At 40.8% G+C, this 71657-nt stretch overlaps 4 protein-coding genes across 7 annotated transcripts in view; 2 read left to right on the forward strand and 2 right to left on the reverse strand.

The window, feature by feature from the left end:
* The first annotated feature begins 3455 nt into the window (after positions 1–3455).
* On the forward strand, positions 3456–6176 carry ugt5d1 (UDP glucuronosyltransferase 5 family, polypeptide D1). The gene is made up of 4 exons (XM_040182009.2): positions 3456–3734; positions 3927–4207; positions 4290–5003; positions 5431–6176. The coding sequence occupies exons 1-4, from the start codon at positions 3731–3733 to the stop codon at positions 6013–6015; spliced, it is 1584 nt and encodes a 527-aa protein (XP_040037943.2). The 5' UTR covers positions 3456–3730; the 3' UTR covers positions 6016–6176.
* Positions 6177–12010: 5834 nt separating this feature from the next.
* postna (periostin, osteoblast specific factor a) lies at positions 12011–23672 on the reverse strand. 2 transcript variants are annotated; one of them, XM_078106593.1, is made up of 22 exons: positions 23445–23672; positions 22774–22872; positions 19903–19967; positions 19625–19782; positions 19363–19527; positions 19107–19253; positions 18836–18977; positions 18052–18264; positions 17803–17937; positions 17437–17579; positions 16927–17063; positions 16556–16686; positions 16321–16451; positions 15234–15336; positions 15078–15145; positions 14916–14961; positions 14807–14839; positions 13790–13975; positions 13662–13697; positions 12962–13048; positions 12788–12823; positions 12011–12558 (listed from the first exon to the last, which is right to left on the reverse strand). In XM_078106593.1, the coding sequence occupies exons 1-22, from the start codon at positions 23561–23563 to the stop codon at positions 12500–12502; spliced, it is 2439 nt and encodes an 812-aa protein (XP_077962719.1). In that variant the 5' UTR covers positions 23564–23672; the 3' UTR covers positions 12011–12499. The 2 variants fall into 2 exon arrangements, with proteins under 2 accessions (XP_077962719.1, XP_040037937.2); XM_040182003.2 differs by lacking the exon at positions 13662–13697.
* Positions 23673–25931: 2259 nt separating this feature from the next.
* On the reverse strand, positions 25932–43636 carry trpc4a (transient receptor potential cation channel, subfamily C, member 4a). 3 transcript variants are annotated; one of them, XM_040181997.2, is made up of 15 exons: positions 43159–43636; positions 40763–40979; positions 40107–40325; positions 35945–36085; positions 35263–35439; positions 34724–34924; positions 29482–29827; positions 29214–29353; positions 28916–29116; positions 28698–28819; positions 28369–28564; positions 28088–28282; positions 27809–27850; positions 27300–27389; positions 25932–27027 (listed from the first exon to the last, which is right to left on the reverse strand). In XM_040181997.2, exons 2-15 carry the CDS (start codon positions 40919–40921, stop codon positions 26458–26460), a joined length of 2799 nt encoding a protein of 932 aa, XP_040037931.2. In that variant the 5' UTR covers positions 40922–40979; positions 43159–43636; the 3' UTR covers positions 25932–26457. The 3 variants fall into 3 exon arrangements, with proteins under 3 accessions (XP_040037931.2, XP_040037929.2, XP_040037930.2); XM_040181995.2 differs by having other exon boundaries at positions 40763–42172; positions 43159–43634; XM_040181996.2 differs by having other exon boundaries at positions 40763–41031; positions 43159–43618.
* Positions 43637–67017: 23381 nt separating this feature from the next.
* Positions 67018–71657, forward strand: part of ufm1 (ubiquitin-fold modifier 1) — a 7909-nt gene continuing 3269 nt past the window's right edge. Inside the window, exons 1-4 of the mRNA XM_040182392.2 lie at positions 67018–67197; positions 67302–67358; positions 70000–70057; positions 71400–71439. Of these exons, the coding sequence (XP_040038326.1) occupies positions 67196–67197; positions 67302–67358; positions 70000–70057; positions 71400–71439 (157 nt within the window). The 5' untranslated portion in view covers positions 67018–67195. The remainder of the gene's footprint in view (positions 67198–67301; positions 67359–69999; positions 70058–71399; positions 71440–71657) is intronic.

Below are 71657 nucleotides of genomic sequence, written 5' to 3' on the forward strand. Positions count from 1 at the left end.
TTATTTTATTCATTCATACCATGTGCATCATTGTAGTTGATCTTGTTAGCATGCTAAGAAAAACAGAAACATAAAAAACACATGCGAGGCTTTTTTGTCAAGTGCTTCATCATAAACCAAAGTATTGATTGGAATTCTGACATTCTGGCGGTGCTAGCTGAAGAGTCAGGGGTCAACAAGGTGAATGTCATTTTTCCTGGTGGTGGTTCAATGTGTGAAGCAAAGTTCCTGCCAAGCTTTGTTGCCGTGTGTAGTGATGACGTCTTTTCAATACGTGTGTTGTAGTGGGACCATGAGCTTATTTCCTCACTGGTTACGCCACGCTATGACCTTAACCTTTCATTGTTTTGGGATATTTGCAAAAGACTCTCCAGTGTAACCCTTAAGCTTCACGGAGATCTTTGAACTCAGTGGGACTGAGCTATTGTACGCTCTGCATTAGGTCCTCGTGCACAAACAAACAGGCCTGTTTCGTGCCAAACACATTTCCCCACACAACATTGTGTTTTGTAAACTGACATGAGGCTCTGGTGCTTCCTTTCTCGTATACTATACATGATTTCTAGCCGCATATAGGGTTGTGTAAGATGATGATTCCCAGGGCACATGGGTCTTATTGGGTGAGAGTACTGTTTGGACTGTGTCCTGAATGTTTGTTCATGTTCTCTGTGCATGTTGTAAACAGTTAACTATATATTGTACGCATGGGAAATGGATAACAGGTATCCAGAGAGTGAATGCCCTCTCACATACTCTGGGTTGAACTCTGACCCGTTCAGAGTTTTATTATGTCAGAAGAAAAACATTCAGAGGGCTTTTGAAGCTGGAGCCCTGCAGAGTTTCAAATTTGTCACTTTTTTAATGTTAAAGTAATAAAAGTTTTCCAACAAAGTAAAATTTTACCAGTTGGAGAAAAAGTTTTCCCGTGTGGAATGACTCACGGCAGACATGCCCTTTCCTCTTCCCGTGTTGCTCTTTGTTAGTGAGCACGTGTTGGCCAAAGAGGTCAATGTTGTCGGTGATAGTGGAAAATATCAACCTGCACAGATTTTTTTCCCTGTTTTCTGAGAGCTGAGGTCTGATCGAACCCCAAAATCAGCCAATATTTCTCATTACATACTGTTTGAATGCAAAATCCGAAGTCCGTCCATTCACTATGAGGTTTAAAAATCTTCTATTGTGAAAAGGAAGTGGAACGTAAATGCCCCGAAGATTTAAGTTGCTTAGCGGCCGACTGGCTCCGATCAATCATCAAAAAGTCATTGCTGTGTTTGCCTGCACATGTGCATTTGAATGCGCTCTCCAAAGAGCTGTCAGCTGCACAGTGACGTTCACCTTGTCCCGAATGGGAGACAGATTGAGCGTTAGAGTTCGAAACATAATCATAACTTTGTACGTGTGGGCACTTGTGAGGTGCCCTGCTGATTTCTGTCTCCTCATGGTGAAATATAACTAAATAAAAAGATTGTGCGGGGCAAAAGTTGTTAAAAGTACTAAACTTCTGACCTTGTCGAGAATGGAGTGGATGTCATGCATTAGAATTGTCGATTGCATTGTAGAAAATACTAATAGCATGGCGATAAACGCAAGTGTTTATCTATCTATCTATTTATTTATTTGTATTTTCTGTGGATTTCTGCCACTGAAATACATTTTAGGCTCATCATTCAAATACGCTGTATGTCTGAGGCAGTCATCAGCAATACAAAAATAACACAGTTATTCCTTTTTTTGACAGTAACTTGAGAGATTGTATAAAGCAACCGGCTCCATTACTGTGTCACGTCTGTAAAGAATTAGTCCAAGGTCGCCCTGTTTACAGTTGTTTACAAGAATGACTTCACGGCAAATTGCACCACGTTGCTGACTGGTTGTGTCAATGCTTTTTTTGACCCACCTTCGGTTATTCTAGCAGATTCTAATTGCTAAATATAGTTACTTTCGTATAGTGTAATATGGTTACTGATTTGAAAAAATAACATAATCAACTGATGCAATTGACTTTTCATGGTGAATGAATCACAAGCATAGCTATGCTCTTCTGCAGAACACATTTGTGACTGCTATTTGATTTGAAATGACAATCAAATGTTGCATATTAAGGAGCCAAATGTTTTGCTGCGGACCTCATTGTTAAACTGTTAAATGATTTTAATTTTCTATATTGTTTGTTTTTTATACAGTCCCTGTGGTGAGCTGCAATAGTGTTTTGTTATTTCATGACCAGGCTTGCGTTAAGTACCAAGAAGAAAGAGGACACATCAAAGGCAATTGTGAGATTTAGCCTCTAATCAGCTTGAAATTGTCCTTTAATTCACAATGTGTATAGGAAGTTAGACAAATTAAAAGTGTGCTTGGATGTATTTGTATGGGTACAACGTACGTCCTTCAAAGGTTAGTCTCCGCTCCTGAAGAGAGGTTTCACTTACAAATAATTTCACATTTGTTTCTGAAACACTATCCATCCCAAAACATAAATAGGATAGAAATGGGCTACTCTCCGTTTCTTCCTCAAGCAGGTTGGCATATGAGAGAGAAGCTTCCACTGGGTGAATCTTACAGTTTTGTTTGTTTTTCAAGGCTTTCATCTATCAGCTGCAGGATGCTGCTGCAACGCACTGAGATCATTACGGTCATCATCTAAACTCCAAGGAAACAGCTCTATTTACGTGTGGGTAAATAGAGCTGTTTCCTTGGAGTTTAGATGCCACAATAATGATAGAGTCATTTGGCAAGTGTATTCCTGCTCTCTCATAATTTAAGAAAGGAAAAAGCAAAAGGGGAATGTGTCTTTTGAACAATGGTGACACTGAACAAGGTTTTCCATAGAATGAGTGTATTATTGGGCATTTTTGTAGGGCCACTACGCAGTTTTCCAATGGAGGTCCCTCATACATATTTCCCAACTTGTGGTAACGGTCCATGTCCAAATTGTAGCGCACTTTAATTGTACTTATAATGGCTTTTATCTATAGCAAGCTGTAAATTGGCTTATTTGATGAAATTTGAAAACTTTGGTGTTACTTGTTTCTTGTTCCTTGTGGTTGAAATGCACTTATTGTGAGTCGCTTTGGATGAAAGCATCAGCTCAATGACATGTAATGTAATGTAAAATGTATCACGGATTGCCATTTCCGTATCTCTCTCTCTTGCTCTCTTTGCAATCATGAATCAATATCTATCTCAAGGTACTGATGCACGTGCCTCGGATCAACAGAGTTCAGTTCTGAGACCTGCAACCTACATTCCACTGGCAAAGTTCCAAGTAAAAGACTTGCAGAAAACAACTGTGTGTCTAACTGCTAAAAGCACAACAGCTCATAAGGTATCTAGTTTGTGCTTTTAAGAAAAAATCTACAAAACTGAAATGGATTAATATTACACAACCCACTCTAATCCCTTTAATAATGAGGTCACAGGTTCTTCTCATGCAAGCTTGCAAGGAGGAGAAAAACACATTTGCAAAATCCAACTGTAATAGACAGTGCCAGCAGTACAGTTTGCATTGCTAAAATGATTAATCAAACTATTATTATACATGAAAGACTATCACAGTGTATGTGGAACATGTGTGGTCATTGCTTCACATGGACCGATGCCACATTCTGGTGAGTAACTCATTGACCTACGAGGACCAATCCGACTGGAGTTTGAACTCAAAAAATATAAGGAACCATTAGATGAACTGTCAGTCTTCAGGCAAGCAGCGTTACTCTTCCCACTGTTGAACATGGGTAAGTAAATTGCAGGAAGAATATCACGTTGTTGTTGTTGTTTGTAAAGCACAATATTTAAAATAGTAAAATCACCAAAAGAAAGTATCTTTTTACATACCTGACAAAAATCCATGTTGTTCAGCACAATTCCTCGCTAGTGAATACTGAAGAGGTTTCTCACGATACTCTTTTTTTCTCCCTACATTACAGGAGCAGGAGGAATATTTGTATTATTCAGCGTATGTCTGATTTCCTTCTTGACACCTTGCGATGGAGGAAACATTCTGGTTTTCCCTGTGGACGGAAGCCACTGGATCAACATGAAGATATTAATTGAAGAACTTCATGCCAGGGGACACAGCATCTCAGTAATGAGGGCATCCACCAGCTGGTACATCGCAGAAGAATCCCCTCTCTATACATCGATTACCATGGAAATTAATGAAGGGATAGAGGACTTTTTTGATGCGTACGTAAAGGAGAATATGAAGGTATGTCATTATGGCTTATGTATTTTGCCCCACGTGGGTCCTCCATTCACTCAAGGGTTAATCACTTTTTCCCCACTTTCAGGCGCAGAGAGAAGGGGCTTCAGCGCTTACTTTCTTCAAGATCACCAAGAACTTCCTCTCCATGATTTCTAAGGCTCATTCATTGTGGGTTGATGCCCTTGCTCAAATCTTCGATGATGAACAATTGGTAAAAAGCTTGGTAGACGCGCGATACGATCTTGTTCTCACCGACCCGGCTATAGCACCAGGGGTCTTACTAGCCAAATACCTCAAACTGCCCCTGGTGCTGAATGTCCGCTGGATCACCAGTGGAGATGGCCACTTTGCAATAGCCCCTTCACCGACATCTTACATCCCAGTGCCAGGATCAGGCTTCACGGACAAAATGAATTTCATCCAGAGGGTCAAGAACATTCTCTTCTATGGCATCATAGTGTTCCAGCAGAAATTCATGGTGGGGCCTACCTATGACGCCATCTGTGATAAATACATAGAGGGTGGATGTGACGTGATCTCGCTTCTCCAGGAAGCAGACATTTGGCTGTTCAGGTCGGATTTTGTGTTTGATTTCCCTCGGCCCACAATGCCAAATGTTATCTACATAGGCGGTTTCCAGTGCAAACCAGCTAAACCTCTGCCAGCGGACTTGGAGGAGTTTGTACAGAGTGCTGGCGAGCACGGGGTCATCATCATGACTCTGGGAACCTTGGTGAACGCTTTGCCCAAAGACGTTGCAGATGAAATCGCCGCCGCCTTTGCCAAGATGCCTCAAAAGGTAACACGTACTTTTTTTGCTTTCACTTTCTTAAAGACGTGGCGTGAAACGCTCTTATGATCTTGTGCAGATATTTGGGTAGCAATAAATTAATTATTTGATACATCACTTGTTGGCAATGTTAATTAGGAAATGCACAGAGGAATTAATGAAAACAAGATGGATGGATTGATTTATGGAGGAGTTAAACTTAAAAGATTACAAAGGATCTTTACCCCGTACTACTCAATATTCAAAAAGTCACTCAAAACTCCCCTTACACTACTTTGAACCTTTTTCAATATATTTTCTTTTAAAGTGTCATTGAGAATTTTAAAAAGCGTTTCTTTTTAATATAAAATGTATTGTGTGTTAAGTAGACATCGTCAGCATATCTGCATATCTGCTGGTGTACAAGCATGTCCTGACGATTTCATGTTCTTTTTAGGTGATCTGGAAGCATAAAGGCGAGCGTCCCTCTACTATTGGCAACAACACTCTGATAGTGGAATGGATGCCGCAGAAGGACCTCCTGGGCCACCCGCAGACCAAAGTGTTTGTAGCTCACGGAGGAACCAACGGAGTACAGGAAGCCATTTTCCACGGGGTGCCCGTGCTCGGTATCCCGCTGTTCTTTGACCAGTATGACAATCTTCTACGTCTGCAGGAGCGGGGGGCCGGAAAGATCCTTCAGCTGGCGGATGTTAACGGCCACAGCTTTGAGGAAGGTGTTCACGACATTCTCCATCGTGACAGCTACAGACAGAACATGCAAAGATTGTCTCGTTTGCACAGAGATCAGCCGATGGGACCCATGGATCAGGCCATCTTCTGGGTGGAATATGTGATGCGCCATAAAGGGGCTCCTCTTCTGCGAACAGCTGCCTATAAGATGCCCTGGTACTCTTATTATAGTTTAGATGTACTGCTACTTTTGGTGACTGCGGTGACAGTACTGCTGCTCTCTATTTTGGCTATTTTCAGGTTTCTGTGCTGCAAAGCTAGAAGGACGAACAAAACTAAGCTACACTGATTGCGGTGAAATTAGTTTATAACTGTGTCTTCTCCAAAGTGTGGTGGTTAATACAAACCATAAATCTCAAAGTGTGTAATTTGTATATATTTATTATTTATGGAGTAGAGCGCTAATTTGACGATTGATTTATCCATATTAAATAAAGACAGCTAAAGAGATTTGTTCCCCTCTACTATTTCAGAATGAACTGGCAAATGTATTCAGACATTAACATTTCAGTTGTGAAAGCCACAAATGATTTGTAAACTCTGGTGAGTCATTTTTCAAAGGGTATACCTCTGAATTTGCAAATGGAAAAACCAAATGGAGTAATGTGGGTCTTTTGAGCAGAAGTGACATTGATGAAGTTACACTTGTCTGGCACGTCAGTGTTGGAGTTCCCCCGATTTGGTACTGCGACTTAAAATGAAAAGGAAGGAAATGAATGTTAAGTGTTAAATCCCTTCTTACTGTGTTGTGTTCTGGAGGCAAAGCCATTTCCGACTGCTTCCATCCAAACACTTTAACCACAGATTTAATTAAGAGCTACACATTCCTTTGCAGTCTCCGGACAGAAAGAAGCTACACATGTACTTAAAGAATAATCAATAGGCGAAATATACCAGAGACAGAGAGCCAAACTAAACGGTGAGGTTTAACTTGAAAGACGAAGCAACCAACTCACTGAAAATACAAACAGCAGGTGAGAAACTTTTCCTCCTTCGTTTGTCCATCGGCTCCTATAATCCGATAGCTTCCTGGTCTCAAGCCATTTTCTCATTCATTATGTGGCGGGGGGGCCGAGACCCCTCACTGATGCATGAGTCAGACATCACCTTGTTTCCACATGGTCATTATTCTGTCCAGAGCCCTGCTGAAGAATGGAAAGTACTTGTGCAGACTGTAACAAAAATAACCCTTGTGACGCTGTGATGGCAACTTTTATTTATTTAGACTTAAGCTGTTACATACGCTATTAAACACAACAGACCTTTTTCGGCATGGCTGGGTAGGTTTGAGCTATAATACTATTTGGATTGTTTACATTAAGCAGTTTATTTTACTACTAATTTACAAGTCATCTTTACATCATTAACGCAGACTGTTAAACCTGCTGTGTAGCAGATTGCGGTCGGGCGACAGTGTGTGTCGGCCTTGCTTGATATGTTCAGGGAGAGAGTGAGCTACCAAAATAAAAGGAAACACCTGGTAAAATAAGGAACACAGATTAACCAAGCTGATGGGGAGCAGTTTCCTGAAATTGCTGCTCAAAATCCCTCGGGAGTCAAAGTTAAACACCGGTTTCCACAAAGGGATTCTGAGCTATCATTTTATTCTCATAAAGCGTTCAATTCTTCACGGCAGAGGTTTTTATGGCATCCGTTGTATGTATTTGTCTCTGAAAACAATAATTCATCAGCTCAAGCAAAAGTAAAGTAATGACTGAGAAAGTTTCAAAACAACTTTTATCTCTCACCGTTCAGACAATCCCTAAAATCAGTGTTTCCCTCCATCAACAAGGCATTAGATGTTGGAATCTTTTTCCAAAGGGGTTTAAGAAAGACTTGATGTTACCGGAATGAAGCGATTGCATATTTGTGTGAACTTGAGGGTAGGAATAATGAGCAACGCCACCGCATAAAATATAAACGGTTGTTTCATATCTATTTGGACAGATTTAGATTAGCCGCACATTGTCTTTTACATCCAATGTAAAAGTATGGAGCCATGGACTCTCTGCCCAGACACTGATAATGATCCTTTGAGTAGTTGCCATCTATTTCTAATGTAATAAGACCCATCAAGAGTTCCGCCTGTGTATTACTTTGCCAATTCAGATGTGACAAAAAAAGGAACGTAAACATTTTGCAAAGACTGTGAGATCTTATTTAGCCGTATGTAAATCCTAATGTAGTTAATAATATATTCAGGAAAAGGTTATAATGAAAAGAAACTCATGGGCTTGTTGAAAAGATTGGAAACAAATAGTTAAAAAAGACTCTACCGGGACACCAATCAGTAGCTGAAAGCCAAATGTCTCTTTGATGATTTTGCGTGCCTTTTTTAAAGCGATGAGGGAGGATTTCATGGTAAATCCAACCACTGTACAAGCTAAATTGCTTATTGTTCGGTGACACACTGCTTGAGACTCCTGACCTTAATGATGACAGAAGCCAAGCCGTGGTTTCAAGTTACGTAAAGTGATGTGATTTACAAACATGATTTTTTTGTAGGTTAAATGCTACTTGGTCAAATTAAGAGTGCAAATCCCATTTTAATGACATTGTGAAACCAGCTAAACAGATGAATGTAAACACAATTAAGTGGAATTGCTCAACAACACACTCAAGTAGAGCTAAATAAGGCCATGTGAAAATGCAATTGCTGAAATGTGTTGTGGAAACATCATAGTTTTCCTTTTGGAGGTCAGATACATGCTCACTGAACCCCTTTTAAGCGTATAGTTCTCCACATTGTTTTCGTCCCAAGAGATGAGAAAAAAGACTCCCAGGCATCTGCTGTAGGAACAGCCTACAAACATAAAACAGGTGCTGCACATGTCTCCGTCTTGTCACCTCTATCAGCAACTGTTACAAAGAGCACACAGCCTTTCTCACAGGGGCTCTGTGTGTTTTATCAGTTTCTCGTTCTGCTTTTTAAACTCTGCCCCCCCTTCCCGTCCTTCAGCCTCTCTGATTTTGCACTCCGTGTTTCCTTGGAAAACCCTTCTTGTGATCATGGTTGATTCACGGTATCATAAATGATCTGATACTACCCAAACACTAGTTTTCTGCAGCAGTGTGTTATGGTGTCATTGCCTCGAAGCTTACGTTTTTGTGAGTAACTGCTGATTATTGAAGTCATTTTGTTCCATGCCTCCTCTCTTTGGAGCAACGCGGAGGCAGCTATGTAGCCTTTTCTCATCATGTAACACACACACACACACACACACACACACACACGCACACGCACACCCAAGGCGTGACATCATTTTCTCCATTGACACACAGATGAGAAGAATTGCTCCCTCTACGGAGGAACTGCTGGCCCAGAGGGCAAACTGATTCACTGCTCTGCACAGCCGTTCTGCTTCGGCCGGGGCGTTTGCACGTGTTGCCATCTGTTGAGTCTTGAAAAATCATAATCATACTTCAGCTATGTGAAGCTCTCCCAGACACCATTTGTTCCGTATGCAACAGTAAAACATTCTTGTGGAAAATATCTTTTGTTACAGAATACGAAAGGTCAATAAAATGTCTGAGATCAGTGGAAGTGGCGTATTAATGATCGGTTTGGAAATGTGTGTCGGTCACACTCCGTGATGGTAATTTACTCTGGTGACAGCAGACTTCTCTCGATCACTATAAATATCAGATCCATGGCTGTGGTCAGCTGGTTTTAATGCTGTCTGGCACAGATCATGGAAGGGAAGAGTGTGCTTTGGTCAAATCCTGGGACTGGATACAGTGAAATTAAATGTGTCCAAAATGTGTGTTCATCAGGGGAATTAATGCCAGAATTAAAACCACTACCCACTACGTGGCGGATGGGTCGAGAGGGTGCGTCGGGAACCGCAAGGTTGCTGGTTCGAGCCCTGGCTGCTCCATGAAACCATGTTGATGTGTCCCTGAGCAAGACACCTAACCCTTAAAATGTAATAAGGCATGGGTTAAAAAATGCAATATAAATCGCTGTGGATAAAATGCCAGCTAAATGACCTGTAATGTAAATCAGTACTGGTATGTCACAAAGACACAGCGCGTCACCAAGAGGGATGATTCTATTTGTATGTTTATTACTTTTTAAAAACTTTATTCACTTTGTGTGATCAGAAAACACAGAGACAACGCGAAGCAAAAAAGAGTGGATAGTGAATTGTAAAGAATGTGCTCATCTACATATATTGTTAAAATACAAATAGAAACAAACAATGCAGTTAATATTGGTTTTATCTTAAAAAGGAAATTGGCAAAATGATTGTCAAAAGTTAACGTTCAATTCAGTAGCCTTTGTCTCACTTCCATCATAAACAGTGTATTCATTCGGTTGATTTTCATTATTTTTTGAACCTATTGTACTCCTTTATTATTGCATGGATCTGTGGAGGACTGTGTTCATACTTGGCCAAGAGCGGTTCCTGGAGAAAGATGACATGATCTAAATCACATCAACTGTTCTGGGTTGAATGTGTCTTTGAGAGATTCATCCAACAGTGTATTTGATTGCAGAGGGAAACAATTAGGCCATTATGTCATCATCCCAACATTATATGACAGGGAACTATTAGTGCCAAAACATAGGCGCCTGAACAGAGAATGGAAACACTGTTCATCCGATCTTAGTATTACTGAAAACATACAAGGTTGTGTCATGTGTCTGTACATAAGCCTCACTCGTGGAGGAATCTACTATCTTTTTTTAATATATTTTAGGACCTTATGATTTAAATTGGGCCGTTCAAGTGGGACTTGCTCCCATGCGCGTCCTTTGTGCGGTTTCTTATAGAATGGTGCAAGCCTTTCCAAATTATGTACAATCAATTTAACCTAACCACAGGTGATCAAAGATGGATGATCAGGGATTAACACAAATAGCAAACTGCTCAAGACAAAATCAACAGAATAGTTAATTATTTCAGTTTGAGTTTCAATGGAAATTATTGCAGAGACTCTAAACTTCTGCACCTGTGTGCACACGTAGGAAGCCGTCATCCTGTCAAGACCTCTTTTTATCACCTTTTATCAGCACTCTGTAACGTTTGGCCCGCAGGCTGCTGCCGCCATGGATCATTTTAGTGATCTTGGAACAGATCTATGCATACAGTGCTATTTCATAGTTTTTGGCTCAGATACCCATGTTAAGTTTTTTCACAGGAGGAAAATACGTTGCGATGAACTCCAAGAAAACATGAGTCACACACTGTAAAATTACTTGTAAAGAGAGCATTGTGTACTTTTCAGGTTATTCTTGAATTCTGGCCTTTTATTGTGTGGATTGTCTACAAGAATATTCTCACTATGTCACCAATACCTTTTTGTTGCTTTTTAGGAACTTTTTTCTTCATAAGTAGATGTGATGAGATGTGAACATAAGTGATCCCAAGTCAATGGCAGATTTCCAAGTGTATCCTAAATTCTCAAGAGAAAGAATGTGCTTCTATCTGCTTCACACCTTCAAATAAATGTTAATATCTTGGATTGTTGATTTTCTGTAAATTGTTTACTAAAATGAAAACCCTATACATGCATGTGTACAGACTGTAAAGCCCTCTGAGGCAAATTTGTAATTTGCGGTTTGGGGCTATAGAAAATAAAATTAATTAAGTTGAATTATTATTATTTCACCTGTCCAAGATCACGCCTACATGGAAAACATGTAATTACATGAAAATGTATTAAGTGAAACAATTGTGCCGCTAGGGCTGGACGCTAAAAGTATTTTGGCCAAAAACTCAGTATTTTTTTTAGATTCTTAAAGTATTCCAGGATATAAGTAACCATTCATTGACCACGAAAAAGACTGGCGGCCACCTGAACAGCTGTCCACCGCTCGCTGGCCAACTGGCCGGGAGTTGCCGTGTCAGCTTGTTGTGCTAGTGTTCACCAGAGGCAACACCAGGGCCTCGAAAAACATTGCAATAAATTGTTACAAACTGTTTATGTGTTTCATGAGCTGTGGTGTTTTATCTTGTTAAAGAGCGTTTGTTCTGGGTTATTTATTGTCCTTAGAAAGTTATCACAGTGACTCAGTACATGCAAGGCAAGGAGCTCCGACCGCCATTGGCTGAGTGATGAGTCGTAAGTGTAAATGTTGCTGCCGAAGGCCGAGAAGGCCTTAATGTAACCACAGTTTTTACGGCATAAGATCGGTATGAGGATATGAGAAGCAAACTCTCATAAGGTAGACCTATGTCAGAACGGTCTGGGTATACAGGAAAGGACTGAGGTAAAGGTCACATTAAATGCATCAAACATTGATTTTGAGGAGTAAAAAACAGTCAAGTTTGAAAGAATCACTGAAAAATAGATGCAGTTTATTTGTATTTTCTCTACTCTCAATGGGATAATTTACAGAGGTTCAGAACAGCATCTGTTAAAAGCGCTGTTTACATTTGTCATATGCATGAAAAGACACTGTAAAGAATACAAGCACCATAAAAAACATCCCCAAATCTTCCCAAGCCAATCGTTTACAAAGTGAAACTTTGGCGGAGATATCTCAATTAAACACCATCAAGGAAACATTCCATATTTCCCTTGCACATTCACAAGACTTATAAGGTATTCTGATTCCATTGCATTGCTTATACACGTCATGGTTATCACACGCATTATGGACAGATAAAATAGTAAACAATCATTCTTACAGGTGGTTTGGAAACGGAAATAGCTAAACTGGTTACATCTCTCCCTATCGGTCCACAGTTTCACAAGCACTCAACCAGGAGCACCTCAAGATGCTTTCAGTCTCCGTGCCCAAAGGTGTTTTCTCTCTTTTCGATTCACTCCCTTGGTTTAGGGTGACGCCTGACCAGCTGTTTTCTCCTCTTTCTCATTCCAACTGTACAAGAGAAGGTTAACGGAGGGAATTGGAGGTGTGAATAAAGACAAGGACAAAATAAATTATGTTAAGGTGGAACGACTCAAAAGTAGATAATCGAATGTAAAAAAGTGCCGTCAAATACAACAGTGAAAATGTTTGGTTAAAGATGTGACTTTTACTCTGCATATTGTGCAGCAGGGATTACATGTTTGACTCATCCAACATTGGTGTTGATCAATGTGCTCACCTGCAGCTTTCCTGGCAGCAGCGAACCCGCCTCCGTCTGTGAAACAAAGAAAAAACACAGTTAAATACTGTGTTTTGGCACACACACAAAGACTCACACACACATACACACACACACACACATGTATGTGCTGTTCAAAATCTGATTAGGTCAGATGTAGTTACGAGGATTTACCTCGAATGAGTTTGGTTATTCTCTCCGATTCCTCATCGACTCGATTTGGGTTGCCGTGGATGGTGGTGATCTTAGAGAAGTCCGCGCCTTATGTTCATAACAAGACCATTACAATTATTGCAAATATTGGAACAATTTAACATATCAAGCTAAATACGAAACAATGCACCTTATTCTCTTTTCCACCTTGAAGCAAACACTAATCCCCTCTGAATGCAAATTGATTATATGATTATTTCAAGAAGGTATTTGAATGAAACCTACTGACTGGCAGAGTAGAAGGTTGTCCCTTAACTAAACTACACGTTAGTAACAACAGACTGACAGGTACATACACCCCCACAAACAAAATGAGGTTAGGTACAATAGTTAACTCACGTTTTGCCTCAAATTTGGGGTCAGAATGATTTTTATATTATGTATTAGGAAAAAAGTAATTGGATCTGATTGATGAAAATAGAATACGGTAATGCAGACAAGCATACAGTGTCATGTGATCATTTTCCATATTCCCTCAGTACATGTAATAGATAATCACCAAGGATACTTGACATTCCCATTAGAGGATCATGCTTGGTAAACTGTGGTAAACAGGATCACTGATGTATTTGTTAAAAGAGACGTTAGAAGACACATGACAGTTCTTTGATTTAGAGTGTTTTAGCTTTTCAAAGAAGTTGATATGTTAAGAGAAACTGACCTGCAATCAATTTTCCATCTCTATCACGATCTCCACCTGGGAAGTTCAAATTTGATAATGTAACCTATCATTTGCTCTCAAAATGTACGGTATGCAATTTAAACATTCTTAAGCGTTCAGGAACTTACCCTCGATAACTCTTGTAACCTTAGTCACGGAGGGTTCTCCTGCAATGACTCTGGTGACCTTTGTAAAGGAAGGGTCCCCCTCAATGACCCTGGTTACCTTGGTGATCGCTGGTTCTCCCTTGACAACCACCTCAGTGATCACTGGATCTGTCTGGAAGACTTTTGTGACCTTGGTGAAAGTAGGCTCTTCAATGTAGAGAGGGAGCGGTAACATGAGTATACTTCCAGAATGACAGGAAGAAAACTTTTCCCTTGAACACAGTGTGTCAGTATATGGGAAGTTGTTAAAGCAGGCGAACGCGTGCAGGATCTCGGGCTGTATTTTATGAGCCGCTGCTGTTACACTCCATGGTGTTGTGTTTGAAGAATGACATTCAGTCATGTCCATGTGCATACAATATGGACACGTTTGGGGATCAGTGTCTACTGATTTAAACAATGCAAAATAAAGAAATAAATGATCACAGTTTTCTGAAGTCAATCAATTCACATCTGGGGCCAGATTTTCTCCTCTCTCCCCAGAACTCCTCTTTTGAATCACCTTCTTTTTTTCACTTCGTTTAATGTTTTCCATTTATGAACAATGATCTTTTAATGTGCCAGGATTTATGCAAGTTGTAAAAAGCTGAGAGTTTACAAAGTTTTTTTGCATTAGAGGCCTTTTGATCTTTGGGTTGCCTTCCGTGGATACAGTATGTGGCCGAGTCCAGTAAGTTTGTGTGGGTGTGTGTATGTGTGTGAATAACAAGTGTTACTGAGTATTCTGGATGGTTTCACAACCATTTGTGCAGTTTAGCGTTCATAAACTAGCTCTATTATATTCAAAGTACTGCGGACCAAGACCAATCGCTGCCATGTAAATTCTTACTTCATAATAAATATGAATCAAAAGAAAATGCACCCGAGGTCCAGACATTTAGCTCTATAGTCCATGTCAGAAAAACCTCTAATTACCATTGAAAAACTGGACTTCATTTCTGCATGTGTCTGTGCAAAAGTGAGAGTGGATAATCTTACCTGTTTTAATGTGTGTAGTTGTGACGGTTGTCCCTGTAAAATAAGATACGTAGTTTTAGGTTGTTGCAAATGCAATTTAATCCACTTCATGAGTGCTATAGAGGCTTACTTATGAACGTCAGGGGAATCTCCTCATAAGTAAATCCAGAAGTATACTGTTGAACGAAAAGTATAAAAAAGCAAAATAAAATGCATAGGACTCACAACACAATAAAAAAGATTCACATTGATCTATGCATGTTCAGACGCAGTCTTTTCTCTCTTTATCTACCGTTATATGGATGTACTTGATCAGCTTCTTCAGGAGGACCAGGAGGTCCTGCCGGCCCACGGGAAGATCTGTAAGAAATATACATAATCAACATAACAAAAAATAATCCCTATAAGCACAGTGTGCACATTGCTTAGTAACGTCTGGTGTTCTGACCCGCGGGATAGAGAACATTCTTCACCACATGGACGACGCCGTTTGTTGCCATCAGGTCACTGTTTGGCACGTCCACAGAATTGACATGAATGGAGTTGTTTACCTGTCAAAAAGAGAAAAGAACCCACTATATGCACATTTTTGGCACATTTTTAAGGTTATTAATAAACACATTCCTCTTTGGCAAACTACGTCAGCTACTGCGTGAAAATATTTTAAAGACGTACAATTTCATGAGATGGTTTAACGTGATGGTTTTGTGGTGCGACTGAGGCTGCTGGAAGGGAGGACGGGGCACTTTAAGGTGGAGGTGATTGAAGCTGTACACGTTGAGTCAGTAAGAGATATTTTTTCCTTTTCTTCTGGCTCTTCTGGCTCTCTCTCGCCCACCAACCATGTGGTTAGGCGTTTAAATGAACCTCTGACCCAAGGGGGGAATCATTTCAAACAAGCTTTCCTTTGTCCTTTTATGAAGTCGTTGGCTGATGACCTGATCACCTGATCACTGCGATCACCGCGATAGGAGAGTGGGAGGAAAATTGAGGCTATGGGTGAAGTGATGAGAAAACTGGCATGAAGACTGAAGACTGAAGAACAAGGCCCACCGAGAGTAGGCGACAGAAAGACGGGTTATATTACTTTGGCCTTTCTCCAGAGATATCCAGCTTTGAAGAAACAGATTAGCTCGGGCTCTTTAATTATAATGTCTCAATGAGAATGTGGTGAGAGAAGTTTGACAAGTTTTACAATGGAGGCATTAAGAAAAGAAAAACAATGTATAAAAAACAATTTATTTAAAAAAATAAAAGAAATTAAAAGAAAAATCTCCTTCAGTGGATAATTACCTCCAAGTTATTTTTTTTTAAAGAAACATGGGCAGAAATCGAAAGCTCGCAACTACTTTGTTGTGTATGATCACGGTTACACATCTTACTATTCTACAGTCGATGTGTTGAATTTCTTGTGCTGATGTTACCTAGAATGTATTCCTTCCTGTGTGATTGTTGAATACTGTATTCGGGAAACCACTTCTGGCGCTTTCATTCTAAGCTCACAAAGACACGCTTGAGTGACCGGTTGTACGTACAGACATCACTTGCAGGTTTTTGCCCTGGAAGGTTTTGAGCAGATTGGTGACTCCTCGCTCTAATCCTCCGTTGATGAAGATGCCGTTACTGAAGTGGTACAGCAAAATGGTTCTCAGAGCATTCAGATCACCTGACGATTACAGCAAAAGGAAAAACACAGATTACATATCTGAGTGTATCTCAATGAATACACAAAAGTATGTGGATGTGTCTTCATTTGAGAAGAGTACCCACTTTTGAGCAGAGCAAGTTCCTCTTTACTGAGGTTATCAAAGGCATCGTCAGTGGGTGCAAAGATGGTGTAGGAGCCTTCTTGCTTCAGCAGATTGGTCAGACCTGCTGTCTCAATCAGCGACAGAAAAATCCTAAATTTGTAAAAAAAAGAATACATGTTTTATATTCCACAAAAAAAAATAAAAGTAGACATTTTCTGCCAGTTCTGTTGACAGTCTCAGTGTAAACTACTGTGTTTAGAACTGAACAAACTCAAGCTAGTAAGGATATCAACTTGCGTTTGAGCCAAAGACTGGTAGGATGCTTCATATAAACAATGATTACATCCAAAACGAAGGCAAAACGTCCATAAATTAAGGTGTTTTTCTTACTTGAACCGCCTGTCAGCGATCAGGAGCTCATAGATGGTTTTCTCGGGCGGTTTGATGAGAGTCCTCATAACATGGAGCGCACTATTGCTTCCCTCTTTACTGCCACGCACCATACATGCATTTTCTATGCACACAGCCTAACAAAGAAGAACAACATGGTAATAAGCCTTTCCTGTTGATTGCAATCAATCAAAAAGAAGAATACAAAAGCTTGTAGGAGGAAATCAAACCCAGCTGTTATCTATTATCTGGACCACCTGAGCAGTAAAACACAGAATCTGCCAACAGTGGGACTAATATGCTGTTTTATTACATTTGCTTTTAATTGAAATATTGCCAAATCATGTCAACACTGAGTAAGGGGCCCAGAAATGGCTCTCAGACTTCCAAATAAAGACGCTGACAGACAGGACTCTGATCTATCTGATTAACCTGTTCCTTTCTGAGCACCTCTGTTTGACTTTCTTCTACAAGCAAACACACGTAAACACACAAATACGTAGTTCTCACAGTGCGGTAAATGAAGACTCGGAGCAGTTTGCCAGCCACGGTTTCCAGCGTCTGTCCATTGTAGAGCTCGCTCAGAGTAACTTTCATCTTCAAGATGTGGTTTTGCAAAAGGAATTTCAGCACGTTTTTATCTGTCACTTCATCTGACAAAAGAAGAAAATAGTTTAATTTATAATTCAAAATGAGTCTGGTAATATTAGATGCCGGCCCTTAATAGACATTTCTTCGTCTGTTTCCCTCAAAAGTTCTGGTGAAATGTCGAAAGTGAGTGAGTGTATTTCTGATCCGTAAAAGATTCCTTTTCTTTCACATCCTTGCTCACGGTCGATCCTCTAAATCGCGGGGCCTGTCTGGAGCGCGACTCACGTGTGAAGGCAGAGTCGAGAGGAGCGAGGAGTGTGTACTCTGTCTTCGGACCCAGGGCAGCCGAAAAGCCCATTTCATAGAGCATGTTGCTGAAGGTGCTCTGGGAGTCTCCCATCAGCTCCATCCCTTCCTTGGCTGATACGAATCACATAAACGTTACATGTTTGTGAACACAGAAAAACCCTTCGGCCGAATGATTAAAAAAAAAAAATTGATCAACTAAGGGGAAATGTTCAAGATGTGTTTTACCTGAGTCAGGGATGAGCACCTGGTCGATGAAGTGGATGACGCCATTGGTGGTGACGACGTCCTTCTTCAGCACCATCGTGATTCCATTGACCGTCAAGCTGTCGCCGTCACAGCCGATCTCGATGGTGCTGCCCTCTGCGGTCTCATACGCGGTCCCTGACATGATGGCTTCTGAACACTGGACACTGCTCAGCAGGTGGTAGTTCACCAGGGCTTGCGAGTCGAAACGAGAGAGAAAGATGGTGTGAAACAGAAAAGGTTCCTGATGTTTAACACCTTGTGGTTTAATATTAGTTAATATTAGTAGCCACGTTACTATTGCTGACACTATAACTGCTTTTGTTATCATTGTTATTCTACTGTATCCTCTGCTGTTGATATTATTGCACATTTCTGATTATTATTCTGTTATCTACTCTCAATATATGAATAATTTATCTAGAAAGCTTTGAACATGCCGTACATTTTAAATTGTTCATTCTGCGCACATGACATATATTGCACTTCTAGCCATACTTTAAGGAGGAATCCCTCTTAAGGTTTCTTTTTCTCTCCCCATTAAAGATTTTTTGGGAGTAGATGTGAAGGTCCCGGTCTAACCCATTGAAATTAAATTAGATTAATAAAATTATTCTTACATACAAGATATGGTTTTACACCTCTGACTAAGCCCAACTGTCAAATTGCAATCAATGTTCAAATGTTCACAACAACTCTCAGTATGCATTCATGTCAGCAGTGAGCAGTTTATGTCATCGTATAGTGTGTCCCATGTAAAATGTACCTGCAATTACAGCCTTGTCTCCCATGATACGCTCCAGGTAGCCTGGGCTCAGTTTGTCAAAGGCTTCATTAGTGGGGGCAAACAGGGTGTAGTGGCCAGGCTGGTCCAGCTTGTCCATCATACCAGAAGCCATTACTACATTCTGGGTAACAAGCAAAACACGAAAACAGTGTGTCACACATTTTACACCCATTCCACTCCCTGCAAATTGAATGCAACATTGTTTTTGTAAACCATTTTTTCAGCTTAAAGTCCTTTTTATATTACATACCGTGAAGGCGGAGAGATCGTCGGTGACGTCCAGGACTTCCTTGATGTTGTTGCTAACACTGCTGATGACCCGGTCAATGACATGCACCACACCATTTGTGGCCACCTGATTACCAAGGACGATCCTGGCACAGTTCACTGTCACAATCTTCACAGAGAGGAAATGTCACATCAAGGCAAAAGCGTCATTAACGTCACAACTCCTCTATAGAAAAAGGCGTTTGTTCTTGTGATCTTGTGCATTTCAACAAACTGACCCCATTGGAGTAGTGGTTGACGTACAACCCCAGGTTGTTGTACATGGAAGTGAAAGTCATGTCGTTCTTCATGTCTTTGGTCAAAATGCGGCGGTTCACCATATGGAAGTGAAGCGCGTTGTACAGCTCGATGTTCACGTTGCTTACCAGTGCAGACCGCACAGTCTAGGGAAACCCCAACATTAAGAGTAAGCAAGCGTTAGTAATTATTGCATTCAGTTATTTTCCCTTTACGGAAGTCTGAACCCTCCAATCCACTTACAGAGTCCACCAGATCCCAGGCATCATTGCTAGGTGCAAACATGGTAAAAGAGCCTTGGCCTTCAATTTCCTCCCTCAGCTTGGCCGTGTCAGAGTATTGCTGCGTGGTCGTAGCCTTTATGAGCCCCAGCGTACCGTAGACATGGTCAATGGGAGCCACTTGGGGAGAGGAGAGGAAATGTTCTTACTTATTAAAGACTAGTCTATACTAGGAGTGTATACCCATTGTTAATTTGCCAGAAAAGAAGAACATGAAAAGAGGCTGTTGTGAGCTCTTACCAGCAGGGCATCCTCTCATACCCTCCAGCTTAATGTATCCAGGACAGCATTCATATAGAACCAGGCTTATGAAAAAAACAAACATGTTAGACCCTTGATACAATAGATATATAACTGATAAACATAAATGAACAATATTCACAGACTGTGAACATGAATAGAAAACTAAGACTAGTCTTAAAACTAAGAGAAGAGTTTTAATAAGAGAGGACGACAATCATTTGTACTTTAAGCATTGAGAACATCTAAGACAGAAGAGAAAGGCTGCACAAAGACGGAGTCATAGTCGCCAATTATGAATTCCATTAATGGGCAAAGCACATTCAAAAGTTAAAGCAGAAAAAAGTGACAATGCGTTCATCAAACGCACAGCGTGTGAACTTCCCGGCAGCCAATCACAGAAAAGAGCTGGAATACAATTCAAAATCCCAGGAAATGTAAAAGAAAAAATGTAAAAGTGGAAACATGAATGTCAACATAAAAACCAGACAGGGCTGTCTGGTGTCCCTCCTAGCTGCCCTCTCTGTTGGTCATTCCTCCCAAAGATGTTTCCAAGAAAAACAGAATCCTGTCATACAAACGATTTCTTTTGAATATGTGATGGTTTGAGGTCTTTGGGCGAAAGTTGAAACTGATTGGGCCTTTTAACTCCAAAACGGAGCTGTGCAGCTGACTCGAGCTCTTAAAGCAGTTGTATGGTTGACAGGAAGTCAACCCGCCTTTTATTGCCGTGTTATGAATGACTATTGAGGTGAGAATAGTGCGAGCCACAAGTGAGTATCTTGTAAAAATGAGGTTAGGTGGGGGAGTATGAACCCCGGACGGCAATCAAACATTCAGACTTTTCATTTGGACTTCTCCAAAGCTCACGAAAATCTTACAAGAAGAAAAGAAACCAGCAGTGAGTCAACATTGGACGCCCAACAATGATCCACCAGAGAAAAGGCAATGGATTCCCAAATGTATTCATATATATATATATATATATATAAAAATATAACTTGCAGTTGGAGCTTTTTTGTGTTCATTAAAGAGGTTTTTGGTTTCCTGCTTTCTGTGTTCCCAGGGAATCGCTGTCAATGTAAACTCTCTGCTTTCTCTTCAGGGTACAAAAAAGAAACAGTTTGCTGTCATTTCAGAAATCGAACTGAAGTAATCTATCAGGCATGAGAAAAATACTCCCTTCATACCACTTCCACCGTGATCCCATACACACACACACACACACACACACACACACACATTCTGTAGACTTACAACATCACTCACTTTCTCCCTTTTACTCTTATAAATGACTCACACATTTTGGCAAAACTCTTTTATCCACTTTATCAGCACTGGTGTTTTCATGTTGTCTGCGATTATACTTTGAATTTGACTGTGTTGACACTAATTGTTGTTAATGTTAATTAAACAAATTCAAATTCTCTCCGACTCTGACAGGATAATAGAAGAAGTATTGAGACAAAACCAGCCAGTATTTACATTTTTCCCTCAGCTCTCGCTTTTATCCAAAGTGACTTACAACACGTGCATTCAACCCAGAGAGTACGGACCCAGAACACAAGGAATCAGCAAAGGGCCAACTAGGGCTTTTTTGGCGGAGTCACTGGATGAACTCAATGTGGCTTCCAGATGAGCAGTTTTGGAAACACGGGGCATGAAAACACACAACACACACACACACATGGTGTACTCACACGGAAACACTAGGTGGGGTTGTTTGGCTTCGGATAACGTCATTGCAGTTTTTTTTCCTGTTATTTGATTAACAACAGGCTCGCTTGTGTCCTCATCAGGGGAGTGTTTTTTTTCTGCCGTGCCAACCGCTTGGGGAATACTGGCCAACATTTCCCTTTTTTTATACATGGGAATTTACTTGTCCATTGCTCCCTCCGTGTTGTGTTGCCACCCGCAGCACATTACTTTGAAAAGAAATTGCTAACACAATACCCTCCAGCGACGCTCTTCAAAAGATCTTCTGAATGAAGGCATTATTAAGTCCCCATGGTAACTTGTTAGAAAAAAAAGGGCATATTAAATTCACACCAGCATAATTTGTTCTTTGCGAGAATCAGGCCAAGTATAACCTCAATCGCTGCACCCTCCAGACTTGTTTAAACAGGTGCTTGTTGGCACACTGGAACATCCGGAGGACCATGCTTTAGATTCAAACAACCTTTCTTAATCCCTCATCAACATCAAATCCTGCTCAGACATAATCATTGCTGGCTTGGATTTCCTCCACTGCTCCTGAACAATAGCCGTACTGTGACCACAGAGACACAGGGCACATGCAGCTGGCTTTGTTTAGCTTTGTTTTTTCACTAATACCTATTTCCTTGCTAATTGGTAATTTGAAATCATTTTTGTACACTGCCAGTTTTTTTATAACTCAATGAACTTGTTTTCAGCCCTTATTACAAAGGACAGCCATATTATCTCATTAGAGTCCATCACTTTACCGTAAGGAGAGAATTCACTTCTGGACTAAATCCCTCTATTGTTCCATTCTCTCTCTCGTCTTCTTTTTTTTCAGGCTCATCCTGACTCAGCATAAGGTATAACGGCTAAAAGACTAAAAGAAGGTGTGTGTGTGTGTGTGTGTGTGTGTGTGTGTGTGTGTGTGTGTGTGTTTGTGTGCATGAGTGTGAACAGCTCCAGTCGAGCCTTACACTCCATCAAAACATCATCTATATTTTATATTTCCTTAAAATAAATTAAATAATAACAACAATAAATAAATTAAAGGGTTTGCTATATGACAAGGATGTGTGGAAGCTTGGAGCATTTGCAATTTGGGTAAAGTTGTGAATAACTCATGACATCACAGAGCAATTAGATCCATTCACACTTTTGGTAAAAACCTACGTCTTCTTGCCACAGATGGAGCCTTTGTACCAGTTCCTGCATGTGCTGAAGTACTTCTTTTTAGACCCCTGGACCTGTTGCAGGGCGCACACATTGGGTCTGTAAGAGAAGGAAGCGGGTTAGGAGGTGATGAGGGTGCGACAGAGAAAGCGAGACGGGGTGTTAAAAAGAAAAGTTGAGTCAAAATGTGGGGAAAGGAGAGAGATCAGGAGGTCAGGAGAATAAGGACGTATTCAGCAGCGTATATGTTCAAATCTCCTTTTGTCTAATCTAATTAATAATGGTCAATTTCAGAAAGTAATGAGATATAATTACTTTACAGCAGCAGAGTGAATTAATGTGCCGGGTAATATGGAATGTTTCTTAAATTTTTTTATTTGCTCAAATCAACAATTTAATCAATACGGCTGACCCATTTTTCAACACATGATCCACTGCGTATTGTAATAAAACCACCTGAAAACGTTCCATGGATAAATAATCTGAACTTTTATTTGGGGACATATATTTTGTCTAGAAATTACAGATAATCTAGTAAATTAGAAAAAGCTGCTGCGCTGTTCTTTAAATTTGGCATTTGTCACCTCTCTCTCTCTCTCTCTCTCTCTCTCTCTCACTCCTCAAACGGTGTCACAATCCCAGCCTCCCTTCCACATGTCCCATCTCCTTACCCTTCTTTCCTGGCCCGTATGCGACTGTGGGTGACAATCTTATCGTAGGCAGAAGTATCCACACTCCCTAGAGAGCAGAGCGCCACCAGCACTGAGGTAACCACAAGCAGCTGATGCATCCTGGGAGGGGAAATCCGTCCTCAAGGGCACGAACACACACACACACACAAGCCCGCTTCGGTTGTCTTACAAACACCCCAAAAATGAAAAACACAGGAGATTTGTGAGTTTGAGGACGAGAGGGAGCCTTTATACCGACCCTCTAACACACACCCATACCCACCCGCCCTCGTCTTACTCCCTCACTGCCTTTTCCATACCATTACGTCCTGCTCTCACCCACACACAGCCTCCCAAAATCCTCCCTTTTCTTTGACTCAAAGTTAGAGTTTCCACCTTGCCTCACATTGCTGGACATGGATTTTTCATCATTTTTATAACCACCATCACATCCCAGAGCACCAAGGACATCCCTACCTCAACGTTTGTTCTACCCACATCTGTGAATTGATTCTTTGCTAATCGTCTTTTGACCCAGCATCTTTGGATAGAGTAGAGTATTTGTATTCCCCATCGTGGTTAATAAATGAACAAGTAAGACAGATTAAAAATCAATCTATTTCTCAAACACGCAGAGGAAGGAAGACCACCGCAACTAAATATGTGTCAATCAATTGACTTAATTGTCTTAAATAGGCAATGAAATAAGGCTGCAAAATGAACTCAGAGTCCTTTGGGGATACATCTGAGTAGGTAATGGGTTTACACTTTGCTTGGCAGAAGCCATGCTTTGACCATCCCTCCCTTGGAATACCACTCTCCTAATTACTTCCACAAAAAGGATTCATCATTTTCCCGAGCCTTTCCTCCCCTGAACTCCCCTTTGTGCGCAGTCTCCTTTTTTTATTCCCTAAATCCTCCCTGCTGTCATGTTCATCGCTCATCACTTCCTTCCCCGGGCCAGACTTTTACAGCTGTCTCCGCCTCCCGTGTGTTGAAGCCAAATCCGATACTGCTTCAAAGGGGGAAATTCGTGGTGGAAAAGTCTCCACGGACGACGTCATGTACAGGCTTGACTTGTGAACACGAAGTATATCAAATATGCCTCTGAACTCGGGAACATGCAGGAAAGGATTCTTTTGTTGGTGTTGATTAATTTCACTGAGAGCTAAATCTTGCATTTAGCAGCATGGTGTATATGTGAATGTTAAGTGTATTATAATAAATGTATATAATGCAGCAAAGCAAAGACTAGAACGTTTTACTTTGGGTGTCCTTGGTTAAGGAAAATACACAGAGGGCAGAAATGAAGATTTCTGCTTTGAATGATCAACATAATTCATTACAGACCATTACAGATGAACTGACATGACCCCTCTGATCCAGCATGGTGCTGGAGGCTGAGCTATCTTAATTTTTAAAAACAACTTTTCATACTGGGAACTCTTCTGCAGCCCAGCCTGGAATTCACATTGTTTGGAAATGATTAATAATTTCCTTGCCTTTTTTTGTTTTAAATCCCCACCCAAACACCTAAGCAGATACAAATATAATACATTTGTATCTGTTCTGTCAGCTTTCCACAGACCTTTAACAGGAACTTCAACCCGGTTGCACTGTGGCTTCCCAAAGAACTTTTCCACAGTTCACTCCAGGTTTTAGGTGGTTCGTTTGATCTAAAATCCTGCAAAGCGATATTGGCACAGAAGAAGCCCTGAGAAGGGCTGTGATGATATCTGTGATGATATCCCCCCTTAGTGGAGATGACTTGTCAGTGCAGCCATGTGTGAGTCATCTGTAAATTGGATTACAGATATTTTAAAAATGTCATTAACATATGTAACAACACCAAAAACTAAAGTTTACATCAAGTTTACAAGTTAATGCATGTTCATTTTTGCATGTATGTGTGTTGTTCATTTGGATAGATGTAATTGAAACTGTGAACCTTGTGTATTCATATTTAAAGACTATCGGGAGTTACAGAACTGATCCGTTTTGTATTGCATTTGCATTGTGAGTCTGAGCGTGCTTGTGTACTTCCTTTTCAATGATGTGTTGCAGCATCAATGACAGTCTGGTTCAAGTTGGCAGATCAATCGCGAACCCGAGGGCGTTTCTGCACAGCTTGATCCCACATGGAGCAGTTTCACCGACTGTTCAATACTTCATCTCTTATTCATGTTCCTCGTCAATTGTTAGCAGATTGAACTCATTGATGAACAAAAAAAAAAAGTGAAAGAAAGCAGCCAAAAGATCAGTTGGGGAAAAATGTGTTAAAAAAGTCCAGTCACGGGGTCGTTTTCTTTTCATGCGTGACTTTTTGACGGAGTGAGTGGTTTCTGAGTTCAAACTGTGAATACCTAAATTAAATTATTGTCTGCAAAAGTAAAATCTTAATAACAGAAACGACTCAGCAACAATAGAACCCCCTCCCACACCCTCCAAAAAAATATATTTAATAATTAATAATAATTTAATTTAACGTTTCTCACAAAATAGCAAGTTTATTTTCTGTGGGAGTGAATAAAAACATCAATAACATGTTATTTTAAACGTGTGTATCCCCCATTAATCTTCATCAGTAACATTCAACTTTATGTATGAGAATACTTGTCCTGAACATCACTGTTAAACGTGCCTCTGTCCTCTTCAGAATGATGAGAATCACAATCCCAAGTTTTGCATAGAAAAACATTGACAGGATTGTGTTGCATGATCAGAGCTTAGAAATTATTTCTTTATAGAGTGGGAATAAAATAGATTTTGTCCGAAAATCTAAATCCTTGCTATGATCACGTTGACCTCAGTTTACCGTGGCTGCATCTCCACTTCTTTTTTAACTGCATTTAAAACACTTACACCAAAATAGTCTCCGAAGAGCACATCTGATCAACAGTTGGAAAAGTTAAAAGTCTTTGCCTTCCTTGAAACTCGCATGAATTGTCTCTATCCCTCCTTTCTTCAGTCCAGCATCACTTGGCCTTCAGGTTTAGCTGCGTACCATCCTAGCTTATGCTTCTTCTCCGGACGACGTTGACAAACATCCACCAGCGATTGAGTCACTGCAGGGCAAACTCTCCTTTTCCTTTTCCTCTGTTTCTTTTTTTCCACCTTCATCGTAAGTCTCCGAAACATCGATGTTTTCCTTCGGGGCCTCATTCGTCACAGCTTCCTCTTTCCTCTCTGCGTGCGGGAGTCCTTCCTCATCCTTACCTTCTGGTTGAGTCTGTGCGTCCGAGCCACAGGACTCCCCTGCCTCCTCTGGCAAACAGCACATGTCTCTAGAACCTCCTCCTGCGCCCAATGTGGTTTCGTTCCCACTACAGTGGCGTTTCTGGAATAAACCCGAGTCGGCGGCATCTTTGGGGGAGTTCCCGCTCTGCTTGAGGAGGGACGCGATGATCTTGAAACGGTTGAGTTTGCTCTTCACCTGGCTGCGCTGGGGGGAGGGAGAAACCTTGAGCAAGGAGTTGGGGTCCACTGAGCTCCCGCTGGCCATCACCCCCTGCAGAGCAGGCTTCCCCGTCTTCACCAAGCCCATCACCTCATAACGAAAACTGGAGATATCCTGTTTCAGCTCCTGTGAGAGCAAAGCCAAAAGTGAGCTAACCCTCAACTCAATCGATTAATGCTTTCTTTCATTTGACTATATAAACTCCGCATGTTGGTATTTTCAGGGAACTCCGTATAGTATTGATTGTTAGCGCACAATGGACTATTTAGCCAGCCTGCAGTTACACGGCAACTTTAAAATGAATTTGTGTTGACTGTGTCCACATGATGAATGTGTCCAATAGGGAAGTGTGATGTTAATATATACAGAATGTAGATGCTCATTATCTGTGTGCTCACCTTGAAGTTCTCTTCAGTCAGGCCTTCCTCTGTCTTAGCATCTCTGATCATGGCGGCCACATAACGTTTCACCAAGTTCCTCAGCACCTCCTTCATCCGGGAAACAAAAAGCCAAGACAAAAACATCCTCCAATTCTGAATAAAAACGTTGTTTCGACATTGAGCTCACAGCCAGTCAGTCAGGAGAAGGATGGCAAATATATATGCATGAAAGGAAAAAAGTATTTCAAGCTGCATCTCATACAAAAATGCTTGAATAACCGCCTGCAGATAAGTGGGGAATATGAAATATTCCACCGAGTATGGTGATTAACATCCCACTGGGTGTAATCGCTAGGCCTACTGTGCGAGAAAAGCATTCTATTGAAAGATGGAAATGGAAAGTGTAGAACGGTGTCAAAGAGCAGAACCCTCTCACACACACACATGCAAAAGCACACACACAAAAGCACACACTAGCAAAGGACAGTAATCATTTTCAAGCCTGCTTTTAAAAAGACTACGTTTACCTGATACTGATGGTTCATCCTCAGGTTTTCTGCTGCACGCCTCTGCACAGAAATCCGATGCCAGACAGGTTCATGAAAGAAAGTGAGATCAGAGAAAGGGCATATTTATTTTTTTATCCATGGTATCACACAACGGAGTATCACATCCTGAGTGTTGCAGAATAAGAAATAACTTGTGCTATACAATTGGATTTATGGATTCTACTTTTAACTGATAACAAGTATTGATACACAAGCAAAAAATCTTAAATGTGTTCCAGTATTTGACACCGAACTTACTCCAAGACTCCCCAAGGTTCCAGGGCGCTTGGCTCTGGTCCTCTTGCACACTTGTCTCTTGATCCAGCAAATAAGGTACCAGAAAGACTTGGGACTGGGGATGATGTTGAACGGGGGTGGCAGAGTGGCCCCCTCTTCGAAGTAACTCATCCACAGCTTTGTCCTGGCAAACTTCCACTCGATGTCAGCATGATCCTAAAACCAAGATCAGGCCATGTGAAAAGCGCTACACGGACCTGATCTACACCACTCACTCCGCAGCGTGTTTCATCGGTTCTCACGGCAATGTGCTGGTAGGAGTTGTTCATCATGGCTATGAGCATGTTCAGGAGCACCACCAGTGAGATGATGTTGTATGTGCCGAACATGGTGGCGCCGACGAACTCAGTGAACTGATGGTCAGCGTCCACGTTGGTCACATACAGGCTGATCAGACCGAAGATTGACCAGAAGAGAGACTGCAGGGTCTCAAATAACCTGCGAGGGAAATAGGGTCATCTTTCTGTTACAGTCTGCAAAAACATCAGTTTCTCTTTTGTTTTCACTCAGTTTCACAACATAAAACATCTCAAGTTTCGCATCCAAGCAAGTTTGGGATATGTGAGCTCACGTGGAGAAAGCGTTGTTCTGCTCCACACAGCGGATGCCTTTGCATTTCCCCCTCTCATCTGAAGCTTTGGTCTCGTAGTAAAAATACAGCTGGTTCAGCCCATTGGCAAAGGCAAGTAGGACCTGGAGAAAGAGAGAAGAGTGTGTGCCAAGTGACTTCAATGACCTTCTGTATGCATGCCCATATTCCTGTCTGTGCACAAACATTTGCGTGTTTACCAGACAGTAGATAAAGAGGAACTTCAGGATGTCCAGCAGCATTCTCCCCAAAGAGATCTGCAGAGGCCCCAGGTGAGAGTTGGCTGTGAACAGCGAGATGAGGCGCAGAGAACTGAAAATGTTTGCTATGGCAAACACGGCCTCAGCCACGAGTGTTGGGTGCCACATCTCCCACTGGTTCCTCGGTCTGCTACCACTGTACTGTGAGAGGAGAGTGGATGGAGACGCATGGAGTGAGAACCCAATATAGTTACACTGCACCGGTCTGCTTTACATCTATTCATAGGTAGTGGGTCACCTTCGTGTAGGCTACAATCTTTAGAGAGATGGTGGCCAGGTACAGAGAGTTCATGACAAAGTCCATCAGGTTCCACCAGTCGTGGACGTAGTCTTGGAAACCACCGTCCCACATTTGTTTGATCTCTGCCCAGATGAATCCTGGCAATGCAGAGATTGCACCTGTTCAGTAACTAACCGTCCCCTCAAAAACATGTCAAGCTCAGTAGAGGAAAATACTGTGGATCGCTACTCAATAGGATCGATGCGGCGTCACTCATTTTACTCACCCAGCACCCAGGGCAGGATCATCCACTCCACAGTGGTGGGTGCGGGGCCCTGTCTGTCCTGCCGGTCCTGCTCCGTGGTGACAATGTGCTGGGAGGCGAGGAGCAGCAGGAACAGAAAGGTCAGGTAGGATGACGTGTGGCAGAGGAACTTGATGAAGGGCTTGCGGATGAAGAGGCCGTGGCGACTCTTCGGAGCGATGAGGTAGCAGAGGGCGAACACGGGATAGAGGAGGCCGATGAAGACACACGTGAAGAACTTCCCAGCCCAGTGGCGCCGCCTCCAGCCGGGGAACTCGTCATACCATCGGGACGCCAAAAGCTGCTGGCAGTTTGGCTGAGCTACAAACTTAAAGAGAAGGGGGGAGAGTTTCTGTTTCATCTATGAGATAAAAAACAAGCTGTCATACACTAATCTAAGGGATAATTCAGGCAGGTAGACGAGCATCCTCAGCCTGAAGCTATGAAGTGGTTTAACACAGGACATAATGCCCTGGTGACCATGTGCCAGGAATAGCAACCGCGGCAAGTTCCAGTTCAGCGCACACAAACGTAGGAGTGGGAAGTGTTGGGGGTGTAAAAATGGAAAGAGTAATCCTCGACACACATGATTTTAAAAGGAAATCTAGCAGAGACTTTCTTGACAGAAGAGGAACCCAATAGAGGCTGAGAGGTTGGCAAAAAAGTTTTTTTCGAGAAACTACAGTCTTGTTTAAAGCGACTTCATTAGCGCTCTCAATGATTCTCTTGAGTTAACAACATGTTTGGAATTAAGTTACTGCTAAAATGAAAAGAATAAAGGAAAAGGTTGTCTCGGCTTTTGCCGTGTTCCTCTTGGTAACTGCGTGCAGGTTAAAAATAAAGAGTGAAGCCAAAACATCAATGCATCAAAAACTGCTCCGGTTCTGTGGGACCTATCAGCCACACTGGGGTTTTCAGCAGAATCCGGTGATAATCTACAGGTATCGATTTGGAATACATTTCTTTTCAAAATGAAAAACAAACAAATAAACTCATAGTATATTGCGTGAATTAGTTTAACAGCATTGGCACATACAAACAAGAGTGAAATATCACATCGAGCCTTGTTACCAAAGTCAATGTGTCGACCGGCACCGTTGGATGCCAATTTGCCAAATCTGCGGCCTTGTTACCATGGAAACCGGAGAGTTGGAGAACTGCTCATAGTTCCGTACTTCAACATCAGTGTTGCCACAAAACTTGAGAGGAGACAGAAAGAAAGGAGAGAGAGCAAGAGAGAGAGAGAGACAGAGAGCGATGGGGAAATAGGAAAATATCTCCCCTGCTGATTTTCTCTTTTCATGTGATTCCTTTGAGCCTGAACCGTATTATGGACGAGACGGCTCGCTAAGTTGCAACTAAAGTCGAAAGCTGACCCGTAGGTGCAGGCTGAGTCTTGGAATGAAATACATTATGCCAGTAAATAATACAATAAAAAGAGCCATTTTTTTCAATTCTGCAGCCATCATAGACAGAATAGTTAACATCCAAAGATAATTTGTATATTTTTATCAAACAGGCGAGTGGCCCATTCATAAATAAAAATGTTCCTTTTCAGGTGAAATCTGTCCCTGCTTGTCAGAAAATCATTACTGATTGATAATAGTAAGTTACAGGTACTTGAGTTGCCTCATGTCCTTCCTTAATCAGCACGATAGATTAAACACTGACAGCGAGGCTAATGAGGTTAGAAATTAAGCTAATTAGGATCATAACTAGGAAATGTGTCCATGCTGTTTTAGCAAATGTATGTACGTATAATAATAACGGAATCCATATATGGACTGTGGATGCTTTGTTTTTGTTCACAGTATTTCATTTTATAGGAAGCAAAAATTATATTTTTTACTTTTTTTACTTCTATTCAGTAAGAATAGAAATTATTTCTATTCCCCTTTCCTGGTTTAATAAGTCCAACATCTCAAACAGCACACTAATTTGACCCTTTCTTCATTTGTCAAAATCATTTCCAAAACTAATAAAGTTTCACGTCTCTCTCCTCTGTCAACTGTCAAAAAGTTCCTGGACGATGAATAAACCCATTGTGTCGTGGTGTTGGTGTGTGGAGTGGAGTTCTCCTGCAGCATTACCAACCTAAAAGTTCTGCTGAAACTCTTCTGCTTTCACAGGCACACAACGACAAGCATAAAACTGTGACATGGCTTTGATAATTGAAATACAAACGTCAAATATGCAGAGATCCTCCACACTATCTGATCATCTTTATATGCATGGTGTTATTTTATTAATACATCCATCCGTGCATTAATGTATTCCGAGTTATTTCACAATGACGGACGTGAACTTCTAGCGGCTTTTTGTCCGCTAGAAGTTCACGTCCGTCATTGTAAGTTACAATTTCTGAATCAACCCTCACACTGATGTTCACACTGTCTGTTGCCTTTGATGCAAGCTGAAGTGGTCTCAAGCTTACAAAAAACGAGGGTGTCATAGCACAAAAGCTGGTGCCTTCAAAATGTGTCCCCGAATATGCCTTCTTTTACCAGATGAGTTCTGCAGAAACAATCACCTCGTACAGCATCCTCTGAGGGAAAAATCGTGCAATAGTATGAGGGAGATTATTCTTGTTTCTTGAGTATTTTTAATAACAAAACAATCTGAAGGCTCTGAACTCAAACTCTGAACTCTGAACTCTAAATACTCAACTGGTTAGAAAGATGTTTCTGTCGCAGTGAGTAGGTGCTGAGAGTTAATGGTCCTTCACTCACAAAACACTTATTCCCCATCCTGCAATGTCATCTCCATTAGAGGCCTTAAAAACATTCAATACCATATTGCAGTTTTCACCAGGTATCACAAGGGGGCAACGTCAAACCACAGGATGAGCCTCTGTTAATCATTAACGTTAAAGTCTGCCTTTAATTGCATTGTGAATCTTAAATGTACCCACCTGCAATTTTGCAACTACATGAATTCAAATGAAAGCAATCCACTGCCGACACCCTCGGGGAGGTAGAGGGGATAATCTGCACTTCACTGTGCTACTGATCATATTTTACCTGATTAGGCCTCCAGCTGCATCAAAGCGATTTCTCTGTTTGCTCTGCTCTTTAGACCGGAGGCTTGTGGAGATTTCTCTTCAGACCGTTATGAATTGCGATTCTAAACTCAGCAGAAGCAAAACCGAAAAAAAAACCCCACAGAGATGGAAGAATAAATACTAAAAACGTAAGCGAGCGCAGCATGCACGCACGCACACGACACACATAAGAGGGTTATGAATTTAAAAGTGCTTCAGTTTTCTTTCAGTTTGCAGCCTTAAATTTGCTCCCCGTGACTTTCTGCAACACTCATCCAACAGCCAGTACTAAAAAAAGAAAATAGAAAAAAAAGAAAAACACATTCAGGCTGAGCGTCATGAACAAATTTGAGAGCTTGAGTGTTTGTCTGGAGAATCGCTGAAAGAGATGGATTTTGAACACGCCGCAGACAAAATGCCCCGAGCGAAACGCGGAAACATCCACGTAAGCCTCGATGCCTCGCAGGGTGCGAAACCCAGTGTGGCTTAAGGATCATCTGTCACAGGCAAGAAGCAATCAATTTAAATACCTCTGTGAGTTTGTGTTTGTACATTTACTTATGTACGCTTTTTGACATGCTCAGAAGCAGCGGCAGAAAATGCAGAAGATCTCTGAATGATTTCTGTGGCAAATTCTGATTTGCGTAGCAGTTCTATGTTCAGAATCTTATAGGATATGTAATACGCGCATTTTACACACCTCGAGCCGTTCTTCTCACCGACTTAATGAGCCACTTACTGAGGAAAATACAAAAGCGTTTGCTTCAGCGCTGCCAAGACAACTGTTACTACTGTTAAGAAAATATTTGCTTGTGTGGTTGAATTCATATTAAATCCAGTTTCACACAGACTACATTACAGGATCTTCACTCCACATGCTACAAAGAAAAAAACAGTAGCTCTGTTAGTCCAAATCCATAGAAATCTGTCTAAATAAGAGCAGTCTTCAACATATTACAATGATTTATTTAGTTTAGTTTAAAAAAAAAGAAAGAATGGGTATGTTTGCTATATTAGAATGAAGGAAATGTAATTAGATTTTGGGAATACGACTAAACTAACTTGGAAACATATTGGAATATATTAAAAGGGTTTTGCTGCAATAGCTTTGGATGACTAAACAATGGAGGCAGCTGGGACATTTATCATTAAAAAGGACAGCTGGGTGGAATGTTACCCATATCATGAGACACTGTCCTCCATCAAAGTCCCGGCGCAATCGAAGGGTGTTATAGATAGACGCTGGAGAAGGGCATATTGTGATCACTTCTGAATGATTAAAGAACCCGTATCGCGAGGGGATGCGTGGCAGCAGCAAGCAGGAGGAGATGATTGCTCACACTTTTGTGGGATGAAGGATTTACTGCCGGCAAGTGGGGGAAAGGACCGGGGACCGTCCATCATAATTTCCACCTGTTGCCCTCACTTCCAATTGTCCTTTTGAGACTGAGCATGCTCCCTCTCCAACACGTGTCTGATGCCCAACAACCGGATGGATGAGGGAGGAAAGAGACTAGTCATAAATCGGGTCTAGTCTGAGCAAAGCGATGCATGAATTATAAAACACTCTTGTGTCGGCTCCATCATCATTTTGCTTCACTTTCACATTCAGTTGAACTGTTATTTGAACCCTTTCTTGTAGCCTGAGGAAGGCATCAGCCATTCCATTACTTAGCAACACTATAACTGCGCTTCCTGCATCCTCATTGTATCTCACTGTTCCCAGAAGAACAGCTAATGCATGAGTTAAATGTTTGTTTTTTCTACATAGTCACACACAGCACTAAGCTTTTAACCGGTGCAGTAAAGTTAAATAATTGTGAAGTGATTACAGCTGTAACTAACTCATTAAGTCAGTGTGTAGATATATGATCCTGTGTTACTCATCAGTAGCAATTATCACATCTTTTGGGTGTCAACTGTTCAACCCATGAATCTGCAAAGGGAAAATTATAGCCAGAGAAAATATTATGATACAGAATGTTAATACGCATATCACATCTATCTACTTAATGAGAATGAAAAATTAATTAACTTGTTTTCTTATGCCAATTGTTCCTGGCCCTACCTGATAAACATTTATCACACCAACGATTCAGACAGCCAGCAATTAAGTCTTTAAACATAAACAGAATAGCTCGTACTGCACGTACTGTATGTATAAACAATATATTTCATGCTTACCTCTTTTTGGTAGTACTTGATAGCTAGTTTGAGTCTTGCCAGGTCATTGTGGCCCTCTTCATCCAATAGGTTTATGTCATCTCTGTAGTTGAGGATCATCTCCAGCTCTCTGGAGCTTCTTGTCTGGTCCAAGAGGTCCTTGGCAAACTGTTTGCACTGCTGGGACAGCTCCTCGTACTCTGATTTGAACTCATTCTCCACCTTAAAAAAAGCGTATCCAGATAATGAATACAGAAAGACATTTTCTAAATCAAGTCCTGAAGGGATCTAGGTGTTTTTTTTCTGTTGAGCTTTAAAAAATAATGATAATATGGATTTATATTAATTACATTGCAAAGATCATAAACTACAGGAGACGTGAATTTTCAAAGATGACCCTTTTCATTATTATTATTCCATAAAATGAGATTTAACAAGAACAATTCATATTAATGCCTAGCTAACAAATGGACCGTTGGGAGGTCACATTATGGTATCGAGTGAGGGCGCAGAGAAGTTAATAAATGCGACATAATCAGATCCCACGAAAGCTTCCTCACCTTGCTGAGCTCCTGCAGCTCCCAGCTGAGCCTGAACGCAGTGAGGAAGGGGTCCTCGCTGGAGAGCGCAATTAGCGAGGGACTCGACAGCGCTTTGTAGATATTGAGGCGGGAACGCGAGTGCCGCAGGCTGTCCACGTCTGAACTAGACACACACTCCACGCAGTTACAGCGCACCTGCAGCATCAAACAAAGCGCATTAATGAGGCCTCGCGGCATTTAGAAATAGATCAGGTCGCAGTCCTAAAAATGCATGCAGCGCTGTATCCATTATGTCAACCATGCTGGACATCAAAGGGAGGTCAATCAGAGTTCCTTATTTCATATTTATTTGCAAATGTATACATTTTATTGAGCATTTTCACTTTTGTTTCTAGTCAACTGATCATAATCTGAAAACTGAAAAGAGAATCAGAAGATATCAAAGTTGGTGTGATTATAATACACACTTAGTGGCGTGTATACTGTAGTGTATACTATTAGTCCAAATACAAAATGATGCTGCTGAGTGGAAATCTATTTTTTTATGTGTCATCTGAATCAAATCCATCTATTGACTTGAAAACACATTAATAACCCTACTGGATTTGAAATCCTTTAGCAAACAAGACTATTGAATCTGAATCTGAATTGAATGAATATTTGTTTCACACCAATAATAAGAAACCACTAATACACTCACCTCATGAGGCTGCGGCATAGACACACCTTTCTGCACCAGCAGTTTTATAATTTCATAGTTGTTGGTGTGTGCAGCGAGAATGACAGGAGTGATGTCAGGGGTGAAGTCAGAAAACTGCTTGTCCAATAAGATAGGAGGAACCTTTCAGTGGGAGCAGAGAATAACAACTTCAACTGCACACATATCGAATAATGCTTTCCAAAGTTGCACATTTTAATTTGCCGTTATTTGATCTAATACTAATTAAAAGACCGCAGATTTTCTTTTCTCCCTCCTGTCAGGTTCAGTGGAAGTACATTCATTGGTTTGGTTTAATACAGAGGCTGAAACATCCTGTTCCCTCCCAGTGAACAGTTCAAAAGGTCTTTACACAGAAGTTAAATGGAAAAGGCAGAAACAAAACAAAAAAATGAGAGCTTTCGCAGCTCCTTCCTTGTGAACTACATATCGTCCGACAACTGCGGTGTCGGACGATATGTAATAAAAGAGCATCAGTATTTCACACATTTCACAGGGAATCATTATGCTCCGAAAGAAACTCATTCCACATATTCCTCTTATCATCCACTCCAGCTAAACCCCTTTGCCATTCCAATGTCATTCAGTGACAAAGCGCTACTGCGGGCGGAGGAGGTGTAAGCTCGACCTTTTTTCCTTCTTTTAATTGAAGAGCTATCATCTGATTCTGCAGCGAGAAAAGGGAAAAGGGGTGCAGGGGGGGAGGGGGGGGGGGGGGGGGGGTAAGTGTAGGTTATGACCTCGTCGTTCCTTGAAAAAGTTGTAATGTCTAATGTCAAAACTTTGTAGAGCTGTTTACTCATACGGCACATTAACACACATATTACATGTTTCATATTTCCTTATTAGTGCTCAGATTGACATTGATAAACTGGGCGAACTGTCAATGTGCTGATATCGGTTTCTGAGAAGTAAGCGTCACGTGACAAAATCAATGAGAGTCTTACTACAATAGCATCTACTTCATAGGTAATTTGGGTTGGATACAGTGTAATCAATTGATACATTGATTTATAAGGATATTTAATATTTACTCTTCAAATAATGGGTGGGGTGGAAGCACAGGAAGTATTTACTTATGGTAACATAAGCATGCTCACAGATACAGTACATTTAAAAACTAAAAATACAGTCAGGGCGGTTTTAGGGGGAAAATCAGAGGATGACTTGAGTCATTAACATTCATTCCCTGGACCCCATTAATATCAGTAGATTTTTTTCCCACTCCATTTGATAGACGTTAAGGAACTGCACCCAAACGTTATTTTACATGTGGAGACTAACCACTTGTGTAGTTTACTGTCGGAGTCGTCACAGTGCTGCAGACTACTACAAAGCGTGGAGCCACGTCGCTGCCGAGCTGCCGTATTCCTAATGAGATGCATTCTTTGGTCTCCGAGCGTGAGGAGGAGGGACATCAAATGATCTACATCAAGCAGCCGTGGCCGTTGCCCGAGCAAGGAGCAGGATGAGTGCATGCTAGATGAGAAGTTATGATAATAAACGGAGAAAACACTTGTCCGCGTATTACACATGTGCTAATCAAATGCATTCCCAGTGGTTTTCACCTGTTGTCATCCTACAAAATCCCAAACGTTCTACACACCAAGATGGAGTAAAGTGGGACGCCGAGCAGTCCTGTTTTTGAGTGACACTGCAGAAGACTCTCTTTGTGAATTCATGTGTGAGAAGGAGAGGGATTTCCTTACGTAACCTTCTTCGACGTTCACATTTAGGTTGCAGAATAACCTAAAAAAACAAGCAAACGGTGGATGACTGAGAGGAAAAAAAAGGAAAACGACAACACAGAAGCCCCCTGAGGGCGCTTATATGATGGAGACGCACTGTTAGCTCCGCTGTTTGTGCCTCCGACTGAAGCCTCCTGAGTCTGTGCTCAGGAGATAATGCATGGAGGCCGTTTACGTCGCTGATATCCAGTGCGCGGGAAAATAAATGAGCCGCAGTACTACTGTTACTAATAATACTGAGATTACAAACGGCCAAACAGAATGACAAACATACACAATTCCAGGAAGCCACAAACTAATGTTGTTAATAATACTTTGCAGAGAAGACAACGACAACAGGTAGAATGTAATGTAATACCAGACAGCCTTTTAATATAATAAATCAGCTTCTCTGGAGGGAACTTGGTGTGACCTATTTTCACATCCTACTCGTGCAACGGGGAGAAGCACAGGCGCCTGAGCAACTGAGCACGTGGAGCAAATACATCCCCACTATTCAATTAGGTGGACACAACACGTTTCACCGTAATGATTTCTGAGTCAGTGTTTGCTGACAACAAACTTTAGGCCATCGGACTCGATTCGTCTGTGGAGATAAAAGAGCCGAATCACAGAGTCTGCTCTTTTAATTGTAACGTGGCTCTTTTGCATCAGCCCCGTTGATTAACCTGTTTTGGGACCTGTGGCGTGGTGGTTAGCACTGTGGCCTCACAGCAAGAAGGCCCTGGGTTTGCGTGTCTGTGAGGGTTCCCTCCGGGTTCTCCGGCTTCCTCCCACAGTCCAAAGACATGCACTGGGGATCAGATCGATTGGTGACTCTAAATTGCCCGTAGGTGTGTGAATGTGAGTGCGAATGGTTGTTTGTCTCTGTGTAGCCCTGCGATTGGCTGGCGACCAGTCCAGGGTGAACCCTGTCTCTCGCCCGGAGGTGGCTGGGATGGACTCCAGCCCCCCCTGTGTGCAGGATAAGCAGTGTGAAGATGGATGGGATTATTTGGGATGTAGTTGGTAAACACATTCTTTTTTTAAGTGCACACCTTTCCTCAAGTTTACCATCAGTCAAAACACTTTTGTAATATTTATGAAGTTTTCTTTCCATCTATTTAGAAAAGAATTAAGGAATAAAATAAAATTCCAGTGTCAGTCTCAGTGCTGCACTGAGCCCGTCCAATCATTTGATTCGGCTGGGTTTAATCCCCCATCTTAAAGCATAACCAGTCGCTCATGAGAAGAAGCACTAACTTACAAAGACATTAAGCCAAATTTGGTGGCTGATAGACGTCACAGCTGAGGGGTTTTGGATAGATATTTTTGGCCTCTGTATCTCCTTCTCTCTCCATTCGTGCCGTTTCACAAAGAGCCAGAGCTATCTCTTCTGTTCTTTTCTTCCTATTATGTGCTTACTTTTCCATTTGTTTCCCGTTTCCCCCCCCCCCCCGCTTTTCCCCCCGAACGCACGGCTTCTAACAGAAACAGCAATAACATCCCGACTTCAGTCGATCAATGAAGCCGAAAACATCTGTTCCTTTGTGGTTTATGGTGCGTTACTGCTGTGCCGCCTGTATCTGTGTGATCAAGTGTGTTCAGTATGTACACAGTGGACGTGTGAGGCAGGGACAAGAACAAGAAAATGCTTCTTCAATCGAGAGCAATCAGCGCAAAGGAGTACCAATCTGAAATGAATGGCATTGTATTTACATTATTGTAATCAAAGCTGTCAAAGGGCACTTGTCAAAGACTAGCGGACGTTACTGAGTAACTGATTTCTAAAGCTGGTCTGAATCCTCATAAAATGAAAATATATTTTTGTCTAGTTTTAAAATTCTGCCTGGGGAACATAGTCATGACATGGATTAAAAGTATTTCCAAAAAACAGAACAAGTCATATATATATATGTATGTATGTATATATATATACGGCCTTTTAGCCTTTTAATGTTTACAACTGTATTGGTTCAATTTTTATAGACAGTTCTAAAAAAGCTCCAGGCAGCGGCATTCAGCTTGTAAGCTACACAATGAATACTATTGTTTTTACTTCACTTCATACAATTCAGTGATTTGGTATTCAGGCCCCTGTGTACTGTACCTTTATTAATCACTGTTCATACACTCTATGATTAACAGTACATGTGGTGTGAGTTGTGTGTTGTGTGCATTTATCCGGTGTCATATCCTAGTAGATAAAAGGATTAAACCAATTACACATTAAGCTGGCAGGATGTGACCAACTGAAAAAAATGGAATGCATTTCTTTGGAGAGAAAGTATACATCCACAATCCTGGTTTCTCTCCTAGTGTCCCTCGACCCTGCCTGTGCACTGACGCACTCCTTCTTCACGAATAGAGCACTCTTACTTCAAAAGTCCTTGCAGCCCGCACATCCCCCTCCTCACCTGCATGCCCCCGCTTGGCTTCTTGTGAATAAGCAGCAGCTCCACAGCTCCGACCACTTCCTTGCGGATGGCGTGCAGCAGGGCATCGCCGACGTAGACGCTGAAGCTCAGCAGGAGTTCGATGATTTCCAGGTTCTCGTTCTCGATGGCAATCAGGAGCGCCGTGCGGCCGAGTGGGTCGATGCAGTTGATGTTGATCTTGAAATAGATTTCTGCCTCCTGAAGGACAAAGGTTTTTTTTTATATTTACTCTGGGACTTAAGAATATCAGTGATCAGAAGGCAGACTATACAGAGATTGTTGTGTGTTAACACCTCACGCCATTCAGATCTGACAGAGCTACTCCGTGTCTACGGAGTTCAGCTCGGAGAGAGAACGGGTACCAACAGGCACTGTGGGACGAACAAACAGCTGGTGTCAGGCCATATTCTGTGTCTCCAAAAGCTCTGACACCTGCCAAGGTAAATAAATGCCCTGTGATGTTATTGGAAACATTGGAATGGCTGCACAGATTACCCATAAATCTTCTAATATGTATTATTAAATCAATCCAATTAGATTAAGGCTTTAATTCAAAATCCATCCATAATTTGAACGGTTCAGTGGCTGTATTTATCACATCAACCATTCTGCCATGGACACACACACACACACACCTCAAGAGCCTGTTTGACACTGGCGTAGTCTCCCTTCTCCACAGCTCCAAGGTAGGCTTTCTCCAAAGGTGACAGCTCCGACTCGGCCCGCACGATCCTCAGCGGGATGCGGTCCCGGTACGAGGAGCTGTCAGTCCGTCGGTAGTACAGCTGTGACATCTCCCCCCGGGCTTCAGCTCACCGGCACCCTGCAAACACTGGTCCCACCGGTGCCAAGCTGGGGGAGTTCACAGTCGAAGGGGCAGGATCAAAGGTGTTGTTAGTGTTGACTAAGACGAGGAAGGGAAGATGAGAAGAGGGCAGAAGCAGAGGGGAATGGGTTTTAGTGACAGGGAGAGATACCGGCTTGAAGATTTGCAGCTGAAATGGATATGAGTTCATGAAATTAGTAATGTTTGCTAATTGATTGGCATCAACTGACTTGGTGGTTGCCTAGTGACAGCAAAATTTTTGTTTTTAGCATTGTAGCTAGCACAGTAGATCATAATTAAACACTGAATATGGAGGTTCACAAAGTAGCATTGTTTAACTGTTTCTGTAGAATGAAAAAGATTACCAGCAGCTCAGTTAGTTTATGAGAACAAAAACAAACCTGGCGATGCAATTCATAAAGAGGGGTAAAAGTATGTTTCTAAAACAAAACCATTTTGTTTGCTTAGCTTAACATAAGGAATGGCTAGAAAGAAAAAGGCCTCAGCCAAGCTCAGTCATAAATCGAGAAATTCTAGCAACTCACAGTAAAGTCCACTAATCAAGAGGTTTCATCTTGCATGCTTAGTCTGCACAACAAATTAGTGGAACATTTTCAGAGGTTAATAGGTTCACTATGTCTTGGCTTGCCCTAACTTGCGGGAATCTCTGCTGGTTGCCTGGCAACCTTGCGGTGATGACAAACCGGTTAAAGTTATTTCCAGCCGTAATGTTACGTAAAACGTAATGTTCCGTAAAGGTCAAGGTTTTGAACTAGCAACTGTATTGTGGCCAAATTCTGATGTTTCTGAACGAGCAGGACTTTAAGAGGGCTCAAATGCGAGCTAATATAAAGCACCAAAGTACTGGATATCGAAGGAGCATTATGCAGTTCACTGTCAGCAAGTGTTCCTAAGCAACATCTTTTTTTTCCATTGTCCCCTGTCATCTCCTCTTAAACTCAAGGTGAACAATCATGGATATCCTAAGATGCCTCCCATTTCCCTCCTTCAAAGAAAATAACTCCATCCCGAAAAGAAAGATGTCTTAGGTGCTGGACATTTGTTTGAGATTGCTATATAGACATTTGTTAAAATGTTTCTTTTTTAATAAAAAAAAGACCCTGAACTGGCCAGGCTGGGAACTGAATATCTATGGTGAGATGGTAACGTAAAAAACATTCCTTGTGTGAAGAACAGGTACTCAGTAGATTACGAACATCTGTAGAAAGAATATTAATCACATTTAAAGCATTAATGCAAAACCAAAAATATTTTTTCAATACATACATTCAATATTCAACTGTATACAAAACTGTACTTTTTCTCTAGTGGTAATTTCTCGATTTACTGTTCCAATAGGCAATATAAAGGATGTTTTAGTGTTTGTTTGATAAATTCTTTGAGCCTCTATCAGTTAAAGTATCACATATTTTTGCTGCGCTTATAACGCTGTTGTGTTATTCTAAATCGAATCACTTGAAAACTTATTGGGACAGAAATTCAGCAGGAGGCAAGTCACTGAACAGCAGCACCAGTGGGTTTGTTGTCTGCTGCTCTTGAATGATATCATTCAAAGGGCCCTTTTTCCACTCTAGTCACACATTCCTGGAATTGCATGATTTGAAATAAGAGAATCGCACGGTGGAGCTTCCCAGCAATCCAATAACCTTATATTCACAGCAGCCTGCCCTGTGCTCACAGGAGAAGCTAAACAACTCTAAAATTGGCCAGCATTCATTCACTGACGACACCAGGTCAATTGGCAGACTGCACGAGCCACTTCCAGTGAATAGTGCAATGCTCACCCGCAGCGGTGAGATTTTAACATGCTATTTATTTATTTATTTATTTGTGAGTGAGATAAAGCTTACAGGAAATAAAACATGAATTAAAAATGGTTTTGAAAATGAGGACTCTTCTTTTTGCCTGCTGGGATCCTTGTCAGGTAAAAGGTCCTTCAGGCAACAAGTTGCATCTGATATCTTTCTAGTCTGCCCCTTCAAAAAAGCTTCATATAGACGAAACATGCGGATTTTTTTTTTTTTTTGCGCAGATTTGAACCTTTGTGACGTTTTTGCATCAAACTTCGCGCAAGGAGAGCGGTCTTTCTTTTGAAAATATCCCGACACCACGCGAGGACTGAGGACTAAAACAAACATGGCTAAAGCTTTGCAAATTGGAAATCGCCTCAACTTGACAGCTTACCCCAGATGTAAAGACTGCGGCGTGGATCTGCATGAGGACCGCCGAGGTGTCAGCGCCTCGTGCCTCGTGGCGCCTTTCTGCCTGTCGCTTGGTGTCCAGTCTGCGTCCTCTCATCTCATTGTTGGAGCCTTGAAAGTACCCCTATTGTCCACCCGGATTCGGTCCGTTTTCATCACGACTTCCATGCGGTCTTATGTGGAGGGAGGGGGCGGAGGAGGGGGGGCGCACTCCGCATTCAGCTCACCGCTCAAGAAATGGAACCGACACAAGTTTCCCAGGTGGATTCCACCGGCTTCAGCGACGCGTCCGGTTCCACCTCGCGCAGTATTCCAGCGGATGTTCGTTCCCGTCGACTTGTCCACCTGTTGGAAAGGACGATTGAGCGAGAAAAGCTGCGCTTCCAGGAATAAACGCTCGTGCGGAGCGCCGCTGCGGACTAGTCGTGCGCACTTGGAGACGCATTGAGCGCTGTGGCACTGCGGGGGGAAATCATCTAAACAAGCAACCCAGCCACACATTCAGCCTCTCCTGCATCACACCATTCCGGTTTCCCAGATAGCTGTGTCTTCTTCAAGAAATGACATCCAGAACTACAGAAACGTTTAAAACGTAAATATCCAGAAGGAATATTTACGTTTTAAACAAATATTAAAACACAGTTGTTCCCTATTGAATAATGTTATTTTGTGTTCAAACAAAGAACGGCGTAGGACAGCTAACACAGTAAAGCTAAATTTACTAATAAGCATAATGTTTTACATTACATCATCTCATAATCTGACATTGTTGATGCTGTAAATTCTTCTTAATAGTGTATGAAGCTGCATGCTGGCATGTTTACGGAGTCTCAGGCCAGACTCATTCTTCATGTCTGTCCATGTGTGTGTGAGTTTATGTTGGGAGGACTTACACTGGAAGTTCCAGTCACAGGGAAACGTCACAGGTTTCTGCAGAAGATGGAACTGGTTTTGGTAACATTTATTCAATATTGTTCTGTGTTGACAACTTAGTATTGCATTTGGTTAACATATTGCATGGCATTGTATACCAATTCAGTCATTTTAAGGAAAAAAAACATCTTGTTTCTTTGCACTTTTGGAAAAAGAAATAAAATATAGGCCTTGGTGTCCCTGTGCGGCTTGTTTCTTTGATGCTCTCCATATGCTCATTAAATGGCCCCGGGGTAACGGGTCGGCTTGAATCTAACATGAAGAGTTCTCTTGGGTGCAGCAGTTCTCTGTGTCTTTTAGTATCTGCTTCATTTAGAATTATGATCACATGCCATTTTAACAAAGAACATCTTTGTTCGGGGGTCAAAAACGTACTTCATCTTATCGCTCACAGACACGCAACGCAGCAATGATCATGACAGGTAGATAAGAAATTAAACGAGATTTAAATGAATGCGTAACCTTGTTACCATTAAAGACAGGGTAATCGATGGACAATTAAAGTACAATATCAATACCTTTCTGCTGGTTCTTTTCCTTGCGTGTGCCTACAAGCAAGTTGTCAGACGAGAAGATTTAGGAGTATGTGGAGTTCATGCAAATAATCACCCTCACACTGCAGAACATATATGCATATTAATGGTTCTAAAAACAGTCCTGCAGCTATTTCTTCTCCCATACAAGGGGATTAATTTCAGCGGATTTTAAAACAACATGTGATTCGACTTTGAGAGGGAAAGCAAAACAGTAGATTCCCGTGCCTAAATTACAATAATTTATTCACTTGTCTAAAGCTGGTTTGGTACAGCACGGACCCTTATGATTAGTATTTCTTGCACTGATGTGGAACGTTTAGCAGAACATCATCTGCAGCAGGGGGATTCAGCTGCAGGAAGATGGTTAATTCAACTTATCAAACATGCAGTGCAGTTTTCACTGACGTAAAGGGGTAAAAACACACTGATATTGCTTTTTGGTTTTGACTTTAAGTCACTACCTTTTTGGCTTTTGCAGCACATTTTCTAGCTTTTGGGCTTGTTGCTTCAGTACTCTCAGTTCTGAATTGCAGGGCAGCAATTCTTTCACACCCAAAATCATTTTTTTGCAGATGCCCATTCATGAACAGCTTGCAAGCCGCCTTGTAGTTCAGAGCTGATTGAGCTTTAACAGGAGATGTTCTTATCCAAGTAAGAGGGGACCTAAGAGAAGGCACAGCAGGAAGTCCCTGCAGCTGCAAAGCACGAGGGCAACCTCTCCGTCTGTGAAATGTTCCCAGACGGCCTTTTCGATACCGACATCCAGTTGGCTACAATCTCCCTTTTCCTTCCCTCCTGTCGCTGCCACACACTCCCTCAAACGGCCGCACTGCGAATGCTCAATAACAAAGAGTTGGTCAGCTCTCTTTTACAGAGGTGTGTGAGATCCTGCATCTTCAAATCTAAACTTGTCCTCTAACCCGGAGTTTCTCCCTTATCTCCATGGAAACACAGTGCCGTCCTCATCCTGTCCTAAGCCAAATAATCGGTCACCCTTTCATGACGTTACAGCGTGCCAGGTATAGAATCGTTTTTTTTGAAAAGGCAGCACCCCAGTCAACACCACGATTATATAAGCCACAGGTTTTCGCAATCCCTCTTTTTTCTGCAAGTGCATCTGTGGGAGTTGTGCTATATTTTGTGTCTGTGGCTCTGTGGGATCCCTGAGGTAAGTGTTTCTAAATCTCCATTACTCTAATGCTCTGTGAAACGCTAGTGGTTCAAATCGGTCTGTCCTTCACGGTGACGTAAGGGGGCGATGAATGCCACCCCGCCTCCCCAAAACCCAGTTCATATTTTCAGAGAGCTAAAATGAGGCATTTGTTATCTTTTATTTGTTTTAAATGCAATTGCTACTTAATTTGTGTTATCTTTTGATAATCCATTAGGTGTCACTGACAACAAAGCATCGCCTACAAAGAATCCGACAAAATCAATGACAAGACCCGGTAGAAAAAGGGGTATTGGAAAGAGAGTGTGATGCCGCTGAGTGAGGAGGACAAGTGGTGTGGAGGAAAGGTAATCAAACACATACTAAGGCAGGACCAAAACAACAACGGCAACACTGCAATGAACTGCGTGACAGACGAAGTAGAGAACGAACACAGCTTAAAAAGGCCGGATATGCAATGAGTCTTTAGCAAACAAAGTTGTATTGAAATGTTATTAGAGAAAATGAAAAAATGACACATGATATGCACTCACCTAAAGGATTATTAGGAACACCATACTAATGTGTGTTTGACCCCCTTTCGCCTTCAGAACTGCCTTAATTCTACGTGGCATTGATTCAACAAGGTGCTGAAAGCATTCTTTAGAAATGTTGGCCCATATTGATAGGATAGCATCTTGCAGTTTATGGAGATTTGTGGGATGCACATCCAGGGCACGAAGCTCCCGTTCCACCACATCCCAAAGATGCTCTATTGGGTTCAGATCTGGTGACAACGGGGGCCATTTTAGTACAGTGAACTCATTGTCATGTTCAAGAAACCAATTTGAAATGATTCGAGCTTTGTGACATGGTGCATTATCCTGCTGGAAGTAGCCATCAGAGCATGGGTACATGGTGGCCATAAAGGGATGGACACGGTCAGGTAGGCCGTGGCATTTAAACGATGCCCAATTGGCACTAAGGGGCCTAAATTGTGCCAAGAAAACCTCCCCCACACCATCACACCACCACCACACCCCTAAATGCATTGAAGCAACTGCCATATGATTGGTTGATTAGATAATTGCATTAATGAGAAATTGAACATGTGTTCCTAATAATCCTTTAGGCGAGTGCATATCTTGGGAAAAAGGAGTTCCCAAGTATACTGATAAGATTCAGAAAACCACTTACGAAGCTACTTCAACTTCTGCGGGGATGTTTTTGGGGGTTAGGTTGAGCTTGAGGTTAGTGTGCACTTTCATGATGACTTTTTAAAACATGATGGATTGTTTTGATTGAGACTTTCTTCCTGTTAAAATGAAGATGCACTTCAGACAAGTAATATCCTGTGAGTGAGTAACAGCTTATTGTTTTATTGGACATAAATGCAGTACAGATAGTACATCATCCACCGATTCAAGCCAGCCGTTTTTCTGTGTAACACACTTTCCATTCTCCACTTGCACAGGAGATATGTGCATGATGTCAAGGACTAGTAAACAGCTCACCCTAAGAACCAGGATAGCAGATATTCCTCTCCAGAGTTTGAGTAGAGTAGACACATGTCTCCATAAGTACACCCTGAAGCCCCCGGGCTGCTGTGAAGGATGTTTACCAATGCTGATCCTGTTGAAACGAGCATCTTTCAGGTTGCTGCAATGATTTGTAAAAGGACACCGCAGTAATATTTGCCTTACACAATCACAAATGCAATACGGCATTTCTGTCCCCATTCTTTCACGCAGGAGCAACACGTCTCCAACGTTTTGCGAGCACTGCGTGATGTTGTTATTGCGGTGCTTTGCGTCACTGGAGAGTTTTATGTAGGTGATTACAATAATAGACCAGAATTATTAGTGTCACCTGAAGACGTGTTTTCCGTCTGAATTATTCAAATGCAATGGCAGTTTTCTTTTCATCTCAATTGGCAGCTCTTTTGCAGTAACCATTCTTTTATCGGGAGGACTCTAAAATCTTGATATGCCCACTTTTCCCTTATCAGTCATCCTCAGCTGTACCTTCGACAGAGCGGAACGGCCTGATAAATTGAATGTCTACTGCTTTAAAAGCTATTCTGCGAAAGAGAGGGGGCTGTATTTAAACATAATTCACTTAGGATTTTCAAGCGTTTCCTAGGTGACAGTAAAATCATTTAAGGATGGTGAATACTAAAAAAAAGCGTTGACTCTGCAGAAATGCTCTGGCATACCTTCACACACTGAAGTCAGAGTGAACCGGTTTACATCTTCAAGAGAGTTTAGCCAAGTCGAGACTGATCTGAATGCTTTATTGTAATAAGAATGTGTTACAGTAGAGTTTCATACAATCATTCTGCAAACACAGGCAAAACTTCAACCTGAGCAACCTAGCTGCTGCATTAGCACTACGTTATCTGGTCAATAAAAAAGGCAAAAACGGTAATATATTTAAACTCTGTTCATACTCGAATTGACAGTTAGATATTTAACACATGTTCTTCTTTTTTGCATTAATTGTTTTGAAGCTGTTATGCATACATTAGGATCTACCTCCCCTTGTCTCTTCTCATAATATACCTGTAGTCATTAAAAATGTCCTCGATAACACAGACTCCTCTAATGATGTTGTAAGAGACTGTCCTCAAAAGAAAAACAACATCAGCCATTTTTAGTGAGTGCTCTAAAATGACATACATTTCCATTGAAGTGAAAAAGCCCTCGAGCTCCTGTAGCAATTCTGAGGAGGTCAGGTGATGTTGTAACAGACAAACATGGCCGCATGGACAAATGAGTATTTTGGCATTTAACCTGTAAACCCTGCCTTGCACCAATTGAACTGAGGGGATCCCAAAAAAATACAGGGAATTATTGTTGCACTAGAGAAAATGGTTTGCATAACATCTGACTCCATCACCTGGCAAGAGTTTTTATTAAAAGGACACAGCAGATAATTCAGACAGCGGGTGATTTGACGATCAAATCCCCCGCAAAGAACACTGCCATGTCAAAGCATGTTCAATTATTAAATCATTTTTTTCATCACGGCTTATAGTGCGTGACTATTACCCTTCACACAGGGAGACTTCTGACAGATTTATTAAATGGTCAAAATGAACGCTGCACGAGCCGACAAATTACGGGTTCTACTGCTTAGTGGTACGTCTTATGAAATATTCACTTCCCCGCTTTTAATTTCTACTTCAAGAACTGTGTCACAGCTATGTCCAGTGTCCGGTTTCTGTTTGCAAACTGTCAGCGTTTGGCTGCATGAACACTGAGGCCCTGTAATCACCCCAACTACTGTATATGATAACATCTGTACAGAACCAATTTACGGGATTTTTGGTTTCAATTGAAAATGTTAGACAGTTTTGACAGTGTGATTATAGATAAAAAATGATTGCTTTACAAAGATTTTGATCAAAATAATCCGATGCATCAACACGCTATCAATATTAATCATAATATTGAGATGAGAATTACTTGTTGAGACCAAGTTAGAGGCTATTTCCTCCCTTGCGTTTAATTTAAAGTTAAGTCTCTTCTACGGACACTCGAATCAATATTCATTAATCCTGTGAGCTGTCCGTGCACAGACTTTCCTAGAGATACTTTGAGGAGACACATTCGCTTCCGCTGGTATCAAACCCCTATTAGACCTAATTTACTGGGTGTCCTCCCTCATCAATTTTTAGTTGTGGGTTTGTCAAGTCATCAGAGAGGAACCACAGAACAACCACTAATATACCACAAAGAAATGCCTCAGTGGTGGTTAATGAAGCCACACGTGTGGACAACCGATATGTCTCGCAGCACTAAACACAGAAGCTTGCTCAATGCACTCCGAAGAGTCATCTTTTACACTTAATGCGATACCTCAGAATCATGTTTTTTCTCCAACCAATCATTTAACCATTTAATAGAAATTATGTTATTAGGGTCTCTCCGAAGAACAGAAAGTAAACAGAAGAGTAAAATAGATTTTTTTTTTTAAAGCAGGGAACCACTTTAAGTTATGGATCGCTCTACTAATGCCCATCACCGAAAAATATCCCACAAAGGCACCATAGTATCACTGAAGAACTACTCAACTCTGAATTTGCAAGCTGGCAATTAAGAGATAATAAGTTGCTCAAGCAAAATAATACAAAGCAATAATGTGTACAGGGATAAATTATCGTTCATTTTCTTGTGGGCAAAAGATAATAACCACAAACATAAAAGTACATAATCTAAAGAGAATTTAGGGGCTTCATATACAGTACAAGTAGGCAATTGAGGATCATGATGTGTCAAGGAGGTGTAAAAGTGGGGGGAGAAACAACTGGCGCGACTCCCGTTGCTAAGACGACAGCCGTCGCTCAGGATGTAGCTTAGTGTTTTTAGCTGTTGGCCCGTGTATGTATGCCTTGGGCATTGGTGAGTGTGCATTAGATTTGGTGACAGATCCTCTCACTTCAGTGAATTTATGTGAGAGCCTTTGTGTCCCAAGGGAGCTGGTGGAGAGCCAGGTGTCTCACCACTGTCTCACCGCCGCTATCAAGGGGCACGACCAGATGGGAGAGTCTGAAGGCTTTTTTTTGGGAGCAAATTAAAAACATCCTCCAGCAGGAGACACATAAAGAGATGACAAAGATTGTGAAGGAAAGAAAGAGGACATACATATGTATGTATATATTCCCTATGTATGTCTATTCCGTCTGTGATGTGATGCTTTTTGCAACTTGTCCCTGGCCTCCAACTACCACGATTGATTTTTGGAATTGCACTCTTCCCACCTTCCTTTCCGCTTGTAATACAAGATATCGCCTTATTTCTTTGACATCCTCAATCTGGCAATCAGTTGGCACTAATTTGCTCCAATCCCGAAGCCCAGAAGACTAAACAAAGCAATAATTGAACCCACAAAACTCTCTTGTTTTGGCTTGCGGTGTGTCTGACAGGCCGTTGATCACAAGGTTTCTCGGACTGGTCTGGAAATAGAGAAGTTGAGAGTAAAGTAGAGTGGAGACGGGGGCAGTGTCGAATAGAGTAAAGTGAAGTTGAGTGCATTTTGAGGTCTGACACATTCCCCCAACACATGGTGATAATAAAAACCCTATTTACCGAATAACGCTTTCCACTGATTGTTCTCACAATATCTTGACATAGCAACTACAAATCGGTTGAGGTCAGGCAACTAAAATATTTGGTTTAGTTGAGAGATCTTTTGAGATTTTAGAGGAGAATTTCAGGTTCAAATTGTTGCGAGTTTTATTATTGTGTAGAAAATTTGTCAGCTAACGAGGTGATACCACACATTTTTAAAGTTAATCAAGGAAAAGGGAACAACTAAAGAGAAAGGAGAAGAAATATTACGTTACTTTTTATTGTTCCTCTCACAATAATTATAAAATTGTTCCAACAAATTCAGCTCAGCTCAGCTTTTACAACAGGCAGATTTTCTGTTGTTTGATTGCAGATGTGATTGCAATCTGGTGTTCGTACATAGACACAAATTTGGTTTTATGACGTCTACCGAGGAATTGGACCAGTGCCTTGGGAGGCTCAAGGTAATTAACCTTATCAACCCGTCCGAGGTATCAGTGTCATGGCTTATCAGACAAGGGATCCACTCACAATGCAAGTAAAGGTAGATCTCATAGACCGGTGCAGGTCATGTTTCATGTTTTATTCCCTCTCCCTCTTGCCTTGGGCGATAGCCCAGAGGAAACCGGAGAAATCAAATTATTAGCTCAAACTGCATTGATTGTGTTTTCCCCTAATAGGGTATTAAGCAAAAGCCACAGGGGAAGGACATGCGCTATCTGCCTCCACAATAATAGCTTCGTCTGAGGATACTTTAGTATAACAACTAAAAGCAAGGGCTCTGTGAATGTCTGTTTGATGTAATGAAACATTCTGTCTTCTTCAATGCCTCACTGAACAGGCACCTTTGATTATCATTCAACAGTTGAACCAGTCGTGTAATTACACCTGCCACATGCAACTCACATACTCCACGTGTGCACAATAAATCACACACTCTGTGTAAGTCGCACAGAAAGTCAAATGAGTCAATGGGTAAAATCTAAAATAATATTTGTCACCACGTGCATGATGATTCCGACAGAATTGTAAGTATTGGAGTAATATTTTGTGTTTTGTTTCATTGTGTAGCAAAGCCTACAGTTCCAGGCTAATTGAATAGAAACAGACAAGCAAGTAAAACAAGCTTTTATCTGCGGGTCTGCACTTAATTTTAATGAATGAATTGAATTTAATGTATTAAAAAACAATTATTGCGTATATTAATTAATGTGTTTGTGTGTCTGTGAGTGTGTCTCCATTTGCAAGCTGTCCATCATTTGAATGAGTTTACTATCGTTCCGTGATAATGGAAATTGTCCAAAAAGTCTAATCTAGCACCTCGGGATGAGGGAGCTTTCTAAAGCCCCTCGAAGGATACCGTCACCATGGAAATGACCAGTCTCTGAAAATGAAAATACAAATTGTGTACGTGCTGTAATTATAGGTTTAGAAACATGCAGTCCATAATTTACTTGTCACTGTGTTTGCTCTTCGGAAGGTCTCTGCATGTAAGAGTGATGTCAAAGAAAGGAGGAGAGGAGCTGTATAGATCAATGCACAGCAGTTCTTAGGGTGCCCTTCAATCAGTACGATGGGAAGCCTGTTTTGTCGCTGTTCATCAGCAGGCAATGAACATTCTTGTCAATGATGTAAGTAATGATATTTGTGAACGACACACCGGGGTGAAAATAAAGTGGTCCGACAGACATATGCAGAAGGGTGTCATCTGCATAAGAATGAAAACCGATGCTGTGATGATGATGATGTCAAATTGGAATGTCATCAGATGATAAAAGGAAACATGGACTGCTTGTGTAATAAAAATAAAGAAAAAAAAACCCACTTGCTGTAATAATAATTATTATACTCTATTTGAAAGTCAGATCACTGCAGCAATTAAACTTTGCATTTATTTTGATTATGGTATTATCATCTCATTCCTTTGAGTTTTTCCCGCTAAAACAGCAATTTTGCCTTGAGATTGCACGTTATGGGTAAACATGTTTTTGACAACGTCGTGAGGTATGTTAAAGAAATTGGGTCTTCACAGATTTCCATGGTTATCATTTAAGAGACAATGACTGTACTTCTGTATTAGCTACTGCTTCTAGTACTCATCCATTGGCTAATTCTACATATTTCTTTTTGTGCTCTGCTTATTTCTTTTTTTGATATTCCATATTTACTTTGGTCACTTAAATAAAACGGTTAATTCCATGCAGCGAATTAATGCCTCTAATTAATATTAACAAGTAAAATTGACAAAGGGTATTTTCAGTCAACATCAAGCACCAACCAGTTCATGTAGAACAACGACTACAGTTGAGACACATTTCCTGATTGTTTTTTTCTCATAACAGACAGTGATCTTTCATCTACCTTGTTAAATTTTTGTCATAATGACGAGCAATTTAAATGAAAATGAAAAAACGTGTAATTAAGTCTAGACGGAGGTTTGATTATTGTTCACATAAACTGAACAGGAACTTTCACGAGCGTCGTTCCAAACTGCTGTTAACATCCTGAGGTTAATAGACTTGCATGCAAGGAAATGAGGGCAATAAGGATACATGAAAATGTGTGAATAGACAGCAGCTGAGAGATGTCGAATAGTATTTTGTTACCTCAGCATTAAGAGGGAAAGAGAATTCTTTAGCGCATTGTGTCATCCATTGACACCCATCTTTTTAATCAGCGTCTATAAACAGTCTTGTGTCTAAAGGGCAAGATAATTTCCGTCCCAGAAACACCTAAACGAAAACTAAATGAACAGAGGAGAGTGTAGTTAATGTAATGTTTTTAATATTTATTTCATTATCCAATCTGTTCTGTTGGTTATATATACATTTATTTTTCCATTTTCAGCCATATTGAGTCATATCATTTCATCCATCACATGTGGGGCTGTTCTTGTTACCAGGCCCGTGCACAGGTAGACCCCCAGTGGTGCTCAAGCACCTGCCCTTTTGCCCTGGATAACAAAAGTGCCCCTTCTGCTGGAGCCCAATTGTTTCTTCATTCAATATTTAAGAATAAAAATGACTCTCTCTGTCATCAATTCACCCGCAAATGTGTTTTGATATCTGACTGGCATTTATTTGAGTTCTTGTGAGAATATCGCCCAACATGCTCACTACATGGTTGGAAAACTGGGTGGGGCTCTCAGGCACAGTCTTAAGCTGGTTCAGGTCATATCTACAAGACAGGAACTATTTTGTTTCCATTGGTGACTTCGTATCAGAAACAACCAACGTAACGTGTGGAGTCCCCCAAGGTTCGATCTTAGGGCCGACTTTATTCAACATCTACATGCTCCCACTAGGACAAATCATGCAAAGAAATAAAATTGACCACCATTGCTACGCTGATGACACCCAAATCTATGTAGCGCTATCACCAAACGACTATCGCCCCATAGATCTTCTGTGCCAGTGCATTGAGCAAATTAAAGACTGGATGTGTCAAAATTCCCTACAACTAAATGAAGACAAAACTGAGATCATTGTATTTGGTGCTAAAAAAGAAAGGTTTAAAGTAACCCAACACCTTCACTCTCTGTCCCTGAAAACATCAAATAAAGCCAGAAATCTGGGGGTTATTATGGATTCAGATTTACACTTGGAGAGTCACATCAAATCAGTAACAAAATCGGCCTACTACCACCTCAAAAATGTCGCACGACTTAGAGGGCTCATGTCAGCTCAAGACTTAGAAACACTTGTACATGCCTTTATAACTAGTAGGCAAGACTATTGTAATGGTCTCCTTGCAGGTCTTCCAAAAAAAAACTGTCAGGCAGCTCCAGCTTGTTCAGAACGCTGCTGCTAGAGTTCTAACAAAGACCAAAAAATGTGAGCACATTACACCAATTCTTAAATCCTTACATTGGCTCCCAGTGTGTCAGAGAATTAATTTCAAAATCCTACTGCTCACATATAAATCACTACATGGTTTAGGGCCAAACTATATCACTGATATGCTTCCACTACATAAGCCTTCAAGATCACTAAGATCTTCTGACACCAATCTGTTAGTGATTCCCAGAGTAAATACAAATCATGGGAAAGCATCATTTAGTTACTACGCAACAAACAGCTGTAATAAACTTCCTGAAGATTTAAGACTTGCCCCACGTTTAAAACAAGACTGAAAACTTTTATGTTCAGCTTCGCCTTCTGCTAAATTTTACCTACATTGCACTTTTAACCTCTGCCTTTAATTAAACAATTTAAATAAGATTTTAATTTATAATTTTATTTGCTGTTTTTAATTGTCTTTTAATTCCTGCATTTTATTTCACTTTATTGTATGAAATGTTATAATGTCAAGCACTTTGAGTCTGCCTTGTGTATGAAAAGTGCTATACAAATAAAATTGCCTTGCCTTGCCTTGCCTACATTTATTTATTTTATTATTAATTTCATGAATAATTTTGGCGATGGGTGCCCCTTTGTTTTGGTTTGAGCACCTGACCCCCAAAATGTCCGTGCATGTGCCTGCCTGTTTCCCCAGTGGACCAAAGGTGTTACAGTAATTGCTGTGCTCACTGAACCACACGGGCACCGGTCAAGTTAAATGGAATGCAGCAGACTAAGTGAGTGACATAATGAATTCCAGCAGGTATAATGTGTTTAAGCATATATTGATAATTGGCCTTTTATTCACATAACTTGGTGTATTAAGTATATGCAACAGTATTACATTTCTAGAAAGAAAGGCATTCATGTGGCAGCGAAATTAAGAAGTTTTGCCATCAGCAGAGAAACAAAAAGCGATAGTTTTGTTTGATCCATTAAGCTGAGAGCCTTTCAATCAAGGCTTTCAAACCAAGACCAAAAGGAATCTGTTCCAAGACAACAGTCAACCAAGAAAAAAAGGCCAAAGAAAAGCAGCAGGGTTTCAACGTTGTTGATTTAGAAAGTACAAGTTCAATTATATGGGTACTGTATTCTTATAAATAATATTTATAAATAAATACCCATTGTCTGGTGAGTGGTATAAATAGAATACAATAATTCAGAAGCATTGTAGGAAAGAAATGGAATAGGCTTTTATGATCTTGAATAAAATCTTACTAGATGGGGTGTTATTCTTTCCTAATAAGTTCATAAAAAGATAGAAATACATCAGAGAAAATCACTGCTTGGTCAAATAAAGAACCACTATTTTCCAGCCCGAAGGGTTCGTTATACAGTACTGCCTTCTCTCAGAATAGAAAATCAATAGGTGGGTTGATGGAGGATATGGTGGAGACTTAAGAGGATCGAGTGGCCCCGCAGGACCTTCACCTCTCTTCAACCAGAGCTTCATGTTAGTCATTTATTAGCAAGGCCTTCGTGTCTTCCTAAACTCTTCCCTCTTAAACAGCACAGGTCGCTACCAATTGACACATTTTTCCAAAGATTCCAACTGAAGTCTTATCCATCATGTTGCATACTGCATTTATTTTATTGTATTACTTCTACTAACACATAATCAATACTGGAAGCTCCTCATTGATCATCCTCAGACACGGAAGCAGCTGCGCAGATGATAAAGTCATCGCTGTTTTGTTACAGTGGGTTGAGATGTTTTCCATTATTTATTATATGTATATATATATTTTTTTTTAGAAACTTATAGATGTTTAATTTGGAAGTCATTGCAGGGAAGTGAATGGATATCTGCCTTCATGCACCACGGACCAGCTGGTGTTTGAATATATGGTTGAACTATAAACAGCAAAGAAATTAAGGAATGTAGGAGGACATGAAATAAAACAGTTATGGGTGACTTTAAAGTTGAGATGTTAATGGGTCGTATAAGCTACTTGCTGTTAACACTCCCCTCACTGGGTTCTCTAACATCATTCTGGCGTTACAGATCACTGCCTGTAAGTAACTTAAGCCGGTAAACATCCCCTCTTTCGTCTGAAGAATAAAATTCTTCTGCGGAAGTCATCTTTGAAATAGATTTTCTCTCCATCCGGCCACATCATCTTTTAACTCAACACCACCAGAGTCTAGCGTTCAACACTGCAGGAGATTGTTGTTATCATTACATTTTTCATAGATCATTTACTCAAAAATATCCTTCTTACACCATTTACATTGTGCTGCTACGGTTTTGAAGCTACTTTCAACACAACTGTTGAATCGGAATATAAGCTATACACATATTCATAAGACATTTATGACATTACGGTTCCAATCACCTCCCAGTCATCCTTTTTGGATTTAAATGCTTTCAAGTTCACCCATCATTTTATACAGATACTATATATAGAAAATAGCTTCACGGAATATTTCCAGCGGAATCGAGGTGGTTGACCCACGGACTGACGGACTGACATTGATGATATAAGCTCCTTCTGTGGAATAACATTGATAAGATGACCTTTTTATTATATATTTACAGAGCTCAATGGAGGACGGATGTTATTTGGTGCTTCACTTGAGACGGAATAGAGCTTTCGAAGTAGCCTAATAAATATTCAGCCTGTGACATTTCAGAGCTGATGCCCGGCAACCAGAAATTTGTGGTATAATGGGGCTGACACCATAACAATATGGCCAACAAATCATTTTTAATTAATCACATTTATCTATGAAACCTAGCACCCTCTAACAGCTCCTTCCATTATGTGGTAACTACTGACCACATCAGTGATGATTTACTTCACAGTCATGCTGCTCACATCTTTATGTGGCTTTTTTTTTTTGCATACATTTCACACCATTTTATCATCATTGCTTTTCGGGAAATAATGGTCATGGCATCCTATCATCACTATTAAAGTCAATGGGCAATCGTCACAGTTCTCTGGTCATATTACACAAACACGTTCCAAATTTCACCTCTGCTGAGCGATACAAATTACATTCAAACACACCCACCAAAATCTGAATGAATACTAGAAGAAAATATTTGCTTCAGCAAGCACTGACTTTTCTGTTGAGGTATCAGCACGAGGGCCGATGATTGACGTAGTTATCAGCAGCGGATCAGAGCATGACAGCACTGCATCAATAATAATAATAGAGTATTGCTTTTTTACATATTACATATATACACTAATATTTTGTTTTGAGTGTCTGTCTTTGGGAGTTTTTTATGTCATCCTAACGTTCCCTTCGGTATTTGAAGCCCTGGCGATATTATAGAGCAAATTTGGTGTTCTTGCTTTTCTGTGTTTTGGTTCAAGATGCGGTTCACTGCACTTGACTGACTGCCCGATCTATGCAGCATCAACACCATCGGATAGTCGAAACAACCCGACAAACTAGTGGCTCGCAGGACATGAAACACATTTAAGTGGGTGACTAGATGTGGCTTGATGGTTTTACGGCAGAGAACCTCTGCACTGCCTTCAATCTATTCTCTCTGGTTTCACATATAAGCAATTATAAAAAATGAGAATGTCAAATTCTGAAATTACAGACAAATACCTGTAAATGACTCCCAATAACGTGATGTAGGACTAGATATTGTCTTATATTTTGAACATTGTAATATCAGTTTCTTTTCCTGGCTTTGTAAGGTTGTATCATAGTAATATTGAATTTCGTCAAAAAAAAATTGTGATATTTGATTTCCTCCATTTCACTCAACCCAGAACAATGCAGGCTTAGATGACACATTTCCTCTTTGTGCTAAGAATAGTTTAAAAAAATATAACATCTTCATCCTATTTTAATCATTTTCAACCAGCAGTCCATATATATTATGATAACATCTACTTGTTCTTCAGGTAGGAGCCTGTTTCTACAACAACTCTTGATGAAGTACTGTGTTTTTCCCTGTGCACCATTCATTCATTTTACTAAAAAAATGTTTACATCCATCCCATCTCGTAAAAGGGCAATGTAGAGCATCATGTTTCCCACCATAATCCATTTACTCCTTTGAATTATGTTCCATGGCAGAGTTTAAAATGCCAATGCATGCAGCTGTGAGTGTTACGTTTTTTTTTCAAGCTGACCTTTAAATCGTTAAACTCTACCAGAGTAAAAAAGGGACAGTACAAAAAAAACAGATGTTTCCTTTGCAATGTAAGTGCTGTGGAAATAAGATAGGATTTCTGATAAAAAAACACACCCGTCAACGTATTGAACTTGTGTGCATTCCCTTTCAATATAGAGAATCTCCTCCAGTCTAGAATACAGGTTTATCTTGTTGTTAAAATATCAAATTACATTTGTTCTTTCGGACCTTCCCAGGCAAACGTATCCTGTCTGACTAATTGCGGTGAATTTGAAAAACTATTTTTCACTTCTGTCACTTCCTACCCTACTCTCCCTCTCTCACCTCCTATGGCCACTAAATACGAGGAAAAAGGATCTATCCTCAGACAACGAGCCAAAATGGTTTCCATGGTTACCAGGTGTGCTAGGAATAATGGCAATAGCTAGCTGGTGTCTTATCTCTAAACTGTCTTAATGGTGTTATCCCTCTGTCTGCCTTGCTCAGCCTCCAACCACCCTGTGCGGCACGGCGCAGTGAATGAGTAGATCACGCCAGCCAATGTGTTATTGATCACGTAGACGCATCTTTAGTGTAACCATGCATGTCGGTTGTATGATGGCTGAGGTACTGGAGCATCGTGAAGAGAGTCTGTCCAAAAAAGGATTTCGGATTGTAAATGAGCGTTGTTCACAATCCATAGTGCCCCCTTGCCCCTCTAGATCGGCAATATCCATTAACCTCTAACTAACCCGTATGCACACACACACACACACACACACACGCACGCACACGCACACGCACACGCACACGCACACACACACACACAACAAAAACACAATGATCCGTGGTTTGAGTGGTTATTAGTCTTCCCACAGGGCAGACGGCATATACAGGCGCATTATATCAGAGTGCTTGTTAGGTTTGTGACATCTTGTTGTGAATTGGAAAAGGGACAAAAGCTGAAGTAAGCCAGTACAATGATGTTAACAAACAACAGGGTTGACAAAGGCAAGGAAGTCTTACTGGGAATCTCCTAATATTCACAGAAATGGTATTTGGCTCTTGCAAGACTGAAAAAGACAGAGAGGCATTGCACACAGAATAGTGGATTAAAAAAGTAAATAGCCTTAAAAAAGACACTGGCCCAAAACATTATCCGAAACATAAGTTATGCTATAATATCTGTTATATACTGTATAACATGGTTTATAACAATATTTTTAGAGTTGATATTTATTCTTTCATCCAGAATTGAATATATCTAAAAGTGTTTAATTTCTTTTCTGGCTTTGAGAGCATTTATTGGTATTTAACTCATCCAACAGTGTCATCAACCAGTAAAAATAGGATCTGGTTGGACGTGCATTTAGAGTAATGAAAATGACTACGGCCTTAACAGTGGAAGGTGTCTTGAGGATCGACCAGGCGTTGCAAGCACACAACGTAAACTTTCACTGTCACCTCAAGTCAAATGCTGCCGTCCACCACCAGGCGCTCTGCCAAACGGATGCCCAGTGGTCTCTGAAAGGTCAAGTTGTCCCGTGGGGCCAGGAGCTGTGCGTATGTCTGCTTAAGTGTTTGAGTGTCTGTCAGTTTATGTGAGACACGCACATCCTGAGCCAGACCTCCATTACTTCAGTATAGCGCCTATGGTTTCCCAGGCCAGCCATCCATTAAGCCTCTGATTGCTGAAAGGGTCCCTGGGTAGTGACAGAAACAGCAGGCTGATCTCCAACAGCTTCACAGCCTCAACACATTTTCAATCTCTCACTACCTCCGTCAGACTAATGCAGCTATGTTGTTATCATAAGTATATCTTTTTTTTTTTAAATCAGCAACAAAACAAGTGCAGGAAAACTGATGTGTGTTAAAGCTGCCTCCTTATCGGAACATAAAGATAAAAATATGTAGTTTAGAGGATCGTATTGGGGAATATTTGGTAGAACAAACCACATTTTAATCCTTAATAAGTTTTTATGTGTCACTGACAAATACACCCTGGGTTGGACTTTGCAATAAGGGCTGCTAATAAGCAGACAGCTGACTGGTAGTAAATACGTTTCTGATTTTGTTCTTTATGTTAATGTGCAATGTGCAACATCAATGTCTACAAATGGAACAGTTTATAGTCTTATGTCCTTCAGGTGCTTGGCGTAATTTGTAGTATCAATTTGCAACACAAAGTTTTCATGTACGCTTTGAACCACTGCGCTGCATGTTTGACACGGCCTTTCATCACTGTTTCCACCTCTATATTTGCTGGAACGGGGGGAGCTCTGCATTCATGTTTCCAATTGTGTTAAATCAAAATTCACCCAACACTTGAACTGTCATTCACAATGCTGAATTTACAATAAAGCAACCCCTCCCCCTCCCCCCTACACACACACACACACTCCCCTGGTCGGCATCCACAGTAATAAATGATCTCTGCCAGGACTCCAGTTTGGATAATTAACAATTTGGTGCATGATGTCGAACAAGAACTATATTAACTTTGTGTCACATCCAATAAACGATCTGTAAGCTATCTTTGTAGCATTAGTGCGTTAGTCTGGGAAATTATATATATAGATGAGGATGCACACATTACACATACATTCAGCATTACATCTCTATGTACTTTAAACGGCACTGCCATGGTACAAGGTCTCAGGCAAAAGCAAAAAGACAGACTGAACAGGAAAACATCCAGTAAACTAATTATGAGTATGAGAGCAGCATGGAAATGATTTCACCAGCTAACAAGTGGCAGAAAAGCATGTGCTTATATGGTTGTGAATGTTTGTTTGTAAGAGAGATGTTTGGATTGTATAAGACAGGCCTTTGCCATCTGCAATGACTGGGTAGTGTTTTTTATGGCAGAGGACAGAGAGGTGTTAGTGCCAGACAGATTAGAGCTAAACACGGCTACATAGCCATCAGATGTAGTCAACAGTCCATTACTGAAAAAATGTAATGAAAATCCATCCCACGAAGAGTCCGTGAGCCCTATTTTCCAGAGGCTTTTAATGCTATGCAGTGAGCTGATACATAATGAATATTGTAAAGCAAAAAATAAGTAAGTCCACATTTCCACATTTGCAGTAGTCTTTACTGAATGTCTTATCATAGAAATTCATTTCGAGATGTCTCTGAAACCTAAAGGATTCTTACTAAGTAAAACCCAATCTGTATTGCCTTGTCAGAGGTCTTGTGTTTTTATGCTGCAACAAACCTATATTATTCCACATGGAGTCTATTATTCATTCATCCAATTTGAATCTCAGTTCTTTAAAGAGAGTTCATCCACTCTCAAATGAATCTGCTGAGTTCGGTAAGCACAAAAACAAATGTCTGTCTGTTCCTCGGTCTAGTCTGCCTGGGTGTATTGCTGGAAACTTTATTGGTTTTATTTGGTTTAATCTGGACATGCAACCCATCAATAGTCGAGTATGTCGCATGCAGGGGGCAGTTCAGTTTTTGCTGATGGATGCTGGATATTCTAACGTTACAGACAAACTTTTCTTCACTCCTCTGCAACCACCAAAGCCAAGAGTTGGAAGAAGAATTGGCCTACACCCTCCTGACCCGCGCTGAACATGCACTCCACTAGTTTAACATGAATGAAATGGTCGTGTGCACATAGGACGGATTCTGTAATCCTTGGGTTCAGGCCTTTCTTAATTCAGCGCATAAACTCTTTATAACTTTGGCTTCAAAACACCTACTTACTTAGTTGGAGATGCCAATCATCCCCAGATTGATTGAGGTACACTGTTTTCTGCCAGAAATTCTGATAATACTTGTCTAAATATATAATATATGCTATGTTTGGAAGTTTGTGAGTGGCAGAGCAAGGGGACTGAGCGGTAACCATGGGGACTCTAATTAGTGCTTTAGGCCTCATTTCTGTAGTGTAGGCAGCTGAGGCACAAATAGATACATTATTTTTGAACACATTATTTTGGGAGAGGGGCAGCCAGCTACACAAACGTCTGGTACACATAACACATAGCTGTTTAGGTACGATCATTGCTAGAGTTTTTAGATAAATCTTTTGGAGAATTTCAGAATAATTCAAACGCAGGTAAAGGCGCCTTAATTACGCTGAACTGTGATGGGAGGCTGGTTTAACTGCCAGCAGTGTGTCAAATTCCGATCTCTAAAGAAGGACGCGTATGACAGAAAAATGGTAAATGACTAGTTGTATGCACACTTGTGAAGGTAAACAGAGCAAGGGAAGATGAGTGGTGCTAAATCTGCTAAAGCCGTGTCATCGAACCGCTGAGGAACTTTAGCAAAAGAGGAACAAAGGACAAAGGCTGATGCTCACTATCTGTCTGACGTGTGTGGTTGCAACCCAGTCTCACAGCAAAACGTGTAATAGCTACGTTGTGGAACGTGGTATTGTCACGCTTTTGGGGACAAAGCGTGACGATTCAACGTTTTAGTTGCAACTAGGTCACGTGACTATCAACTTCCCCTCAGATAAAAAAAGAAAATGGCGGACTGTTGGTCTACTATCTGTAAAAAACACAATATTTTAAGAAAGCATCAGCATTTGTATGCATTTCGATGGCATTTCTAGCGAGAAATATGTGTATTATTTTCATAATCCTCTATCAGAGAATGTAGAAGACCTTCCGTTTATTAGTTTCTAGTGACGTAGTTGCGAGGCAATGTAAATGAATGGGCGGAAATAAAACAGTATTGTGACGATTTTGGGGTTAAAGCGTGAGAATACCATGTTCCACAATGTAGCTATTAGGATAATGACTTGATTCCTGAATACGTCAACAACAGGCAGGTTAAATACATTTATCACACTATGGACCAGTGTGGTTTATCCAGGGAGTTATTTACTGCATTAAAACAACATGCCATGGATTTGTTTATCATGCTTTGTCTTTGTCAACACAGCCCTGGCAACTTATTCCTCAGCTCAAATTTAATTAGAATATTAGTATGCTGGAGATTCTGTTAATTAAGTCAACATCAGACGAGGGACTCGGGGGGTTTCTCCTGAGGTCTCATTGAAACAGTTGCACTGCAGATGATGTTTCTTCATCATGTTTGATAATAACTGGAGGACCAACCTTTTGGTAATGTTCATCTGTTTAGTGTGGATCGCCATGGTTTGGAAATGTTAAGTGCCCAATTATGATACATCAGTGTAATAATACATCACTCAACTACCAAAACCCTAATTATGTCAAACATTGGGAATATATTTTTTTGCCACACACCCAAATCATTATTGAAACAGACTCAGCCAAACACAGAAATTGACTAAGAGGCTCAGGGGCAACAAGTAAAAGTAGAAAAAAATGAACACTAAGGAATATTGTCAGATGTGTTAATAAATACTGTATCTGTATAAACTGGTCATTTCTAAAGTAGTTTATTCTAATGCTTGCTTTTCTTCTTATATACGTTCTAGATATTTAGGACTGGCACTGAATTCTCTTCCTAAAATGAATTGTGAAATTGTTTGCCCTCTTGATGACCCTTTGCTTGAGTGTTCCAGGTGCTAAAATAAATACAGTTAAGATAAGCTAAGCCTGTGCTTTAAATAAGGTCTTAACCTAGAGGCTAGGGGGCTCCTTATTTGGGCATTAATTATGAACCGCATTTGTCTGAACCAACACAAGCCGTTGTGTTGCGGATGTGTGTATATTTAATTGCTCTCTACTTACCAATGGTGCTTTGTTTTTTCTTCCTGTGTAACCTCATGTTTGTTACGGTTTCCCTGAGGGTGAGAGTATTTCATTTTGTCAATACTTCTGTTGATCAGAGAGAAATAATACAGATGGTGGCTAGTAAAAAGATGGATGTTGCATGATATAAAAGCACATGTATTATTTAGGTACCTTACACTTACTTCATTGCAGGTGTGCATCTGTGCGTGCGTGCACATATGTTAACAGCAATGTTAGAATTAATTATTATTATACTGCAGGTAATTGCCAATTTTTTCTCTCTACGTTGCTTTTGCTATGACAGATAATAATATGATAATAGGCTCTTTCAGCAGGAGCTCCTCAATCCACTGACTGCCGTCATTACATCTTGCATTTTGAACGCACTCTTTCAAGAGGATAATGAACAACTATGAACTATTACATCAGGGTCAACCCTTCCTGCTTCATAGAAAATATTTCTTTACCACAATGATGGATTCAGACAATACATTTTTGTGTGTAAACTGATTATGTAATTCACTCTATGATCAAGGAGACCAAGATGACGCATGAAACTTCAGTTTGCCTCAATTGAAATATTTTTCCGTGTCCTAAAAATGCTGAATAAATTATTCATTTTCATGCCAACTGTGAAAGGATTGTATCTGCATTTGATATATTCAACATCTAGACCCTTCTTCAAGATGTATTTTCTCATTAGTGTACATGCCCCAGAAGCCACATTCTGTTTTTCCTCCATCTGTAAAGTCAGTGTACCTTTGGTTCTTTTTTTCAGCGCCACAGCTTCCTCTGCATTTGTACTTCGCACCGAGGGAAAACCCACCACTGAAATTCCAGAGGCGTGTGCCAGAGAGTCTGCACCGTAACTCAGAGTCATCGTAACAAGTCAGCTCCAATTTTCTCTCTCTCTCTCTCTCTCTCTCTCTCTCGCTCTCTCTCTCTCTTTCGGCACCATGAGTGAGAAAGTTCCCTGCACGATTTGTCTTATTTTTTGAGGAATACATGATTTCAAAATCGAAGCTAAAAGCCCCGCCCACGATGCTTGGAGAGGTCTAATGTGCATCTCACCGTCTTCTTTAGTGAACAGAAGTGGCTTTGTTGTTCTCATGACCCGGGACTTCTGTCATAGTGGTTTTCTTGAACCTTCTCTGACCATCCACTGATTTCGATGACCTTTGACACGTCCTCAGCCAATGGTTGTGTTCGGTTTCGTTCTTTAAAGACAGTTGAGGGTTTCTTTTTCTGACGAACATTTGGCCTTTTATCCAGGGTCCTCCTCATCATCTCGTTAAAATAAATATCTCAATAATAAATGAAATACAACATATACAGCATGGGATTTTAAATACTAATTCTATTTCGGCCTCAGCAGAAAAGAGAGGATCACGCGGAACTAAGAAATTAATCGGACTAAAGCTGATGAGAATTTTTATCATATGAGCAATACAAGAACAACCCAGAGAAGTGCGTGCTGATTAGACTTGAAAAGAGATCTGTACAGTCTGCAGGACTCCGAGGGTAAATCCTTCCAACTCAAAATACAACTGAACCAATCTGCTTTGTACAGGTAGTATCTGTTTGCATTGATGAGAGCAGTGAACAGCTTGACAAGGGATACTCATGATTTTTACACGTTATTGAATATGGCGCTTCTAGAAATGACACTGATTGGATGGCGAAATGCTGCGGCTTTTACAGGGTAAAAATATTTGGTTCTGGATGCCTATTTGCCTTATTGTGCACAACGTCCTCAAAATGGAAGGGGAACTTTGGAATTCATACGGATGTTAAGTAATATCACTACTCAACAACTGGATTATTTTGTCCAAAATAAAACATCGCATTCCCATGTAAGCAGGATAGACTTCTGAAATTTTGTAAAAAAATAGTATAGCAAAGCATGCAGATAGTTAATACTTTACTACAGAAACCAGCTTTCTCTTATGGAAGTTTACAATTATACAAAACCAAAAAGAGAAAAAAGAAATGTGAGTCATGTATCATGGTATACCAATATTTAACTTACAGGTTAACATTAAAACATGTAATGGCACCGACCTGATAAAACTAGTGAGGGAGGGTAAGAATTACCATGAAAACGACCCGGATTTGAATGGTTACTGATTTAATGATATGAATACATTTTACATTTTATTTTATTTTATTTCCAGACCCAGGAGTCCATATTAAATAGAATAGAATTAGATGTTTATATATTTTATTTATGTCTTTTTATCATTCTATAATTGTGAACTAGCTGCATGCACTGTATTGTCCCGTTCTTATTTTCCATTTAGTGGTTAATTACATACTAAGTAGGGGAGGTTATTTAATAGGATGCGAGTTTGTATTGGCTGCTAGTTTCAAGTTTGCTGTCCTGAATTCTTTTGCTCAAGTATACTTTGGACCAAATCCCTGAATTCTCTCCCGAAGAACATGTCAGTGCGCCTTATGTCGTCATTTACGGCAACTCTTAGTCGTTCGCTATATTGCCTGACAGTAAAAATTATGATTAATACCTTGCATGCTTTTAGAATACTTGCAGAATATCGACCAAATACCACCGTATCAAAAAGAAAGTGTATGTAACGTTGAAAAGAATTTTTAAAAATCAGATATGTGTCAAAAACCAAACTAAATGGATGACGTGTACCAAAGGGTCCTTGTGACTTCCGGGTGTGTATAAACAGCTTGAAGACGGAGTCGCCTCGCCCTGAAAATGTCAGTTTCTGTCCTTTTTCTGATTATTTCTTTCGCTGAATCCATTTCATATTCGTTAGCCAACATGACGGCGCTAATAACGACATTTCCGTCCCCTGCATTAGGTCTAAAGTAACGTTTAAAATCACACTGACGTCGGACCCCCGGCTTCCATACAAAGTGTGAGTACAGCTCATCTTTTAACGTATTGCATCCACTTGCATTTCAGTCTTTTTACTGTTTCATTTTACGTTTACGCGTAACTGCTGCTGCAGATATCGGTGTGTCACGCTGGTGTCCTCACCTCTAGCTTCAGAGAACGTGGTCACTGAACACATGTTGGTGTAAAGCTGATTTACATGCTGGTTCTGAGCCCAACAGCTAGGTTAACAGTGGTAAAACCCTAAAGAGCGATGCAATGTATCTGTCCAGGTCTGCCCATCTCAAACATGGATGGGGAATATTATTGATTCCAAACATGTTACCTCTGGACACAATAATTCTCTTTAAGACAGACATTTTCAGTCTCCGCGTCACACATGTGTCATGCTTCCGATTTGTGACGTCACAACGTTTTGTTCATGCTCCACGTCCTACGTCATGTATGTGATTTAAGTGTCACACAAAATGTCCCATTCAGTAGATTCATTTGACAACGCCATTTAAAGTCAAACTCTGCAAAACGTTTTTTTTTAAATAACCTTTTGCATTGTGTTGCATCGAGATCAGGTCATCTTGTTTCAAGTCACAGCTGGTTAGAAGAGTGTGTATGATGATCCTGTATGAGTATCCTATGTTACTCTGCTATATTTACTCAACCAATTATACAATACTAAATGTTAGCTAAATATTTTTTAATTCTTGATATTTTAAATTGTGGTGGATTTCGGACCCCTTCATTTATTTATTGATATTGTGCACGTTAATTATGGTTCTGTAATGAGCCATGATCTGCCTGGGCTCAAAATGTCTTGACTGTAAAAAATAGGGGTGTAACGATTCATTCACTGAATCGTTTAATCGATTTATATTCCTGCGATCCAACTGAATCGATCTGTGCTCCGCAAATCTGCATCCCGGACGACATATATCGATTACAAATCGATTGAAATGGTACATAATCAATTGTATCGATACTTGGAAACTGCACATTGGATTTAAGTACAAAAACGGTATGGATGTGTGTTTGTTTGTTTTGTTTTTTTAGCACTTTAGACACGTTAAACGTTACTCGATTCAGTCCGCCTGTCTGTGACGTCATCGGTACGCAGCGGCAGCCGCGCGAAACTCGGAACAACAACTAAACACAGCGTGGAGGAGACGACTGCGAGCGAGACATTTACAAACCAACTTATCGATCCAGCGTGTGGAAACATTTTGGCTTTTGCAAACACGGAGGTGTTCTAAATAAGTCGGTCGCTGTTTGTAGAATATGTAGAAGACAAATAAAAAAAACACTGAAACACGACGAATCTTTCCAGCCATCTACTAAGGCGCCGTGGGATTAAACAACGCCGACAGTCAGGACCTCCAGCAGCGTTACCGCTGCAGCAGCAGCAGGTAACTCCAGCTCTGCAGACACCTCAGGCCTCGCCAGCACCAAACTCAACATCACAGTAACAATTGCCAAGTTTATCTGTAAAGACATGCGACCCTACAACGTGGTTGAAAATCCGGGGTTCTGTGAATTGATCCAAACATTTTGTAATTATTGTGTAATGTTTACATTGAAAATTGCACTTGATTCAAATAAAAGGTTAATACATTTGCCATTAAGTGTTGTTTGCTTGTTTATAATATCCATACTTAATTTAAACCTGATTTCCTTACAAGAAACAACAGGGATCTCGGAAACTTTGCCTGCACTGTCCAGTAAAGTTACTGAATCGATTTCAAGTCACTGAATCGAATCAAATTGAATCGTTCTAAATTAACCCAGATCGTCCATGAATCGAATCGGCAACCATGAATCGCGAATCGAATCGTTGTTAAAATGAATCGTTACACCCCTAGTAAAAACTGTACTTTTAGCGTCTTTCTTTTCCTTCCAGACATTTTTTCCGGTGTAATACATGGTCCAATTTCCCATCAGTGCTTGACATTGAATTCTCTAATTTGAATATGTTCTAGCAATGCACGCAGGCCACGCAGAATATTCTAGCCCTGAAGTGTTGACAGGAAGTCTATTCTCGCTGCCGGTGTTCATGTGTGAGCACGAATAGAGTGATAATAATGACAGGAAAAAAGGTATTGCATAAATCCTGGCAGAAGAGTGAACTTCACACATTAATCCATGCATCTTCTTTTCAAAATCACCGGTCACATTTAAACGCATCAGCCCTGTTACGGCAACCTGGTGGTCACATCAATGAGACAAGCTTTCACTCTCTGTCATACTGGTGAAGCTTCTACTTCTAGTTTGTTCCTCTCTCAGCACCTTGCTGCTGTACGGAGTATCAATACATTTTGCACCGCATGACCTCAGCTACTTTTGTCCCCCCTGAAAAACGCATAACTACTCATGCCATAAATGGTCTCATATCTTCTGACAAAAGTTAAGTTCATGTTGCAGTCCGTTGAGTTGGGAGATGCGTTTTCCTCCTCTCTGTGAAGTGACAATAAACGGTGAGATACAGAATCGCACTTTTGCAGCTCTTACGGTGTAAGTGACTCGCTCCACAGCAATTAAACGGTCAGGCTACCTGTTGATCTAAGCTCAGGGCAAATGTTTGAGAGATGATATCGATCATGTTTCACAAATTAAATGGTGATGTAATTGCTGTGTTTTTAATATATCCTGTTTGATGCATTGTTTTGTTGCAGATTAAGTGTTCCTGAAAGCACACCGTTCACGGCAGTTTTGAAGTTTGCCGCTGAGGAGGTAAGCTTGCTGTTTGCTAATTTAATAATATGTATATAGTCATCAACAGGGGGCGCTACGTGAACCGGATACAGTATGAACTGTTTCAGTCTGTGATGTAGTTTTCATGTGTGACTGCATTTAATTTAGCTTTAGTGTCCAATTTGGAGATATGTTGTATATGCTAATATGTATTAGTCATTGCATATAAACCTACATACATACATTTTCTATTAACTGATTTCATCAACATGCATGCAGATAGACTACTACTAGTTTTTGTATTACTAGTATATTAGTATTGACCAGGCTTTCATTTTTCTTCATGAGAAGCCGCATTTTTTTGTTCGTAAAATCTGGCGTCAGCATGTATACGAAACCTTTACTTTCCTAACTTAAACCGTGATACGTTTCGGTGTCCGGCCGTCTGGTCGAACAGATTTGCCTGCGTGTACATCAATACAGGTCCTGTAATTGCCCCTGTGAGAGAGAGACACACACACACACACACACACACACACACACACACACACACACACACACACACACACACACACACACACACACACACACACACACACACAGAGAGCAGTGGCTGACGGCAGACTGCCAGCGCTCGTGTGCCGCTGGTACAGTGTGTTTGTCTCTATTGTAGAATAGTCCGTTTAAATCCAAATCAGAATAGAGGTGCTGTTTTGTCAAATGTTCACAAAGTGTCTTTTGGAAGTGTCCTTCCAGCCAGTTACAAGTTTATACTTGTAACTCCAAATGGTGCTTTCATTCATCACGATAGCAGAGGCTTTCGTGTTGGAACAATGTTCCTGAAAGACATAAGTGAAAATGTAAATTTATTGTGTTTAATAATTAACAACCGTTTGTGATTCAAACATAATTTTGTCACATTTTATGCTACGAGAAGAAGAGTTCAACAACCCTTCACTCGTGATGTGCTGCATGAGCTACCTGGCCAGTAGTTTGGAGAGCAGCGTTTAGCCAGCCTTATCGCCATGGTGACACATTGCCCCGTCTAACCCTCCACTGCAAATCTCACCAGCCCACATTAGGACACACATTGTGACCATGCTGAGTGATTTTATTCCAGAAATTGAAGCGTGGCTATCTTTTCCCCTGGCATTGTGTGTGTGTGTGTGTGTGTGTGTGTGTGTGTCCGTGCACGTGCACGTGCTCCAGGTTTGAAGGTTTCGGGCAAAAGAATTGGCGCCTCGGTACCCGTTACTCAATGAAAAAGATTTTCTTCATTCACATTTGGAAATTGGATTTTAACATTTAAAATATTTGAATGCTGCTGAAGTTTCCCAAATGTCAATGTTGTGAATTCCACTAATGGTTTTTCTTTTTCCAGTTCAAAGTGCCATCAGCAACCAGTGCAATAATAACAAATGGTGAGTTTAGAGGGAAAGTTTTTCAACTTTCAGTTTACTCTCGTCGGCAAAAGGGATACGTTTATCAGCTGGACTGTTGTTGTGGATCTTATCTTCTCATTACTGAGAAACCGTGTGTTTGAACAGGTACCTTTTGAAAAAGTTTCTGCTGTGAGGATTTTAAAGAGCTCTAACCAAGTAAAGCTTTTAGCGGCAGTGTGACGCTAAATGTGCTAAAA

Source organism: Gasterosteus aculeatus, chromosome 7, assembly GCF_964276395.1.
Source record: "Gasterosteus aculeatus chromosome 7, fGasAcu3.hap1.1, whole genome shotgun sequence".
NCBI lineage: Eukaryota > Metazoa > Chordata > Actinopteri > Perciformes > Gasterosteidae > Gasterosteus > Gasterosteus aculeatus.

Bases quoted from the DNA above. Each gene is read 5' to 3' on its own strand.
- ugt5d1 (XM_040182009.2), top strand. The intron at 4,208-4,289 runs GTATGTCATTAT...CCCCACTTTCAG, and splicing joins ACGTAAAGGAGAATATGAAG to GCGCAGAGAGAAGGGGCTTC. The intron at 5,004-5,430 runs GTAACACGTACT...TGTTCTTTTTAG, and splicing joins TTGCCAAGATGCCTCAAAAG to GTGATCTGGAAGCATAAAGG.
- postna (XM_078106593.1), bottom strand. From the start codon at position 23,563: ATGCATCAGCTGCTTGTGGTTACCTCAGTGCTGGTGGCGCTCTGCTCT. The intron at 19,783-19,902 runs GTAAGAGCTCAC...CCTCTCCCCAAG, and splicing joins TATGAGAGGATGCCCTGCTG to TGGCTCCCATTGACCATGTC. The intron at 16,687-16,926 runs GTAAGAAAAACA...TTACAAATTTAG, and splicing joins ATCGCTGACAGGCGGTTCAA to GATTTTTCTGTCGCTGATTG.
- trpc4a (XM_040181997.2), bottom strand. From the start codon at position 40,921: ATGTCACAGCTGTACTACCGACGGACTGACAGCTCCTCGTACCGGGAC. The intron at 40,326-40,762 runs GTGTGTGTGTGT...TTTGTCCTTCAG, and splicing joins GTGTCAAACAGGCTCTTGAG to GAGGCAGAAATCTATTTCAA. The intron at 29,117-29,213 runs GTGACCCACTAC...CTCCTCTCACAG, and splicing joins AGATTGTAGCCTACACGAAG to TACAGTGGTAGCAGACCGAG.